The sequence below is a fragment of the Grus americana genome, chromosome 1 (genome assembly GCF_028858705.1).
Source record: "Grus americana isolate bGruAme1 chromosome 1, bGruAme1.mat, whole genome shotgun sequence".
Taxonomy (NCBI): Eukaryota; Metazoa; Chordata; class Aves; order Gruiformes; family Gruidae; genus Grus; species Grus americana.
The window spans coordinates 165,888,176-165,960,264 of record NC_072852.1 but is presented as its reverse complement, the minus strand read 5'-3'; positions in this window follow the sequence as shown (position 1 = coordinate 165,960,264).

The window sequence follows — 72,089 nt, the reverse complement described above, 5'->3', positions numbered from 1 at the left end:
TTTGCTTTAAAGACTTTTTCTCAAATTTATCTTAATTTTTTATCCTTGCATGTTTCTAATGTAGCATCTTATCAAGTGCATCTTGTTTCAATGCATATAATGAGATTTGTGGTTCCTTTAATTCCTTGCCCACTGTCAAGATGGCCCACATGTATTTCTTGGGAACATCAGCTGCTTTCAAAAAAGGTCACTGTTGTTCTTTCAGCTTTGCAGCAGCAGGAAGTCTTAGTGAGAAATACTGCATTCAGGATAAAGGGCCTTTTTTTTTTTTTTTTAACCCAAAGCTTAACCAGAAATATTTCTCACATTTGACTAAAAGCAGACCCTTGCCACACACCTGTAACTGGATTGCTAGTGTGAGAACTGGCACCAATGCATAGAATTATGCCTGTGTCTTTCCCTGAACCAAAATTATCCTGACCCATTATGCTATATTCACAATTATTACAATTCTTTAGAATTAACAGCACTGATCAGATTTAAGTGTTTAACTTTTAGATACATAAAGTTCATGGAGCTACATCATCCTTCATGAACTCTGTCAGACTAACAATGTGACCATAAAAGAGAAAGCAGAAAAGCGTATTAGCATATTAGGGAAGGAAAGCATTTCAACAGGCACAATTAATATTCCAGACTCTGTAATTTCTACCTAGAAGAGAGAATTGAGTCAAATCACAACAACATAACATCAGTAAGTCAGACAGATTTTGTTTTAGCAATAAACACTGCTAAAGAAACTTTGAGAAGCAAAGAAAATACAGTGGTCTATCTGTGAATGAAACTATCATTCCAGGATGTTGTCTTAATATACAAGCTTTGATATCAAAAGGCACATGCTCATAGACATCTATGTCCCCAAGAATACCACAGCTAGCAGCTGTGGATAGAATAAGAAACAAAAAGACTATGGAAAATCCAAAATCTATTAGAAAGCACAAACCAAAACCACCAAGAAGATAATGCCAGAATAAAATTATTTTGTGTTTGGAAGAAAACTACTTTTTTTATTCAGATAACATAGCATGAAGAATTTAAATCTCAAGTATGAATACAAAACAGGACCTTATGCATGAATGTCTGTGATGGTTTGATGAAATTTGATAAGCTGGATACAGAAGTAAAACAGAACAGTGAATGAATGGTGTTGGCTAAAACTTTCAAGGCATCATAGGACTGAAAAAAAAAAGTAATAGACTGTTTCTTATTTTAAGATGAGACTCCCATTTCCTCTAGCATCACTCCGCCTGCAAGATATTCACAGGATTCTGTACAATGATGTTAAGCTATTTCTGCTCATAGGCTTTGATAGCATCATATACATGCTCTGCCTTAGCAGATGGTGTTTAATTCTGATCTTCTATTCTGTGGAAATAATACCACACAAGTGAAGATTTGCCTTGAGGTTCTCTCTGCAATATTTCATTGGCTGACCTCTCAGCCATTCACTGTATTTTAACAAGTGACAGAAAATAGCTTGAGGCAATCTCTCTCCTGATACACGTACCAGATGCCTGGACGAGAATAGACAAGCCTGCAGGATCATTGCTTTGATGCTCTGTATTTGACAAGACTCTAAAATGTTAGTGTTTGGAAGCTTATCCTACCATTTTATAGCAGCAAGGGCATGAAGAAAACATAAATTGACTAAGACGATTGATGTGGTGGCTGAAGACTCTTCAAATTCTGTAGCTGTACAGAAGAAAAATTATTATAACTGGACCATGACAGATTTTAGATGAAATAAAGATTTTAATAGAACTTTAAGTTTATGCATAAATGATAGCACACTTATTTCCCCCCCCTTGAAATGTGACAAAATTGCTGTTAAGATAGCTACCCAATAGAAAGCATTTCAATACACATCCCCTATGAGATAGGACATTTTGGATGGAAGACAGACGTCAGAATGGCATCTTCTTCACTCTAGTAATTTTTCTTTCTCTCCAGAACATGAGTGGGGAGTTTTAGGTACGGCACTTCTTTTTTCTGTTCTATACCTTTTCCACTGTCAACCCCACACAAACAATTTATTTCCAAAAAATACATTTTCAGAGTAAGAAAATCTATTTTATATTAAAATATGTTTTTCCTTTGTTTTGTTTGTTCTTCTTAAGCCTAAACAAATAGGCCAGATATCACTTCTGCCCTTCTGTTTAGAAAATAGTATTATGTCTTTCTGAACAGCCTATCGACACAAATGTCTTTGTGCTGAAATTGGAAGCCCAAATGCAACATGCTGTTTGTCTTGAGGAGAGTGATGAGACACTTTAAAAGTTAATCCTATGTACAACAGAATAGGTCTTCTCCTTTGAGTGTAGGAAATAATTTCTAAAGGCTTTATTGGGCTGAGTACATTCACTCTTTATACACTTTCTGTTCCCCTTGTCTATACACACACTTAACCTTCATACTTATGATTGGTTTTTAAGTCCATGATTTCTGAAAAGAAATATTGTGTAAGATCTTTTTTTAGTCAATGAACTCAATTCAGCTGTCTAACTACTGATGGCTATTTTTGATGCTTTACGGTTTCTGCAGCATCGGAACAAGATTGGCAGACATTACAAAGGACCTGTGGGAGAGTTGTGTTCCTCTGAAGTGGCAGACAGAGGTCAGGAGAATACTTAGGCTCATAAAATGGCACCAGACATCTTTGTCCAGGCAATTTATTTTTCCAGTAGTTGAGAGGGTCAAGAGACCTTAGAGAATTAGTCAACTGAAAAAATGTAGTAGTCTATAGCCACAGTGTTTCTGGAAGGATATATACTTTCTGGTACTTCATCAGTGGTTGAAGGAAAATGAGAACTTGTCAGCTGTATGAGTAATAAACTCTAATTATTCAATCTGACTTTCTGAAAAGATAGGAGTATCCTGTTGCATATGTAGTAGCTCCTTACATGGAAGCACATAGCTGAGAAAAATAATCAACTTTATTTTAAAACTTCCATGATAGAAAATAATTTTAAATCACTGGAAATTTCCTTGACGGCTAGTTACTCTCAGTCTTAGAAAGTTTATTTGGTTTCTAGTCGTTATAGCTTCCATTACCATTCCTTGCTTTTCTGTTATGCTGCATAGCCATCTGATTTCAAATTCTTGTCCTCATGTAGATCACAGATTTAGAGTCTGTGATTTATCCAGCCATTTAATCTTGCTCAGAATGAACTAGAGTTATGCAGACTTTGAACTACTCACAATAAGGCACACTTCCTGATCCTGTAATGATTTTCTTGTGTCTTGTCAGGTTTTCTAGTATCTCAATATTCTTGAAATGTTTCTCCTTAAATACACAAAAGGGTTCTTTTGAAGTGTTTAAATCAGAACTGGACAGACCATTCAACAGTAGTCACTCCAATGTTGGTTGTTGAAGTAATACAACTTTTTATATTTAATATCTCTGTGATATTATCATATATCCTAGCTGGTTCTAGATGGTCCCTGTAACAATACTTGGGCTGGTGACATTTTTTCTTCTTTTTTTTTTCTCTAGCTATTTCAATTCAATTTTTGGTTTCTCTGAAAATTCTACAGATATAATCAAAGCCTGCACTTACAGAAAAATTAGCATTGTACCATTCACAACTGGTACCAGAAGATGTAAATAAGGAGGTCTGACAGTATCCTTCTTAAAGGAATGGTTTGCGTTCAGATCTGTTGTCCTGGTTTCAGCTGGGTTAGAGATAATTTTCTTCCTAGCAGCTGGTATAGTGCCATGGTTTGGATTTAATACGAGAATAATGTTGATAACACAATGACATTTTGGTTGTTGCTAGGCAATGTTTACACTAAGTCAAGGACTTTTCAGTTTCTCATACTGCCCCACCAGTGAGTCAGCTGAGGATGCATAAGAAGCTGGGAGGCGACACGACCACGGCAGCTGACCCAAACTGACCAAAGGTTATTCCATAGGATATGATGTCATGCTCATATGTAACTTGGGGGAAGCTGGCTGGGGGCTGGGACTGTGGCTCAGGAGCTAGCTGGGCATCAGTGGTCTGTGGGTGGTGAGCAATTGTGCTGTGCATCACTTGTTTTATATATTCTATTATTATTAATTATTAATTATTATTATTATTATCTTCTTCTTCCTCTTCCTCTTCCTCTTCCTCTTCCTCTTCCTCTTCCTCTTCTTCCTCTTCTTCCTCTTCTTCCTCTTCTTCCTCTTCTTCTTCCTTTTCTTTCCTATTAAACTGTCTTTATCTCAACCCATGAGTTTTACCTCTTTTTCCCGATTCTCTCCCCCACTGGCAGGGAGTGAGTGAATGACTGTGTGGTTGTTTTAGCTGCCTGCTGGGTTAAACCACAACATTTGTGAATGAGATTTAGTTTTAGAAAATGTGTTCCTTTGTTCCATAGATTCGCTTAAGATAATAACAATTAAATATGTGGCTTAAATCTGTTGAACAAATGTTATCACACTACCAGCTAAAATAAACTTGAACAATGACACAGAATAATTTCCTTATTAAGGTAGACAAACACTTTGTATGTTTTCCACAATATATTGATTCCTTTTCAGTGGGATGCTATATCATTTCATACTGATCAGCTCTGACCTACTTGTCATGAAGAAATCATCTTCATAGATGGTTACCATAGTAAAATAACAAAATTTAACATGGAAGATCAATTTTGAACTTCAATCTGACATCTTAGGAGAACACAGCAAGGAATATTGAAGCCAAGACGATGCCCCAGGAAATAAATTATCCAGAGGCACAGAGAATTCACTGCTACTGGAAAGAATATTTCTAATAGTGAATTTTTATGCACACTGCAGAAGCCACCAGCTGGAATTTTCCTTACTACATACTTAGGTGCGTGCTCAATTTTTTTAAAACTTGTTTTAATAATGGATATGCCCTACACGTTGTGTCTGAAGGATTCTTCTTGAAGTACAACCCTTTCTTACTCTGCTCTTGAATTAATACTTTCAAAGACTCCTACATTAATTCTGTGTTTCAAACACAGTCCTGGTCCACACTATATCCATAGATCATGAATAAAAATCTGTGATTAGGCATAGGCTTTCAGCAAGCTTTGGGCTTGAATTTTTATAATGCTTAAAAAAAAAAACTACTGCAAGGCACTTTGTATTATTTTAGGAATGAATCAATGGAGAAAATTAATAGTTCTATACCACAGAAGAAACTGTAAATAAGTTAGAAAGCTACATTGCTAATTGCGCTATGTGATATTGCTCATTGATTTGTCATGTACGTGTACACACATACACACAAAGCTTTCAAACTAAAAATGGCAAAAAGTTTGAGGCTTATTTTACACAATATGTCTAAATATGTCCCTAAAGATAAGGATGTCAAGACAGAATTTGCCTAAAAAATAGCTTTAAATATTACGGGATTTTACAATACAATGACCAGTGATAGAACCCGAGGGAACGGAATGAAGCTGCGACGGGAGAGGTTTAGGTTGGATATCAGGAAAAGGTTCTTCACTGAGAGGGTGGTCGGGCACTGGAACAGGCTCCCCAGGGAAGTGGTCACAGCACCGAGCTTGACTGAGTTCAACAAGCGTCTGGACAACACTCTCAGTCATATGCTCTGATTTGGCTGGTCCTGTGTGGAGCCAGGAGCTGGACTCGATGCTCCTTATGGGTCCCTTCCAACTCAGGATACCCTATGATTCTATGATTCTATAATGAAGAGAGTCAATAATACATACTAAGCTAAATTTGAAATTACATTTTGGAATTTTGTTATAATAAAACATTACCTTCTATGGATCATATTTCATTATATAGCAATAAATTATTGTTCTGTTCTATGAATTAAACTGTTTCTCTCTTATTATATGTATTGTGAATGTTAGCTAATCAATTTTTATATTTTGAAAATCCTGCTAATGCATAAAAGAATAAACAGCCTAGTGATAGAGCTCTGCAAAATTCGTACTCAATTTTAAGCTACAGTATGACTTATCTAAGTAGAAACAAGGTCAATGAACATTTAGAGCCGGAACCAGTATAGAAGACAGGAACTTGCAGCTGAAGTACAATGTTTGGTTTTAAGTAGAAGGCTTTCATGGTGTAATAAGAAACTGAGGCATTTAAACTCTGCACAATGTACAGAGAGCTGGGCATCTCAGGGGTATAGTCCAAAAAGACTGGTAGGTTGATAAGAACTATATACCATCTTCTTCCTTGAGCATCACTCACATTCTTGGAAAATCTCTTTATTTGGATTTCAGATACTGATCCCACTCTACTTTGTATGAACCTACATCACCGATCATGTTTAATGGGTCATCAGGTTTTTGTGAAATAACCTAATGGCTAATCACCAAGAAATAATCTGGGTTTATCCTTAGTGAGAAGGGGTTCAAATCTATTTCTGGCATCCAGGAATTCAGATCTGTATTTCTAGCGTCATGGATAGTTTCTTACCATCACACTATAGACAAAGTAAAATTAGACAGGGCTAGATTAGCAACCTATAGACAAGTTTGGATCATGATCTCTTTTTAGGTGGTCTTAGTACATAAAAGCTATAGAAAATGCCATTAGCTCTAACAGTGTCATCATCTTGTGCAGCCAAAGTTTCATACTTACTAACAGAGCCTTACTTGTGATTTCTCACATTTGTCTTCATGCAGGTGCGTAAGTCAAGATTTACAGTCCTGTTGTTGACAAGAAGAAAGAGAAATTCGGGCATGGGTGTTGGAGTGAGAACTCAGTCAACAAAAAGCTGCAAACCAGAAGAAATTAATAGCTAAAGAAATAGAGACTGAAAAAGGCAAGAAAAGATAACCTCATGGGTAAAATAGGTTGAAGGTTAAGAAAGAAAATTGTAATCCTAAAGGGCTTTTATCAGAGGAAAGAAAAGTTCAGATGGGGTAAAAGTCAAAAAAAGAGGTGATAGCATGAGAGATTAATGCAAAGGAACATACTTCATATCACTGTGGTGACAGGGCAACCTTACCACATTCAAAGCTTTGCACTTTTTTTTTTTCCTTTTACAAAATAGAAAACAGAGACAACAGATATTCTGAGAATTTGTATTCCAGATAGCCAAAGTTTGAAAAAGAAACAGAGACCTTCACAGAGAAATAATTTATTTCATATCACCCAAAAGATGAATGGCAGTACTGAGACTGAAATTTACATCTTCAATGCTGAATCCAGTCCATTACTTTGCACTTCTCATGTCAGAAAAAAATTAGTTTTAGAAAAAGAACCAGATAAGGAAGATTGTTAGGGAAGAGCAAGAAGAAAGTAATGTGTAAATACCAATGCACACCAAACTGCATTAAGAGGGAGAGGAGAAATAAATAGTACCATAATTAAAACAAGCCAGTAAGAAAAAAAAAAAAAAACCAAAACAGAAACACGTTGAAGGTTCCCACTATGAAAGAAAGAAGCTAAGGTAACTCTATTGCTATATTACAGGTGTTTTGACTAGTACCACATGCCATGCAAAACCTCCCTATTTTTAAAATGTTTGTAGGAAAAAAAATGGAAATTTTTAGGAATTGAAACTATGCATATTAATAGCGAATATTGCACTTCTGAGAGTTAGAAATGCTGACTAAATTTCTCAAAGATAAGCTTATATTGTGTCATATAATTTAGCTGTCTTAAAGTTCTTCAAAATGATTGGTATAAAAGTATTTTGCATAAAAGTTTGATCTTAATTTTTGTTTGTAATAGACTTCACTACACAAAAAACCCTTCAGTGACATCTTTAGAATATCTTTTAAAATGATACACTGCACCCCTTATAAGTTGACACTGAAGTGTATTAGAAAGTGATTAGTCTAGAGAACTTGGCTCATAAAGAAGAATGGAAACAGCTATTACAAAAGTTGTAACTGCAGTAGGAAATCAGACTGTCATTTTGAATAAAATTATTTTTACTTTTCATAGAAATGTATTAATTTTGTGAGGTTATGTGAGATGCTTAATAGTTCTGAGTACAATTCTGATGAATATTTTTTCTTTCAGGTTCCAATGCAGAAATATGAGCTATTTAAATTCTTATAGACATACATGCATTGTTTTAGCCTTTCATTTTGATTCCCCCCCCCCCTTTACTTCTGTTTCTGTGACTAAAGTGTATCACTAGGTGATCATCATAACAATAAAGGAAGTATAATCATCCATTATTATTCAGATAAACTTCCCATTTATTTTAAAGTTTAGAGTTTTTTCCTGAAGGTTTTCTCTAATTCTGAGCTGAGACAGAAGAGCAATATGGCATACGAAAAAAAATAAAATATTCAGAAGACCTTAGTTAATGAAAAAAAGTATTCTGCTTTCCAAAGATAAAAATTTGGGCTTTTTGTTTCAGTGTAGACATAGCTTTTCTTAATGTAAACGTCTTAAGGGTTGTTGTCACTTTTTCTTTCCAAACTTGTGTGTACCCATTGTGACACGTAAAATTTAATTATGAGCAAAAAGAAAACATACCTTATGTATGGACTCAAGATTTTATTGCTAGTCCAACTTCACTAAGGCAAACTGGCTCTGGTAAAGTGACTCCCATATACCAGTATCCAAAATTAATATAAAAGGCTCAGAAATTAATAGCACAGTTCTAACATTAATAATCAGGTTAAAGCATCTTAAAACTGTTACTCTTACCTGAAGTAATTTCTTACCTTTCTGGCTGGCCATCAGTTTCTGAGGTTTTTGACTCTTCTGCCATAGGTGACTGGGAGGTGGTTGTCCTAGCAATGTGCTGGCTGCTGAGCTCCTGCTGACAAAAGGTCAGTGTCATTGGTTTTGTCATTTTTCTTTTCTGCTGTTTCTCAGGTTTCTCAGTAATAATAAGTGATAATCTATTAATACCAGCACACTTATAAAAATCCTTCTACTTCTTGTTTTTTTGGGCTACTCTGAAGAATCAAAACTAATGGAATAAAACTTCTCATTCAGATGCCATCCTCATTTCTAATAATTTTCATTTTCAGTTGAACATTGAAATGACTTTGTCTTCAAGTAGTAGTTTTAGGTCAGCACCATGATACTGTGGACAATAAGATTCTTCAGGTACAAGTTAGGACACAGTCTGATGTCGGGGTAGAGCACAGGTAATGGGAAATTTTGGTCCTTCCTAAGGAAAAACAACAAATAATAAGAAACAATGTAGTTCCTCAAGATTTTACTTTTTTTTTTTTTTTTTTTAAAAATAACATAGAATTGCCTTTCAGATTTCAAGCATGTTTTCATGAAGGTTTATGAATATTTCACTAGATATGAAACTACTGAAAGATGCAAACATTACGTTTGCAAGAACTGTTTTGTTGCAACAATGTAACTTAGTTTTGATATTTCTTAAAATAGCATTTAGAATGGGCAATGCTGATGGAAATTTGCTGTAACGGCTGGCAAATGTTAATTATTTTGTTCAACTTATTCAAGATGATGTTTTTCCCTAGGTTATTGACCTAGACAACAATTCCAGCTGCCATAATGTATAAATTTATTACAATTAGAGTAAAAGAAGCATCTGCATTTAGACAGAACAAAGCTGTAATATAACATTTTGTTTGTTTGCTTTTAAATACATGGAAATTATTATAGTAGTTCAGATGGCTTTATAGGACTTTTTAGTATGCACTGAATTGAATGAAAACATGATTATTAACTGGAAGAAATAAACATGTACACTAGTTTGGACACAGGTCCTTGTAAGTAAGCGATTTTTCAATTACAATTGATAAATGAAGCAGAAAAAATACCTAATGACAATGAAGATGATGATAGTAATAAAAATAAATGCAAATACTTCATAATAAACAAAAAAGTCTCTTAACTGTTTTCGTAGAGAACTGCTGTCCAAATAAATTTAGAGGGAGGAACTAACATGTGCATTTTCGGGAAGAAAAATTGAAGACTTTCCTTCTGCATGTATAGAAGATAAGTTAGAGCAGTAATATCTTATCTATATTTGAACAATAAAACAAATTAAAATAGAAGAGTTTAAGTATATACATATATACATAAGACGAGAATTTTAAGATAAAATGGCATTTTCCAATAGTTTTAAGAGTATTCAATTTAGTTGGGAAGGTGTGCCTTATTCTTGATTAGTATCTGTGAAAAGAAGCTTACTTCATTTGCCCTCATGTAGTATGGTTTAAGGAGCCTCAGGGTGTCAATATAGGACCTATAGAAGATCCTCACTACTCTGAAGCTACAGAAAGCCAGACCTGACACACTAGGGAGTCCCAAATTATGTTATATAGAATCATAGAATCATACAATCATTTTGGTTGGAAAAGACCTTTAAGATCATCAAGTCCAACCATTAATCTAGCACTGCCAAGTGCCACATATACATGTCTCTTAAACAGCTCCAGGGACTCAACCACTTCCCTGGACAGCCTGTACCAATGCTTCATAATCCTTTCAGTGAATAATTTTTTCCTAATATCCCATCTAAACCTCCCCTGGATCAACTTGAGGCCATTTCCTCTTGTCCCATCACTTGTTACTTGGGAGAAGAGACCAACAGCCACCTGACTACAACCTCCTTTCAGGTAGTTGTAGAGAGCGATAAGGTCTCCCCTCAGCCTCTGTTTTTCCAGGCTAAACAACCCCAGTTCCCTCAGCTGGTCCACATGAGACTTGTGCTCTAGACCTTTCACCAGCTTTGTTGCCCTTCTTTGGACACGTTCCAGCACCTCAATGTCCTTCTTGTAGTGAGGGGCCCAAAACTGAACACAGGACTGGAGGTGCAGCCTCGCCAGTGCACAATCCCTTCCCTAGTCCTGCTGGCCACACTATTGCTGATACAAGCCAGGATGCTGTTGGTCGTCTTGGCCACCTGGGCACACTGCTGCCTCATATTCAGATGGCTGTTGACCAACACCCCCAGGTCCTTTTCCTCCAGGCAGCTTTCCAGCCACTCTTCCCCGAGCCTGTAGCATTGCCTGGGGTTGTTGTGACCCAAGTGCAGGACCCGGCACCGAGCCTTGTTGAACCTCATATAGTTGGCCTTGGCCCATCAATCCAACCTGCCCAGATCCCTCTGTAGAGCCTTCCTACCCTCAAGTGGATCAAGGCTCCTGCCCAACTTGGTGTCGTCTGCCTTTGTGTGAGAAAATTATACAAGCTCAATGGTTGGAATTCACCTTTTGATTGAAGAAACGTAAATGTAGATCTTGTTTGAATCTTGGTGGCTGTATATGAACTATGTGTGATGTCCTGTACAGTCAAGGGAGATCTGGTGATCTGTTCAGTTGCTTATTTGCCTCTGGATCATCCAGAGGTTCTACAGTATGTCTGCCAGTCCTGTGTGCATGTTTCAGATGCCATTAGATGTGCATATTTAGGCAAACAAAATGAGCTCTTGGTCAACACTGTCAGTGGAATTTGTAGAATTATTCAGCTCCCTGAGGGTAGGATACAGTCACTTCAACACAGGATCTAATGCTCTTTTAATGCTCAGACATTCACTAGAGCTGCTATGCATGACATAGGTCCTGGAAGACAACTGCTTCCTTCAGGAGACACAGCTGGAGTGTAAGCCAGATACTTTAAATATTAAAGACCTGTGTTTAGTATGACTGATCTGACCTCCAAATGTGAAACATATTTAATCAAGAACAAAGTCATGTGTTGATCATTGACATTAACATTGGGTTTCAGATGCCTAACTGCAGATGTGTCATAACATTTTAGAAACATTAGGATACCCTGCACGATCACTATCTGCCTCTTCAGATGAGCACAGGTCTACCAATCCTATATGAATATCACAAATATGTCAAGGCATTTGAAATGAGCATTTGTTGCCTGCTGATTCATAAATTATTAACACTTGAATGGAAATTTAGAGAGAAGCGTTGTGATGGTGACAGAGGATACAGTGAAAATTTGCAACCCTCATGCTTCTTCTGTCTTATGACAGGGAGCAGAAGGTTGGACCTCAAGGCAGGGACGGGGGGAGCAACGTCTCTCCCACTGTAATAGAAGATCAGGTTTGTGACCACCTGAGGAACCTGAACATACATAAGTCTATGGGACCTGAAAAGATGCACCTGAGAGTCCTGAGGGAATTGACTGTTGCGAAGCCACTCTCCATCATATTTTAAAAGTCATGGCAGTCAGGTGAAGTCCTCAGTAACTGGAAAAAGGGAAATATTGCACCCATTTTTACAAAGGGTAGAAAGGAAGACCCTGGGAACTACCGACCTCTCAGCCTCACCTCTGTGCCTGGGAAGACCATGGAACAGTTACTCCTGGAAACTATGCTCAGGCACATGGAAAATAAGGAGATGATTCATGACAGCCAGCATGGCTTCACCCAGAGCAGGTCTTGCCTGACCAACCTAGTGGCCTTCTGTGATGGAGTAACTACATCAGTGGACAAGGGAAGAGCTAGGAACATCATCTATCTGGACTTCTGTAAGGCCTTTAACACAGTCCCCCACAACATCCTGCTCTCTAAATTGAAGAGATATGGATTTGATGGAGGAACTATTCAGTGGATAAGGAATTGGCTGGATGGTTGCCTCCAGAGATTAGTGGTCAATGGCTCAATGTCTGGATGGAGATCAGTAACAAGGACTTGAGGTGTTGGTTGATGAAAAGTTGGACATGAACCAGCAATGTGCACTTGCAGCCCAGAAAGCCAACCGTGTCCTGGGCTGCATCAAAAGCAGCATGGCCAGCAGGTTGAGGGAGGTGATTCTGCCCCTCTGTTCTTGTGAGACCCCACCTCGAGTACTGCATCTAGCTCTGGAGTCCTCAGTACAGGAAAGACATGGACCTGTTGGACCGAGTCCAGAGGAGGGCCACAAAATTGTTCAGAGGAATGGAACACCTCTGCTATGAGGAAAGGCTTAAGAGAATTGAGATTGTTCAGCCTGGAGAAGAGAAGGCTCTGGGGACACCTAATTTCAGTCTTTCCGTACTTAAAGGGGGCTTGTAAGAAATTTGAGGACAGACTTTTTAGTAGGGCCTGATGTGATAGGACAAGGAGTAATGGTTTTAAACTAAGAGAGGGTAGATTCAGACTAGATAAAAGAAGAAAAAAAATATGATGAAGGTGGTGAAATACTGGAACAGGTTGCCCAGAGAGGTTGAAGATGCCACATCCATGGAAACATTCAAGGTCAGGCTGGATGGGGCTCTGAGCAACCTGACCTAATGGAAGATGTCTCTGCCCATAGCAAGGGAATTTAACTAGATGACCTTTGAAGGTCCCTTCCAACAAAAAACACTCTATGATTCTATGATTCTATAAGGATATACAGGAGTATTTCAAATTACACTAAACACCTACATTTAGACAACTGAATCCTGTTGTGTATGTCTGGTTTGGCTCTTGTTTGATTTGCTTTATATTACATATATTGTAAACAAGATGACCTAAAGGAGTGAGCTAGATCAGCATCAGGCTCATAGAATTACCGAAACAAAGTTTTGATGCGACCTCATAGGAGAACTAATTCAAACATGCATGATTATAGAATTATCAATCAGGTGTATTCTTGCTCCAAAAAAGTTTACTATATTTGGGTTTTGGCTGTAGCAGCTAACGTGTATGGGATGATAGATTTCATATTCAGGGAAAATGCAATACTTCTCTCCCTTAGAGAAATTAAAATGTGGCACTGGGAATTATTCCTGACAATCTCCAGTTGGTGGAATGTCACTGTCTTTTAGAATGCTACATGAACAGAAATTTGCAGTATTTCTTCCTCTCTCTTTTACAGTAAATAGTTTACCTACCTAATCTTTTGTTTTCAAAGTTGTCATAAGCTTTGATTGTCTTACCATAAAAATATTGCTGTATTTTGTAAGATAGTTAGGGAGACTACAATCTAAACTTTTGCCAATGTGGTTTGCCATGATTTGTATCAAATTCAAGCATATGACCCAATCTTAAAGTGGTCTCCAAAACAACTTTGAAATTTTATCACAATTAATGAAAGTAAATAAGGCTTTTGAAGAGATGCAGCTCTTCAGAACCTGCTTATTACTATGGAATAATATAATTTTATTGAAATATATAAACTATATATTTTCTTTTAATTATTAAAAAAATATGAGATTTTTCTCTTGTGTACTTTGATAAGGTCCACGATTTTAGGGAGAAAATGGCAGTGACATAAAGGAAATTAGCAAAACAAAACATCACTAACTCTACATTGCTTTCTCAGAATACGGTTGTAAAACCAGGACTAAAGACACTAGTCTTGTGGTTCTTTTCCCTTTAACTATTTTTAATAAATTTTAAGTTATCTTTAACAGTATATGATCTGTACAACTTCAAATGTGATGATAAATATGAATACTTGTTTAAGCTGTGTAAGCACAGACATGAAAAACTACCAAATATCTTTTTTAAACAACTTCTGAATATACTAAAGAACATTTATGCAATAAAATAACTATTGAAGGATAACAGGTTACTTCATTGCGTATGTCTTAAATATCTTTCAACAATTTAATTAGATACTATTTTTGATAGTTTACTCTGTAAAGAACATAATCAGTAGGTTTTTCTTATTTGATTTTATCTTTTGTTAGAAAGAATAGGTTTGTTTATAGCTTTTAACTTAGTACAGAAAAGTATTATGGTAAAAAAAGACCCATTTAAAGTATAGTAATGCCTGGCTGATATATCCCCTGAAGTTGTCTGTGATAAGTGTTCAAAGAGGACATTTTCATTTGATTTCTGAAGTGCACAATAATAGATCTGGCAATATTTTTATCAGTGGCATAGAAGCAAACATAAAATCATTGCTGACAAAATATGCAGATAGTACAAGACGGACAGAATGGAAAACAATGAACCATACAGGGCAGTCATACAGAATGCTCTGGGTCACTGGTTAAGCAGAGTTCATGAAAACAAAACATGATTTCAAGCTGCCACACATAAGACTGTCTAGAAGCCAGGAACACAGGTCACACTTACTGCACAGGGAACTGTATCCTACCTGGCTAGGGCTAAGAAAAAAATGTTGGGGTCATGGTATACAAATAATTGAATGAGGTACTTGTACAACAGTATAGTGTATGGATGTAGAATGTTGATTTTGTTGCTTTGGTCCATGTGCCTTAGATAAGCACTTCAATACCTTATACTGCTGGTTACTAGAAGTTTTGTCTATAAGATTCAAGAAAATTCACAGAAGATCCCATAAGATGATGTGACTACCGTGAAGGAAGCAGTCTTCTGAGGAGGAACTGAATGTATAGAACTGTTTAGTTTATCAGTGAGAAAACTAGAAGATGCCCTCTTTATTTATTAATCTCTTGGGAGAAAATGCTAAATTCTCATAGACTATTGTTCCAAAGCATGACAAGAATTGATTTCTGAATTCTGAAGCTGAACAAAGTAAAGAATACGACAACCGATTACTGTCAGAGATGTTGGCATATGATTTGCTCATAATTAGTTATTGGGGTTCAGTAAAGGGTAACAGTATGAGTGCAATGGTTTGACATAGATAAGGTCAGAACAAATGTTGCAATGATGACATCAGATTCAAAATAAAGAATGTGACCCCATTTAAATTACTGTGAATCTGACAGAGTATACATCTTAGCATTTTCAAACTTCTTTAGAAATGCTGTTGAAATCAATGAGAATAAAAAAGATAAATTGGCATTTGAAAAGGGAAAAAGCTGAAAAGCAGAGACAGAGGGAGAATAAATTTAATGCTATAAACGATTTTGAGTTTATAGAATTTGTTACAGACTTCTTTTTTTCAATTTAAATGAAAACTTTCTAAGTAAATTTCTCAGGGAAAAAGTTTCAAATCAAGATACATATTTCATATCTTAGCAGCTTGTTTTTTATTTTACAAATTACAGATTAGTTTAAACAAGAGCAACAATTCAGACAAGCGATTTAAGAGAAAGTGTTGAAATGGTACATTCTGATACCTTTGGAAAAATTCTTGTAAAATTAACACATTTTCAAAGCATTTGAATTTCTAATAAAAACATTTTTATTTTCCTTTATCACAGTTTTACTGCATATAAGAAGTAATTGGCGTATGACTAAAAGATCTATATCCATCAGTTTTGCAGCTATAGATCATTACTGACCTGTGCTAGTTACAATTCACTATGAATAATTATTGCAGCCTGAATTTTTCATTCTTATTCACACATGAACATGTGGTGACATCTAACTTTTTGAAGAGCAGTGAATAATAATTTAAATCTGAATTAGATGTGAATACACAACACATGATAAGTTGACCATTGACTATTGTACTGCAGGAGTGTTCCAGCTGAGCACTGTGGAACATGTAAATGTAACTTCATGGCATTTCCAAGCAGGCAAATATGAACTCATCACACATTTTCTTTTTCTAGAAAAATTGACTTCTGAACTAGTTGAAATTGGTACATGCCAAGCTCTTCAGGTCTGTATTGCTGCATTGATATAAAAGGAACAATGGGGAAAGACTGAATGCTTATTTTAAAAAGGTGTACAATCTTGATAGCAATTTTAAGCCTATTAGGACTTGCAGATACAAAAGCAAAAGATGATTCTATTTAAAGGATATTCTTATTTGCCACTAGTATAAGGTACAGGTTCACTTTAAAACATTAGGTAATTGAGATTTAATTGCAAGAAAATTGATTTATTCAGTATTAGCTCTGCCTGCACTATAATGAAGCACTTGTGATAAAGTAGAAATTGTATGTGAATAAGAGCAGAATAGGGCCAGAAAGTAAGAAATGTTCAGATTTGTATTTTCATTCTAGTCAATAGCATCATCTATTTTGAACTGTCTTGTTAAAAATACCCTTAGTTATGTTAGTATATCTGGACCAGTATTTACATCTTCAGGTTTGATTTAAAATAGACATCAAAATATGTCTGCTTACTAGAAGCTATGTGAAATAAACTGAGGCTTTTTATTTGCTTTTGAAATCAAACATTCTCTGAGATAACTGCACAGCAAAGTATATCACAAGGGCTTGTTAAGCGCACACAGCTTACCAATCAGTTCAAACATTAGCTTTGATATCAAGATTCTTTTGAACTACCACTTACAATTTCTTCACAGAGGAAAGAAAGTAGTTTTAAGAAAATGAATGTAAATAAATGTGAATTAGTTCTTTCATAAAAGCCTCATTTGGGGAAACATCACATTTTGTCTGCTTAAGTATCTTCAACATGAGTATAATTTTTGCAAATACAGTCTTTGGAAGTGTACAAGTTTTTACAAGATATCACATCAGCCTCATGGGTAAATGAGATTCCATAACTCTAATGGTATAATATGTGGTGATGAGAAAAGGGTGAAGGGAAAGTTAGTCAAATCTTCAGGGTGTTCTATTATGAAAACGAAAATGCAATTCATGCTTTAATTGAAATCACATTGAAATTCTACAGCTCTGCTGTTTTAGCTTACATCACACTTTACATCTCTTTTGCTCTTGAAGCCCTCACATGGTGTTTTACACATACTTTCACAATCATTATGCAAGATGCAATGGCAAAATACAGTGCAGATTAGTCTTGAGCCTGGAAATTTCAAAAGATAGGGATAAACTGCTAACTCTGTCAGTGCCCAGTCAGTTCTGTTGTATCATTAGGTTCAACTCTGTGTCCTTGATGTTAGAAGTACTATTCTTCACTTTATTACCATGTACTGCTGAGGAATGAAAAATAGATAGCAAGAAATAAGTAAAATGTTCCTTCCTGTTCATCAGGATCCCATCCTCGTAATTTTTACTTGTTTAATTGTGCATGGGCTTAGAATGATAAATGTTGTCATGACTGACACCTTCACCATAATGAGTTCTTTTCTTCAGGTATGGTCATCCCACACTTAATGTAAAAATGTTCATTAACCATCAAGCTTGTCCTGAGGCTAGATCTGACACCAAGTAGGAAATCTTTCAGTAGCAGTCGGGATGTTGTAATCATTTCTTCCTACGCTTGTCCATTGCTGCCTAGCAATGCCTAGACTATAATTGTGAAACTTGTCCATTTTGTTGTAACGCTTGTCCTGTGAATGTCTCAGTGCTCCCTGGCAATTTTCTGTGGATACCAAGAAGTCTGCTTCTTCTGTCTCCACAGTACAACAGCATTTAACATACCATGATTCACTGGCAGAAATGAACCAGAGAGGGAGCCACAAGGTACCTGGAACAGCTGTTCATTTAATGCCAAACACAGAACGAGAATTGTGAGACACAGAAGAACTAGGAAAATAGTGATGAATGTGTTTCTCCAACTTTTCAATTTCCATATTTGACATACAAAATGTTTTTACTAATGGCTGATTTTAATAAACACCTGGCCATGGCTTAGAGTTGCTTGTATTTTAACTTAGAACTCCTCTGCTGATAATTATCTGTGTTGCCTTTATTAGAGAATCTCTGAAAGCATGTTTATAAAACTAGAATGAGTAGGCGGAGAACCATATTCACTCATTGGAGACAAGTTCAGTGTCCAGCTGTGTCAGTGATCTTCTGAGCTTTTGAAAGATCACTTTTCCTTTCTGAGAAACAATTATTTTCATGTATTAAATATTTGGAGATCTACAAGTAAAAAGAATGATTCATGAGCTAGATACTTACTGCACGCATAGACAGGAGAACAAACTGAGGAGAAATATCAGTCCTCTGTATAGTTGAACAAGCCTTGACCTCTGCAGTGAAGTCAACCCTAATGTTAAGGATCTTCCATTCTCTACTTTTTTTCCTGTGATTTCAAAATTTTGGTACTTCTTCTGTACCTTTAAACCTCTCCTGCTGTAGAAAACTATTTCTATTAACAAATAGCCTAAATTGCAGTGAATTTAGGCCAAGTACATTTTTGAAACAGTGCTGTTAGAGATGAGGTTGGCTCTAAGTGCAAAGGTAATTCCAGCATCCCAATACTAATCACATTTTAAAATAAGTTGTTAATGTCTCTCATGCTCTTTGAAACCCCCTGATGTTTAACCAAAGTATTAAAATAGCTCAGCAGTGTCAAAGAAGTTTTTTCCTTTGAGAAACTATGCTGCTTTTGTAACTATCCTCTTAGGTTGAGCTAGCTGCCTTCATCCTTAGTCCCTCTACGCTAACACAGTAACATATGGCACAAATTCTATGTCTAGGAAGTTCATCATATGAATACTAACAGAAATTTTAAATCTGCATCTCCTCTGTCCTTCTCTTTCTGTGGTTGGTTGTACCTAAATAAAGATGTGCAAGGTTGATGTAAATCACTATGAATATACAATTATTTTGAAGGCACAGTGCACAGTTGTAAATGCTTCTGTGAGCTGTAAACTATAAGCTGCAGATTCTAGAATCTGCCTTATAGTATTAATTTATATTAAACTTTCTATAGTTGATGGCACTTTTCAAAGACTTTGTTCTACTGTACTTTAGACATTTCTGACTGAACAGCAGCAACAACTTCCATTTATAGGACATAGTACCTTATCTCAGCAAGACATCTCAAGGTGCTTTACAAGAGATGTACAATAATTAATAACACAGCTTGCAGTGCCAAGCTAATGATGGAAAGCAAAGGGAAAAACAAGTCAGTTTTCAGTTTTGATTTAAAGCAGTCTGACATTCATGGCATATCTTGGCAGAGAGTGTTAAAGGAAGGCTTTTAAATATCTGAAACAGCAGCATCCTAATACAGCATGTAGTGAGATACTAGCAGAACAAGTACAACACCTTGATACGACCTATAAGTGAAATGTGTGAGGTCTGGAGGAAAGTACTGTGGTGTTTTTTTCCTTTCAGCCTGTGTGATTCTAAGAAGGACCATTGAGTCAAGATTGCTTGGAAATTAATAAGACACACTTTTATCACATTTTTAAAGACAGGAGTGGAGTTATATGCTACCAGTCTCCAGTCAGAATTCTATAAACATTATTTTAGTTTTGTACAAGCATAAAGGATGTGTTTATCTGCGCATGACAAAACTGAGTGAGGAAAAGGGATTCTAAAATAACTCTGAAGAATCACATCTACCTTGAATATTGTTGTCCTGGTCTTTGGTTGGGATAGAGTTAATTTTCACAAGAAGCTGGGAGGTGGCACAGCCAGGACAGCTGACCCAAACTAGTCAAAGGGGTACTCCACACCACATGACGTCATGCTCAGTATACAAAGGGGGCTGGTGGGAGAGGAGGGGTCACTGCTTAGGGACGGGCTGGGCATCAGGTTCCAGGTAGTGAGTAAAATGCGTTGTGTTTCACCCACTTTGCATGTTCTTTTATTAGTATTGTTGTTTTCCTCTTTTTTTGCCATCCTAGTAAACTGTTCTTATCCCAACCCATGAGTTTTATCTTTTTATTTTGATTTTCCTCTCCATCCTACCAGGGCAAAGGCATGAGTGAGTGGCCGCATGGTGCTCAGCTGCCAGCTGGAGCTAAACCACAATTGTATGTTCTGGTCTTGTCAATGTATGGAATATTTGGGAATACTACATGGAGACTTACCTCTTCTTTTGCACAAATAGAAAGTGTTTCTGATGCAAATCATTGAGAAGTATTCATACAATCCAACTGTAGACATTTACCTAAGGTAACTCTCTAACAGAGAAACCTAGATGAGTAACTGTCCAGAGATGTCTGGCTCTTCCTCTTGACTACATTTACTGTACGCAAATACATCAGGTATATGAGGTACATAAATTTATGACAATTGATATGATGGCACAGGTGAAAGATCTGTCTGCTACACCTAATCTCAATAGTGGTTAATAACAAATATTCAGATAAACAGTATAATAAACAATCTACATGTGATGCACCATCTCAGCTTCTGAAGACGGTGGTTCCTAAATGAAGTGAACATCTATATCATAGCATTTAATATCCATTTATAGATTTATAAATAATAATTAACCCCCCACATCATCTCCTAAATTTTAAACCAAATTATTATTTTGGCATTCACAACATCTTTTGGTGATGTGTTAACTAATTTAACTACAATTGGGGTGAAAAAACCACTATTTTGATTTGCATTCAGTCTGTCAAATTAAGCATAATGCAATCCTTCTAAATCATGAGCAGCTGTGAATTATTATTCCTTATTTATTCATAAATACACCATTCATAATTTTATCATCTTTCTAATGTATGTCCCAGCATCCACCACTTCTTCTAGCTGCTTATTGAGCAGCTTCTCAGGGTGCAGGCATCTGATACATTAATTTATTCTTCTTTCCCTCTTCTGTAACTTTTTTAATTCTTAGAATATCTTCTGTGAATTGAATGAGAAGACCAGAACATATTTAATTTTCAAGATGCAAGTCCAAAACAGAATATATGTCTTTTTTGATCTTTGTAATAATTTATAACAATGTGGTGGATTGATCCTAGCTGGCAGCTAAGCCCCCACCCAGTTACTCTCTCACTCCCCCTCAGCAGGATGGAGGATAGAACTGAAAGGGCAAAAGTGAGAAAAAAACTCGTGGGTCGAGACAAAGACAGTTTAACACGTGAAGCAAAGATGGAAGCAAAGCAAAGTGAGGAATTTATTCCCTACTTTCCATTGGCAGGCAGATATCCTGCCACTTCCTGGGAAGCAGAGTCTCAGCACATGTAGTGGTTGCTTAGGAAGACAAATAATATAACCACAAACTACCCCCTTCCTCCTCTTTTCCTTGAGCTTTTATTGCTGAGCACAATGTCATATGGTATGAAATACGCTTTTGGTGAGTTGGGTTCAGCTCCCCCGGCTTTTCCCCTTCCCAAGTTCTTGAGTGCCCTGGCCTATTCGCTGGGGTAGCAGAATGGGAAAATGTTCAAACAGAAACAAAATTAAAAAAATCCTCAATGCTGTGCAAGCACTGTTCAGCCACAGCCAGAACACTGGTGTTTTATCAACACTGTTTTAATCTCAAATCCCAAACACAGCACCATACTCCATTCCAGCCAGATCCAGTACAAACATCCTTGGTTTTCTGGCCTTTGTTCTACTGTTTTCAGAGACTCTGTAGGATGACTCTAAGACCCTTTTCCTGAACCGTGACAATGAACAACATATCACTGTGTGTATATGGTTATGGTTGCTTTTCCTCTTCAGCTCTGTTTTGCATATAAACCACTGAATCACTCAGTCTTTCAAACTTCTCAGGTCCTTCTAAAGATCTTCAGTAACATTTTAGTATTCGCTACTCTAATTGTATCAGCAACTCTTGCTGCCTTGGTTTTTACTCCCTTTTCTATATACCTTATAAACATGTTAACAACTCCGCACTAGTTTTGGAGAACTTCAAGTGTACCTTACTTCCATTATAGGAAGTGTCAATTTGTTCCTCCTTTGTTTCCATCTTTCAATTTTTCTTTTACTTATTGAAAGACTTTCTCTCTTATTCTGTGACTGTGAATTTAATTAACTTGGCACCAAGAAAACTAGTTTGTTTTTGTTTTTGTTTTTGTTTTTCTTTTTTTCTTAACATATCTACATATGCTATGGCTGTATCTGCACTTATATATTGGCTGCAGCATATCTTGTGATCCTCCTGCAGTGGTGTCCTAGCTCATTTTGAACTGCTCCACAGCTTTTAGACAGCCTGATTACGTAGAGTTCATCTCTGTAGGCATCCTCAAGGGAGGAGAGCACAGAGAGAGTCTTGGTACCGTGATCTTTCTCTACTACTAAGTACAATTGTGACTATACCATCTGGACATGGTCCCGGGAATTCTACTGTAGCTGACCTTGTTTGAGCAAGGGAGCTGGACAAGTTGACCTTCAGAGGTCCCTTCCAACCTCAGCCACTATGTAACTCTGTGATATTGCACATAAGGTCCTACAAAATTGGGAGTGTTTCCAGATGAAGTAATATTGAGTGGATCAAGTTTCTTCCTTTGCTTGCTAACTTCTTCAAAGGTGTGTGAGACACAATTTACTTCTGAAAATGTAATTCTTCTCCAAATAGACTATACTTACAAACAAAACCACTAATTCTATTCCCGCTATGGTTTCAGTGTATCTAGAAGTCTATTTAAAGTCTGATGTTTTTACTGCTCTGTGTTTTGATTCTTGTGTCCTATATTTTTTTTTTTTTTTTTATTCTCTGTTGCATTTCCTCTGGCCTACAGTTCCTCAGGTTAGTCAAGGCCTTTTTTAAAAAGTGACATTGTGTTTACTGCTTTTCATTCTCCTCTGGAATAATGCAATGGATGATGCTCACCACATCTAAAGACTCAGGAATTTTAAATCTGATTTCTTTAGAACTATTGTGTGAACAATCTCTGGTCCAGGCAATGTGTTTATTTTCTTTTTCTTTTTTTTTTTTTTTAAATCACCTCTATTGACATATGTGAGACTCGTGAGCCTCAGAAGATCAAAGATGAAGTTTCAGTTTTAAGGGATATGATTTATCTACCTTCCTCAATAGTAAATATGTATGTCAAAAAAATAATGTTCCTACTCTAATGTATCCCATCTCCTCTGTGCAGTCTGTTTGATCCCTGTTTATCTATGAATCCTTTCAGCTTTTTGTATAGATTCTACTTCTAGTGTGGTCAAAGAAAATTTTATACCAAACCATTTTTACTTTATGACCTCATTATGGCTTAATATTTAAGTTAAAAGTTTTATTCTCTGCCTAATTGATTTTATCTGAACCAGTCTACATTTTGAATTATTTTATTTTCCTTCTGCAAGACTATGTTCTGCTGTTTAGTAGCACTAGTGTTTGTTTGTTTTTCCATTTGCCTCTGCTTATTTGGTTGTTTAGTGATATACTCTTGCTCAAAGCCTCTAACATGCTGAACTTAAAATTCAGCATTATTGCAGCGTAATTTTATGGGTGAGCCTTATCCTTTCCACAAAGATGATGAATTTGAATACTTCATGGCTATTAGCACACTGAACTTTATATTCATCTGTCTGGTGTTAAGAATTGGATCAAGATGTGCTTTTCCTCTTGCAAATCCTCTAATGATTTGCTCTAAGAAGCATGGTCTCCAAATATCCAGGTTCTTCAGCAGTTGTGCCTTCCTCTCTATACAGGTCAACAGATCATCTGTATTATTGTGCTTTCTATTGCACAAGAGTAAGAAAAAAAATCTATCATCTCACATACTTAATAGCCATAATTCAAGCACTGTAGTGTTGCAACATGATTTTGATTATTAAGGTGATATTCATCTCTCATTACCTCTGTTATATAAAGTTTATCATGCATTCTGAGCCAATTGTCTTCCTTGCTTCTAATGGCAACACTGAGAAAAAAGATACAGCTCCCAAGAATACTTCACCTTCCTTGCAACGGAAAGATGGATTTTGCAAAGCTCTTAGTTTCTCTCCATTGTAATACAGAAAGCATAGATTAGTAGTTTAGACTTTCTAGTCCTAAATTTTAACCTAAGTTTTAGATATCTAAATGTAGGAGACAGACATCCCTTCACTGTGGAAAAAGGCATCCTGTTTTCTCACTACATCTGCATTGATTACAAGGAGTCATTAATAGCTTGCAGCAGATGAGACATCAGTCATTCTGGCCACAGTCCAACAATGCAATTAAGATCATGCTTAACATTAATCAGCGGAACTGACTTCAGAGAAACCGCTCACAAACTTAAATTTAAGTAGGCATTTAAATATGCAAGGAATTAAGTGTTAGAGAAAAGAAAAATCTGGACTTCAGAAATTTGGTAGGCAATACCTGGCAAATATGAAAATGTAGTGCAACTGCATATTAAAAGGCATATGGACTAGAGATTAAAAAACAAAGAAAAAACCCCACAAAACCCCCTAGATTATATAGTTTCAGAATCAATGTCTGAAATGCTTATTTAAAATGTTCAAGGATAAATAATTACTATTGCAAAATTAGGGATAATAAACTAGAGATCTAACAGAATCTTCACAGAGACTCTAAAGAGGCAAAAGTCTGTGTCCCATGTTGCATGGAAAAAGAGACACTGAGAGGCTACCCTTGAATGAGTGGTAGATGGAGACTCCTAAGATGCAGCTATATGTAAAAACCAGAGACCTGGAATCCCGGTGGAAAATAAACTGAATGGGAGCCAGCAATGTGTCCTTGCAGCAAATAAGGCCAACAGCATCCTAGGATGTATTAGGAAAACTTTTGTCATCAGGTAGAGGAAGGTGATTCTTTCTCTCTAGTAACTTGTGAGACCACACCTGGAGGGCTATGTCCAGATCTGGGCTCCCCAGTACAAGAAAGACATTGACAAACTGGAGAGAGTCCAGTGGAGGCCTGCCAAGACAGTCAGGTATTGGAGCAACTGAAATATGAGGGGAGGCTGAGGGAAAGACATCTGTTTAACTTGAAGAAGAGAAAGCTCAGGGGGAGACTGTTATTGCTGTCTACAGCTTATTAAAGAGAGAGTATAGAGAAGATAGATCCAGATTTTCAGAATTATGCAGTGGGAGAATGCAAGACAACAAAAACAAGTTGGAACATGGAAAACCTGCATCAGATTTTTTTTTTTTTTCTTCACCATGGGAGTTATCAAGCACTAGAACAAGTTGCCCAGATAGGCTAGAGAATCTCCATCTTTGGAGATATTCAAGACTCGGATGGACAAGACAATAAGCAACCTTCTTTAACTGTGACATAGTTCTGCTTTGAGCAAGGAGTTTGTCTAGATGATCTCCAAAAGGTCCCTTTAAACCTCAATTATTTTATGATTCTATCCTACTTAAATAAGTGAAGTTATGATTTTGAACTGGTAGTTCATTACAAATCTTTGGATTAGTAGTTCGTGACTGGACATGGTAAATTTCTTTACCATGTAGATATCACTATATATGCAAGAATGGCAAATATTGCCATATTGGCTTCCTTTATAGCACTGGCTTCTCTGAAAGGCTCTGAATGGCTGGGAAGAATTCACACTAAGGTATACAAGAATTTAAACCTCTGCATGGGAGAAATATGAGTAGCCAATAAATAGAATGACCAATATTGGAACATTTTGTGAGTGGGGTCCAAAATGCTAATGCTCATGCTGTCTCATCCAACTGGGGAATAAGCCAGGCCAACCAGAGCAGCAACAAATGTTCCTTAGCTGCCTCCCAAGATGAGAAACGGAAAGCCAATCACCTCAAGGGTGTGTATGGCTACGGTGGACCCTCTTGCACCCCTCCAAGGAAACCTGCATGCGCGATTACCTCTCTGAAATGCGTCAGCACCAACACACACAGCACAGGGAATAAACAGGAAGAACTAGAGGGCTGTGTGCAGTTGCAGGGCCGTGATCTCATTGCAATTACACAGACATGGTGGGATAGCTCGCATGACTGGAATGCTGTCATGAATGGCTATGTACTTTTTAGGAAAGACAGGCCAGCAAAGCGAGGTGGTGGAGTTGCTCTTTATGTGAAAGAGCAGCTGGAATGTATGGAGCTCTGCCTAGGGGTGGATGAAGAATGAGTTGAGAGCTTATGGACAGACTAATATGGGTGACACTGTTGCAGGTGTTTACTATGGGCCACCTGATCAGGAAGAGGAAGTCATTGAGGCCTTCTATAGACAGCTGGAAGAAGCCTTAAGATCACTGGCCCTGGTCCTCATGGGGGACTTCAACCGCCATGGTACTTGCTGGAAAGGCAACACAGCCAGGCACACACAGTCCCCGAGGTTCCTGCAGAGCACTGATGATAATTTTTTGACACAGGTGGTGGAGGAGCCCACAAAGGGAGAAGTGCTGCTGAACCTTGTACTAACAAACAAAGGAGGACTGGTTGGGGATGTGAAGGTTGGGGGCAGCCTTGACTGCAGTGACCATGAGATGGTGGAGTTCAGGATCCTGTGTGGAAGAAGCAAGGCAATAAGTAGGATTACAACCCTGGACTTCAGGAGAGCTAACTTGGGCCTCTTCAAAATCCTGCTTGGATGAATCGCATGGGTTAGGGCTCTGGAAGGTAGGGGGATCCAAGAGAGCTGGTCAGTATTCAAGCACCACTTCCTCTGAGCTCAAGATCAGTGCATCCCATAGAGTAAGAAATCAAGCAAAGGAGGCAAGGCACCTGCATGGATCAGCAAGGAACGTCTGGAAAAACTCAAAGGGAAGAAGGAAGTTCACAGAATGTGAAAAATGGGACTGGCCACTTGGGAGGAATATAGGAACGCTGTCAGAGAATGGGGGGATGTAACAGGGAAGGTTAAGGCCCACTTGGAATTAAATCTGGCAATGGATGTCAAGGACAACAAGAAGAGCTTTTTTTCTAGTACATCAGCAGCAAAAGAAAGACTAGGGAAAATGTGGGCCCACTGCTGAATGAGGTGGGAGCCCTGGTGATGGAGGATACAGAGAAGGTGGAGCTACTAAATGCCTTCTTTGCTTTGATCTTTACTGTTAAGGCGGGCCCTCAGGAATTCCTGACCCTGGAGGTAGGACAGAAAGTCTGGAGACAGGAAAACTTTCCCTTGGTCGAGGAGGATTGAGGTAGAGATCATTTAGGCAAACTTGACATCCACAAATCCATGGGCCCTGATGGGATGCATCCACGAGCGCTAAGGGAGCTGGCAGATGTTATTGATATGCCACTCCCCATCATCTTTGAAAGGTCATGGAGAACAGGAGAGGTGCCTGAGGAGTAGAGGAAAGCCTGTGTCACTCTGGTCTTCAAAAAGGGCAAGAAGGAGGATCCAGGAAACTAGAGGCCAGTCAGCCTCACCTCCATGCCTGGAAAGATGCTGGAGCAACTTATTCTGGGGATCATCTCTAAGCATGTGGAGGAAAAGAAGGTTACCAGGAGTGGTCAGCATGGATTCACTAGAGGGAAATCATGCTTGATCAATCTGATAGATTTCTATGATGGCATGACTGGCTAGGTAGACGAGAACAACCAATGTTGTATACCTTGATTTCAGCAAGGCTTTTGACACTATCTCCCATAACATCCTCATAGGTAAGCTTAGGAAGTGTGGGTTGGCTGAGTGGACAGTGAGGTGGATTGAGAACTGGCTGAATGGCAGGGCTCAGAGAGTTGTGATATGTGGTGCAGAGTCTAGCTGGAGGCCTGTAGCTAGTGGTGTGCCCCAGGGGTCAGTGCTTGATCCGGTCTTACTCAACATACTCATCAATGACCTGGACGAGGGGACAGAGTGTACCCTCAGCAAGTTTGCTGATGATAAGAAACTGGGAGGAGTGGCTGATACACCAGAAGACTGCACTGCCATTCAGTGAGAAGTGGACAGGCTAGAGAGTTGGTCAGAGAGGAACCTAATGAAATTCAACGAGGGCAAGTGTAGGGTCCTGCACCTAGGGAGGAATAACCCCATGCACCAGGACAGATTAGGGGTTGACCTGCTGGGAATCAGCTCTGTGGAAAAGGGTCCAGGAGTTCTGGTTGACAACAAGTTATCCATGAGCCAGTAATGTGCCCTTGTGGCCAAGAAGACCAATGGTATCCTGGGATGCATTAAGAAGAGTGTGGCCAACAGGTCAAGGGAGGTTATCCTCCCCCTCTACTCTGCCCCGGTGAGGCCACACCTGGAGTTCTGTGTCCAGCTCTGGGCTGCCTAGTTCAAGGAAGACAGGGAACTACTGGGGAGAGTCCAGTGGAGGGCTACGAGGATGATGAGGGGACTGCAGCATCTCTCCTATGAGGAAAGGCTGAGAGCGCTGGGTCTGTTTAGCCCCAAGAAGACCAAGAGGGGATCTTATTAATGCTTACAAATATCTAAAGTTCAGGTGTCAAGAGGATGGGGCCAGACTCTTTTCAGTGGTGCCCAGCGCCGGAACAAGGGGCAACAGGCACAAACTAGAATACAGGAAGTTCTGTCTGAATATGAGGAAAAAATTCTTCACTTTGTGGGTGACCGAGCACTGGAACAGGCTGCCCAGAGAGTTTGTGGAGTCTCCTTCTCTGGAGGTATTCAAAACCTACCTGGACCCAATCCTGCGCAACCTGCTCTAGGTGAACCTGCTTTAGCAGGGGGTTTGGACTAGATGATCTCCTGAGGTCCCTTCCAACACCTACCATTCTGTGATTCTGTGATTCTGTGATTTTAAAATGTTAATTATTGGGAGTGGGAGAAAGAAAGTTCCAGGACTTCTCTTTCACCATGAAGAGACTATAAGCTAACAACTGAATAAACTGCAGTAGTAGATGTACATTGATTGCATAAGACAAGGGAGCAAATAAGGATGGACTGCTTGGAAAAACATTAGTTCAAAAAGGAATAGTTCAGTAATCCTGTGCGTGAGGATGTGATTGGCAACAAGAGAAATGAACGCTAGACAAAAGAGATTCAACTGACACCTGTCTATACATTTCTCCTTATAATTTTAGCACAAAGCCAAAATACCATGCAACAGACTTGCTTCACTCTGGGCATGCAGCCACATTACTTCTAATTCCAAATCTACCATCAGCAACTCTTGGCTACTTCAGGCTAAGCATTTGTACTGCTGTAGATATTTTAAATTATGAATGCATTTGCTAAGAGATGTCAGAAGGAAATTAAATAAAACTGTCCTTGGCAGTGACTAATATGCTATTGTTTCTGTTTTGGCATGACTTATTTTGGTTAGTCTTTTTTCATATTATGCTGTTGTTTCAATAATTAAAAAATAAAGCAGGAATTGGTAGACTTAGAGTTGAATATAAGACATAACGTTACTTAAAAAAAGAGAACCCCTCCATAAACTTGGGTCAACATGAAAGTGAATCCAAATGAAGCATTTGTGAAGACCAAATTTTATCAGCAAGTTAGGGATGCAGAACTTCCTGTTGTCCCACTTTTGCTTAACTCTGCAGGATTAGTAGAAAGAAAGACCACATAGGCACTTAAGTGTTGCTTTTTTTTCCCGAGACAGTGTGACTATGTGGCCTTGTCCTATTCTTTATTCAACTGTGTATGGAGATTTAGTATTGGAAAACTACAAGATATGGTCTCCTTCCCATGTAGAGGAAGTTTGGGAAGGTCACAGATATGTGAGTAAACCTCAAGCAGTATTATTGCTCACTGTGCTTTGTGGTTGTCATAGTGATTACAGTTTTTAGGGAAAATTTCTTAAACTTGATCATTGTTGAGACAGAGTACACAATTAATACTGAGATTAATTCTGAATCATATCATGGTAATTATGTTGCCTTTTGTAAGTGCAGATTCAAGTCTCTTTGGTGTGTTCTTGCAGGATTTTGGCTGATATTTTCATAGTCATACAAAAAGGGGCAGAAATTCTGGATTCAACTAGAATATGCCCTTTAGCCTTTAACCTTTAAAAAACTTAATTGGTTTTCTTACTCATTTTAAAAATTTCTCTTTTGTTCACTTTTTTCCAGCAATTTAAGAGCCCAACTACACCAAATGTATTTTTAATGGAATTGAATCATATTTTTAACAGTGAGAGACTATCAGCTCCCTGGCCTATGACTTAATCTCTCTGCATCAAAATTATAAGGAACTTTTTAGCTGCATAGAAAACTCTAATCTACTGATTACCTTTACCTAAAAACTTTCCTGAATTTTTAATTTTTTGTTTCTACCATCTTGATTTTAAATTTAACAGGTGAAATAAAGCATTCAAGTTTAAGATTTTTATCAGAGAAACCTATCAAAACCTTATATTTTACATATTATTTTCATAAAGCAATGGTAAGAAAATTAATTTGATTTTATTAGAATATACAGATTTCCAGGATATGCTAGGATTAAATGTTAAAACAACAGCTTTCCTTTTTTAAAGTTTTGTGTTGGGTTTGCGTGGCAAGGTTTTGGTAGCGGGGGGGCTACAGGGGTGGCTTCTGTAAGAAGCTGCTAGAAGCTTCCCCTGTGTCTGACAGAGCCAATGCCAGCCGGCTCCAAGATGGACCTGCCGCTGGCCAAGGCCAAGCCAATCAGCACCTCTGTGATAACATATTTAAGAAGGAAAAAAAAAACCAAAAAACAGAGAGAGCTTTTGCAGCCGGAGAGAGAAGATGTAAGAAACTCTGCAGACACCAAGGTCAGTGCAGATGGAGGGGGAGGAGGTGCTCCAGGCGCCGGAGCAGAGATCCCCCTGCAGCCCGTGGTGAAGACCATGGTGAAGCAGGCTGTCCCCCTGCAGCCCATGGAGGAAGGATGAGGGGGTGTAGAGATTCCACCTGCAGCCCGTGGAGGACCCCATGCTGGAGCAGGTGGAGGCACCTGAAGGAGGCTGTGGCCCTGTGGGAAGCCCACGCTGGAGCAAGCTCCTGGCAGGACCTGTGGACCTGTGGAGAGAGGAGCCCACGCCAGGGCAGGTTTGCTGGCAGGACTTGTGACCCTGTGGGAGAGACCCCACGCTGGAGCAGTTTGCTCCTGAAGGTCTGCACCCCGTGGGAGGGACTCACATTGGAGAAGTTCGTGAAGGACTGTCTCCCATGAGAGGGACCCCAGGCTGGAGCAGGGGAACGATGAGAGGAGTCCTCCCCCTGAGGACGAAGAAGCAGCAGAGACAATGTGTGCCGAACTGACCGTAACCCCCATTCCCCGCCCCCCTGTGCCACTGAGGGGGGAAGGTTGAAGCCGGGAGTGAAGTTGAGCCCGGGAAGATGGGAGGGGTGGGGGGAGGTGTTTTAAGAGTTGATTTTATTTCTCATTCCTCCACTCTGTTTTTCCTAGTAATAAATTAGATTAATTCCCTCTCTAAGTTCAGTCTGTTTTGCTCGTGACGGTAATTAGTGAGTAATCTCTCCCTGTCCTTATCTTGACCCAAGCCTTTTGTTATACCTCTCCTCCCCATCCCACTGGGGGAGGGGTGAGTGAGCGGCCACGTGGCACCCAGCTGCCGGCTGGGCCTAAACCACGACAAGTTTTTAAGCATTTTGAAATGTTTGGTTTCACTAAATCAAAGTGTTCACTCTTCTCTCTGTATGAAACAAATTTAAGAATAAACACATAATTCCACCATGAAAAATCAGAACCTTTTCTTCTGAAAACTGAAGATATACACAACTTCCATTTTCCTTTTTTCTCTAGATAAAATTTCAACTTAATAAATATAATTTTTCCCCCTGAAATTTATAAAAAAATATCCAATCTGAAAATACGTAGTTCCTAAGTATATGCAAAAAGAAACTTCCAAGTGTTGATTAATACTGCCTTGTTTAAATATTTTTCAAAATTTTACTATATACATGACTTGTAGTTGTGAAAATTTTATAAGCATGATTTAAATTGATATTACTGTACACATCTGAGCTTTCTGACCCCTTTGTAATTCTGTTATCTTTTATTATATTCTAACAAGTGATTAATGTAATTAAAAAGTGTTGGTTAAATTTAATATAGCCTATTGATTATTTTAAAAAAATAAAATTAAGTTCTTTAATTAATGTCATCTTTTTTTGAAATTGACTATTTATTATAGTGGGCAAAAAAATATTTGAATGTTTCACATTAACCTAGTCTTGTATAATAATTTCTAATGTCTAAGAAGTATCCAGCTGAGATAGCATTTGTTTAAAAGTAACATAAAATCAATTTAGAGACAATAGCTCACTTCCTTGATTCAACATTGCAGATTATGATTTATTGCACAATAACTTTGTACCAAAGGTTTAGTTATGTGGCCAAAACTACTTAGCACTGTTAATATTTTATCCTAGATATTAAGCTATGATATGGAAAGATTTATACAGAGAGGTATTTTAGAAAATAAGTACCTTCCTGATATTACAGCATTTCTTGCATAAAGCTTCCCTCATCACCTCAAAGCAATATTTGAAAACTATCTTAAAACTTTTTTAAGTAACATGGGTTTGTTTCTGGTTTTTGTGAGGAGTCAAGATATTCATGTGAACTGCATGAATTTCAACAAGGCCAAGGGCAAGGTCCTGCATGTGGGTCAGCGCAATCCCAAGCGCAACTACAGGCTGGGCAGAGAATGGATTGAGGGCAACCCTGAGGAGAAGGACTTGGGGGTGTTGGTTGATGAAAAGCTCAACATGAGTCAGCAATGCACACTTGCAGCCCAGAAAGCCAACTGTGTCCTGGGCTGCATCAAAAGAGGTGTGACCAGCAGGTCGAGGGAGGTGATCCTGCCCCTCTACTCCGCTCTTGTGAGACCCCACCGGGAGTACTGCGTCCAGCTCTGGGGGCCCCAGTACAGGAGAGACATGGAGCTGTTGGAGAGAGTCCAGAGGAGGGCCACAAAGTTGATCACAGAGATGGCTGGAGCACCTCTCCTATGAGGACAGGCTGAGAGAGTTGGGGTTGTTCAGCCTGGAGAAGAGAAGGCTCTGGGGAGATCTAATTGCGGCTTACCAGTACCTGAAGGGGGCCTACAGGAAAGATGGTGAGGGACTGTTTATGAGGGAGTGTAGTGACAGGACAAGGGGTAATGGGTTTAAGCTGAAGGAGGGTCGATTTAGATTAGATGTTAGAAAGAAATTCTTTCCTGTGAGGGTGGTGAGGTACTGGAACAGGTTGCCCAAAGAGCTTATGGAGGCCCCATCCCTGAAAATGTTCAAGGCCAGGTTGGATGAGGCTTTGGGCAATGTGGTCTAGTAGAAGGTGTCCCTGCCCGTGGCAGGGAAGTTGGAACTAGATGATCTTTGAGGTCCCTTCCAACTCAAACCATGCTATGATTCTATGATTTAAAAGTCATGAGGGTGTTTGTACCATAAAGCATAACATATGTTAAAATTACAGAATCACAGAAGCACTACATAGATTGGAAGGTGTTCTCAAAGGGGACCAACCGCCTTGCTTAGAGCAGGGCCAGATGGAGTGGGATGTTTTGGACCATGTCTAGCTGGGTACTATATATTTCCACGGATGGTTAAAGGTGTTCTCAGTGACGCTTTTAGAAAGTAGCCATTAGTCAAAATTAGTTCAAAATTAATTCAAACAAATATAAAAGCTTGAATCTGGTTGCATCAGTTTCTAACCACTGATTTCTTCATATATCTCTCTTTCACTACGAAAAAAATGTTACTTAACTCCCAATATTTTCTCTCCTTCAAGGGAAGAAAAGATACCTTCTGTCAAAGATTTTTTTTGTCTTATAATCTACCAAGAAGCTAAGAGATGGAAATTATCACTTTAAGATGTTTCATCTATTGCACAAATATTTTTTACTGTTCTCAGTTCCCCTCAGTTTTTCAACATACATTTTTAAACATAAAAATAATAAAATTACATTTAGAATTTGAAATCTAACAGTGCCTACACCTTAGTACAAAGGTAAAATCACTGCATTGATTCTTCTTGTTTCCTACCTTACATTCAAGGGTAGTATTAGCCAGAGCTATCGTAAGACTTCTCAGCTTAATAGCTGAAATTGATTTTTTTTTTTTTTATTCACCCCAACAATTTTTTTCTGAGGTTTCTGTAAGCCTGAGGAAAGTTTTAGAAATCATGGTTTGGAGTGAGGGTCTGCCTCCCTTTGTCTAGTTCATTTACCTTTATCCTTTCACTGTTCGATGTAGATCCCCATAGTGTTCTACAGACCGGTCCTCCTTCTCATAGGACCTACTAATATTCTTTTCCCTATTTTAAAATGCTTTCCTCATTTTCCTATATGATGCTTTGTTTTATCTTGCAGCAGTGGATAATCTCACTCTTCTGTTTCTCAAGCACCTGGAAAGAGAGAGGTGAAAGGAAGTTAATATAAGAAGATAAATATGAATGGGAAAAGGCAGGAAAACCTGTCAAAGTGCTATGAAGCCCAGAACTCATTTTTCCAGTTGTACTGAGGAGGACAGACTGCCTGTCTTGCCTAAATTTCACTCACACTGAGTACAGCAGAGGGTTACTGGAAGTGTGAGATAGTAATGAGTTTTTTAGTTTGCAGCTAACCCTAGAACAACCCACCACTGTGTCCTCTGGCATAAACATGTGTTCATCAGCAAAGACCCTTCCATCCCATCACTGATTTTCAGAACAGTCTCTATTGTATAGGCATGAACTTGTTCTTGGAGGTATGTCTTTGATTTTAGCTATCTTAAATTGTATTTTCTTTGAATGGACTTAGCTCACCAAATGATCCAGTTATCTCTCTTTGATTGATTTGATCTTGCTATTATTCGTCACTTTATCAGCCCCTTTTACATGTGCAAGTGTTATTAGTGATTTTTATTTCTATCCAATTTTTTAATTAACAGCATTGCAGGTAGCCAGAACACAACTGAAAAAATTACATCAGGTGATGAACCTTTATAGATAAATAGTTATTCAGCTATCCCTGTTAACCGTTCTAAATTATTTTAACATACACTTCCCCCCCCACACACACTGGACAGTGCTATTAATCAAATCAATGCATGATACTCAATCACCTGTTTAACAAAAATACTGTGCATCTACAATGTCTCTGTGTGATTTCTGTATTAAGCAAACCTGTAATCTTATCAACGAGAAAAATTAGATGTTTTTCTGGGTTTTTTTGGCTCTAAAGCTAAATTGACTGGTAGCAGTTAAGTATTCCTTAACTGTCAGATGAATCAATGGGTCTCAGCTGACAAATTGAAATTGCTTTCACAGTCCTTCCTCGTTAGAGCAAAATGGAGTCATCTGGGCATGTTGGTTACCCTGACTTGTCACTGTATTCATGTGATCCTCTGTAAAACTACCTGGAAAATTCCATTTCTTATCCGTTTGGATTTTTTTACTCTTTCAGCTGCATTGTGCTTTTCAGAAAAGTACCTTTTGATTGCAGAGATTTATTATGTAGTATAGGACAGACTGTGTTTGTGGATAAGGAACAACAAAGCGGTCAGGGTGCCGGGGTGGCCAGGGCCCCCCTGCGGTCTGTCAAGGCAGGACCCAGGACCCATGAGCAGGGCAGCCGGGGGGCACTGGGGCAGCCTCAGCCCCATCCCCAGCCATTGGGCACCTCTCTGGGGACAGGGATGAGCTGAGGGCCAGGCTGGGATGTGGGCCTGCCGTTAGGGGTCAGGATCAGGCCTCGTGAGGGCAACCAGGGTTCCCTCACCCAAGATGGCCTGAGAGGGCCATGGAGATGGAGTCAGGGGTGGGCCAAGGCCAGGCTGGGATGCTAGCCCATGCGGGAAGCTTTGGGTCCAGATCAGCATGACCACAACCAAGCAAAGGCAGGGTGAGAGCCCCGGCTGAGATGTGCTCCCCCACCTGGAGTACTGCGTCCAGCTCTGGGGGCCCCAGTACAGGAGAGACATGGAGCTGTTGGAGAGAGTCCAGAGGAGGGCCACGAAGCTGATCAGAGGGCTGGAGCACCTCTCCTATGAGGACAGGCTGAGAGAGGTGGGATTGTTCAACCTGGAGAAAAGGCGGGTCTGGGGAGATCTAATTGCGGCTTACCAGTACCTGAAGGGGCCTACAGGAAAGATGGTGAGGGACTGTTTATGAGGGAGTGTAGTGACAGGACAAGGGGTAATGGGTTTAAGCTGAAGGAGGGTCAATTTAGATTAGATGTTAGAAAGAAATTCTTTCCTGTTAGAGTGGTGAGGCACTGGAACAGGTTGCCCAGAGAGGTTGTGGATGCCCCATCCCTGGAAGTGTTCAAGGCCAGGTTGGATGAGGCTTTGGGCAACGTGGTCTAGTGGAGGGTGTCCCTGCCCACAGCAGGGGGTTGGAACTCGATGATCTTTAAGGTTCCTTCCAACCCAAACCATTCTATGATTCTATGAAGGTCCCAACTAAAGAGTGAGAGCTCCTGGAAAGGCTTTTTCCAGCCTGTTTTCCAAGAAGTCCTCACACCAGTTTCAGACCAGATGGCTGCTTACCCAAACCCAAGGGAGGGGGATCAGGGCCCTGACACAAGCTCTTCTATTAGCCATGCTGGCACAGCAGCACTCTATCAAAGGGATGCTTCTGCTTTCAGTTCTGGGATGTCAAAGTTAGGAAAGAGATTCTGTTTTTAAAGGAAAGTGAGGTGGAAAGAATGTGCCAGTGGGAATGACTGGTTGCAAGCACCGGCAATTGGTCCTGCTAACAGGACAAAGCCTGCTCAGAACTATTTTAAAATTTCCCCATGTGCATTTCCTAGGCCCTGCTGTATCACAGCCGAGATACGTGGTGAAACTCTGTGAAGCTGAGAGTAAGGGATCACGTAGTGTTGTGACTAATTGTAGAAAGTTTATCAAGATTACCAAGTACTTTTGTTACACGATAGAAACAGGAGATATCAATCAATATAATTCTATAGTCTGGTCACAAAATCACTTCATATTAAATGGTTATGACATTGGAATTTTAAAAAAAATAGAAATAATCTCTGTTTGTTGGAAAATATTCCAACAGACAAATACCTTTGGAGAACCTTCAGTGTCTATTTTTCATATAATTCCTTGCAGAAAGTGAATGTTTTGGTGATGTGCAATTATTTAAAAGGTATCTAATTTCATTAGATTATTGATGAATTTGGTCATCCCAAAATGTCTTCGCTCTCATAGAAAGTTCCTCTCCTCAACCTCTCCTCACTTTTCTGAGATTCACAAATTCATTACTAAAATAATTAAATTCTATGCCTTGGCAGGTTCTCTGGCAAATGATCCCACATGATAATCTGCAGAGAATTTAAGATGACAACCAAGTCAGATTCTTTTGTGTCAGAACTGCAGTTCTGCCAATATGATCATACAGACAATGAACACACATGCAAATACAAAATTACATCCATGCAAAATACTATAGGTTTTTCAACAGACTTCTGCCTTTAAAGAATGTGAATTCATAACTCTACTGGAACTTGCTATAAGAATGTACAAAACTTTTAGATAGGTTATCATAAACATGATTCATTTCTACATTTAGCTAGTTTGCTTGGTCAATAGTGTCATTTGATCAAGAGTCCATTTGCTTTAAGTGTATTTATCATGAAACTAGCTTTCACCCAGCTCCTCTTGCTTTAGGTAAAACTAAGTCTGCTTTATTTGTAATTGTTACTAATTTTATTGCTCTTGAAACACTGCTGAAATAAAGAACACCCTCTAGCATTATTTTCTTAGCTCTGTGTCAAAATGCTGAATGGTACTTGCAACCAATTTGTATTCTAATTACGCAACTTGAGAATGACCTTGTAAGCTTGGGATCTTGCCAGTATTTTAAAGGATTTATGTAAATGCTTTCCATATATGAAGCTAGAGAAAACTAGACAGTTGGTAACAAAGCATCTTGTATATAGAGAAAGGCAAATTAACCTCTGAAGTGTCTCAATCAAATAGAATACCTCTTTCAGAGAAGTGTTTAATTTATTATGTGTAAATAAAATTAAAAAAAAAACAACAAACATAACATGAAACAGAGAACATCTCTTTTGTTGCTGTTTTTTAAATCTGGAAAAAAAAAAATATTTCGTTCTGTTCCATGAAAGCTTCGCTTGAACCTACTTGACAGTGTATGATTTACATGTGTATTCTCTGTGTTATGCTATTCTCCTTTGAGAGTGAGTGGGTAATGTGGATTTTCTGGGAGAGGAGACTGTTACTCCCCTGGTGAGTAACTGAGCTTGCTGAGTAAAAGAAGGCTCCAAAGACTGCAGATAATGGCAGCAGCAATGAAGAGTCCATGCAAGACTGCAGCTCAAAAGAATGCTGGTAAGACCTGAGAAGGAAAAAGAAAGTAAAGTGTCAGAAGCAATGGAAGAAATCCTCCTATGAACAAGAATCATGCAGTTGGCTCCAAATTAGTCACTGAGCTGACTGAAACCAACTCTGAAATTAAAGACCTGTTTGCAAAAACACAATAGGCAGTGCAAGAACTCTTTCCAAACCCATTTTCTACTTTTTATGTTTTGTTTCTGTTCTGTCTTCTTTGATCATTTCAAGTTTTATCATTTAAAATACAACTTTCCTGTGACATATTTTGTCATTTATTTTAAGTTTATGAGGTTTGAAGAGCTCACTAGGAAGAAAATATCTAGGATGATCCACCTTAAAGCTCTGGCTAACTGTGCTTCAAGTGCCTCTCCTCATTGTTCATCCAATTCCTTATCCCCTTCAAAATACTGCTCTGAAGGTGCTGCATCACATCTTTTTTGTCCTGACAGGGAACTGGTTGTCATTGATATTGTCAAAATTGTCCTAAATAACTGGATTCATGCTCCATCTTTCTCACCCATATGCCTGCAGTCTCTTAGAAATTGTTCTTATTGATCTTCATCTCATCACACTCTGGCCTGAAACTGAACAGAGAATTTAGGACTGGGGCTAGATCTGCTGCAGAAAAATCTGAAAATATACAAGGAGATTTTATTAGACTAAGTAGATATACTAAAATACTATACTGCCTTGGAAGAGCCTCACGAAATTCACGTTGTCCATTCTTAGAAGGTATTTCTGGCTATAAATTTATTAAATCCCAGAAACTAACTATGGATGTAATTTCAACTAAGAAAGTTCAGATGGGAGGAAAAGGAATAAAAGCAGATAAATTTAGCACTGATATATTATTTTTTCTTAGAAATGCACAAGCTGACAGATGGGTCCCAGAAGTGAAAATGAAGAGTGGGATATAGTTCACTTTCCTATAATCATCTGAAAATTGTCTAAGTTAGCTGTATTTGTTCCCTCTGTTTTCAAGTGAGAAACAGGCACTCCCTGTGCCACATGCACAGGTGATTAGTCTTGTATGGTTTATAAAAAGTGAATTTATATTAGCTAAAGATTCAATGAATAAGTATATTTGTACTATTTTTAAAAGAAAGGGGAGAGGTCACTTCATTTTTTAAATATCATTAACAGTCCAAATTTTCATATTTTACATGCTGAACCTTCCAGTGAATTAAAATGTTGTACAAATACTGTGGTATCAGATGTCAAATTAGAAACCTTTTTCAAAGAAGAAATTAATCCTTTTTTTAAAAAAAAAAAATTAATTATGTTGGAGTATCTGAATGTATATTTGTTTATACAGTTATATAACATGGGTACATCTCAAATATAGACTCTTTTATTACATTACAGGATGCTCAAATTACAGTCTAAACAGCAGTTTGCAGAAGGTGGGTGTGCATACCAGGCTCTTGAAATGGGAGGATGAAATACATTGCTTCCAAGTTATCATATTAATAAATTCTGGTGGTAAGCAGCAGTCTCTCAAACCAGATGAAAGGAAAAAGAGTGAGAAAATACCTCTGTGGCACTTTAAGGGAGATGGTCAAGGTACAAGAGAAACATCCACTCTGCTCCACTTCTAGGCAGCTACCAGATATGAGAAAATACAGATATGTACAAATATGTGAGAGATGGACTTGCTTCAGGTCCTGCTGAGGTCCAGGTAAGAAGGCTTGTGCTTGCAGAGATTAGGAAGCACATTATATCAAGATCATACCCTGTGAGCCAAAACACCTCAGTGGACCTATTTCTGGGAAATCACGCTGTTCACAAAATACAATATCATTAACATAAGAAATCAAACTGCACAGACTGTTTTAGCCTTAAATAGATTTTTACCTGCCTCTAAAGTGCTGTGGAGTCTATATCTGTTGTTATTATCTTGGCAATGTGTATCAGATGTCACATTAGTAAAGTCTCTGTGATATATGTCAGCTGGTCTTTCTTAGGTATGAGGTTCTCTGTCAGTTTATGTAATGATTTTCAGCTGATCTTTGGAAGTGTGCTATTGGCCAGACTAGATAAAACGTGTTAAACTTAAGACAAACCCTTAAGCTGAGTAACAATGAGGAATTCAACCTCTGTGACTTTTGTATGCTTTAGGACAAATTATCACTATACCTTCAATGTTAAAATTTATACTTTAACATATATCATCAGCTAGTTCTTTTAGAATATAAAAAAATGCACAAGAGTAATTATATTTAAAAAAAATAAAATCAGAAGTTTATAGAGATTATCAACTACACCATCCTGGAAAACCATCAGAGATTCAGGAAACAACCATTTCTTGTTCCGATGTTCTTAAACCAGCATTCATGGTAAATTTCATGCCTGTATCTTTATGAGAACATTTGTAATAAAACCTAGCACATATCTGACATGCCAAGTTTATAATTACCCTTTATTTAAACTGATAATTTCTTTAAAAGTGCTTATTGTGACATTATATTTAACACAACTTTACAGCCAGGATGCTTGTTTCAGTATCTAATAAAATTATCTTTATTCTGCTTAATTTGTAAGTCCTCAGGACAGTTTGGAAGAAAGTGCTTCTTTCCCTGGTTCAGAATAAAACTATGTTGCATCTTTACTACCCTCAAAATTTTAGCTCAATCCACTTAGTAATGTCCAGTATATTATAATATTCCAGGCGCATAGTTTTTATTGTATTTTTACTGCTAAATTACAACATTGGTAACTTCTAGCTGACTATATTTAGACCTCCCTTTATAGATGAATCCAAGTGAAACTGATTTCTGTCTACTTTTTGTATTTTTGACATCATCGCCAATACCTTGTCCATTGTGTGTTATTATATCACTCATGATTTTATTGCACAAAGTCTCACACCTATTTATTTACAGCATTCCAGCCACAGTAGTCAAGGATCTGACTGATATAATAACTTTTTGTACCGGTTTGGAAGAATTGATAAGAAAACTGAGAAAATTAAGTATTTAAGCAGAAAATTGGTAATCTAAGGAAAATGTCATGATTTCATGTGCATTTAGAGACAGAATAAATACAATTACTTATGCTTTGAACCACTGATTCAATGATTTCAATCTCTGTGTACTCTCTCTGGCTTTTAATGATACTGTTCTTCCTTCTCTTGATGGTTATTCCATTTATGCATACATTATGTGTTTCTAGCTTTCTGTTTTTCCCATGCTTGTGCAAGTTTGTACAACTTTAAAAGTTAGTTTCAGGTTCAGGATTATTGGAAAACTGAATTAGTAATTTTGTACCCTATTTGTAAGATTCTAACAAATTAGGCTGTATGGTCGACCCATCTCAGTTAATAATATCTGAGATGGGGATAGGGCTTTCCTATGTCAGATTAGTATGAACATAGATATGCTATATGTTGCAAAAATTTCCTCTCCTGTTTAGATGTTAGGTTTCATGAGATCTAGTTTCAACTCCTTTGCAACTTGCATGTTATTTGCAGCTACAATTATGTTTTAAATGTCTCTGGAACAGAATGATGACCTTTCCAAGGCTTTTGCAGATCTGAAAAAGACTGCATACTTTTGAAAGTGTTGGGCAGTTTGCTCAAAACTGTATGTATGTATTGTTTTGGGAAGGGAAGGGTGTTCTAAAACCAGTAAAATAACAGCGCCAGTAAATATAAAGAAAAACTTGGAAAGATGTGAAGTTAATGAACTCAGAAGATAAAATTTAAGAATTACCATTGGAATATCTAAGGTTGTTCTTGATAGTCTTATTAAGAGTAAAAATTGCGTTGTAGAAAATTTAGAACTTGAAAACCTGTTAGTGATAATAACTTCCATATCACTAATAAAGATCAGGTCATGTGTATAACATGGAATATGGAGAAAATGTATCACTTCCCGACTCTCGAAATAAAGAAAAGGAAGAAAGCCTTCATACCCAGGGGTATATCAGTGTTTCTTACATGGGAACAAGTTGCAGATACTTAAATTTTAGTTTTTAATACTTGTGATCAATGCAGTCAAATTTTGAGTAACTTTAGATGGAAAGTAGTTACATTTTTGTCTTTCATGAAGCTGAATTTTATATGATGTATGTTTAATATGACGGCTGGGAGAAATGGGACGGCAGGCTAGACAGCAAGGCTAACAACGTTCTCACCTTGTCTTGTCTCCCCACTCTAAGAATCTCAGACTTGTGCAAACCTGATCTGTGAAATGTGCAAGATTATGCCATTTAGATTACAGGGATTTAAGGAATTCAGGATGTTAAATAACAGTTATTTGAATCTATATCTCTGAGAAATGTGTTGTAACAGCTACAGGCTGCTTTGCCACATCATGCTTGCATCTTAGTGGGAGGCAATACCTTCTTACTCTGAACATGAAGTTTATATCTGCTATAAGCCCCAGGTTCAAAGCTAAGCAAGATTGGCCCATTTATTGTGTTATTTCCCCTCAGCTTGTCTCTTGTTCTCTTTTTGCCTCCATGTATACCATAGAAAAGATGCTAAATAGAGTTATTTGGTGTATGTGTAGGTACTGGAAATGCAGGAATAATTTAATAATAGGAAAAGTATCTCTTAAATTTCCTCCTCTATATTGCTCTCAGGCAGCATCCCGTATGCTTGTTGCCTTATGCCCTTCACTACTGAGAAGCTGCTGCAGTTTTGTGATGTTCTTTGTACGTAATTTGTGAAGTGCTTTGGGATGAACAGTGCTGTATAAATGTAGGGTATTATTATAGTGTACTTTGCTTCACTGGAGAAGCTGCATCAGGAAGATTGTTTTATTGGGTTATCTCCTAGGTAACTGTGATTCACTGTAATGATAGTGACTAGCACTCTTTAAATGGGACAGTAGTGGCACAACTACAATCTAATGGGGCTAAAATTAGAGAGTGCCAAGTTGGGTAATGGTGATTAACCATGTACTAAATGGATATCAAATTATAAGCTCTGGCTTCTTAATACACATACATTTCCAATTTGATATTAAAGGCTATATTTTCCAAGATTCTCAGGAGGTTTTGGTAACAATAAGAAGTTACTGCACTGTCATATTTAAGCTTCTACATTTCAATTGCATCTTAAAATACCTAAGTCATTGCACTACATCTAAGTTAAATGTCGCAGGAAAATGGGCTTTGTGGCATATATTTTATATATATAGTTGTACCAATTGCATGGTAATTAAGGCCTCAATTTAGCAAAGCAAATAAGGAAAACCTCACTTTTCTTGTTTCTGGAGGACAATTCACACATTTTAAGTTCATATTTGCATATTATGATGAGAAACCTTGGGATAATCAGATGCCATATTCCTCCTCCCACTGAACCACTACACCAGCATAAACTTCTACTTTCTCTCACTTGTGCATAACACCCCTTCTTCATCGTTACTGTAACAACTCATTTTAAAAGGCCTTAGCTGTACAGCAGCTCTCTCTTTGCTGACTTCTACATGTGACGCTTAAGAAACAGGTCACTGAAAACAGACAACAGATTGTACCATATATTCTCCGGGATACCGGACCAAAGCCAAACAACTTGTCCCTGATTACTATCACCTGTCCTTATCAGCACCAGGGAACACAAGTCTCTTATTAGCTTCCAGACTACAGCAACAGGGCCATGTTCTGGTAACTACTTGATTTTTTGATATTGCTGGAAAAACATAAACACATGCAGGCAACAGAAGTAAGTCTCCACTTGGCACAATGGAAAAAGATTCCTGTGTGATAGTGAGGAAGCTGAGAAATGTGTCAGTAAAATGTAGGCTGCTGCCACAAATGCACCCATACTACGGGATGTACTTGCAGATGAAAGAAATAATATATCCAGAGAGATTTCTAACAATCATATGACACCATACTGCAAAGCATCTCATGTACTGCAAGACTCTCATGATCCTCTTCGATGTCTTGAGTGCTACACAGAACTTGAAAAATGCATTCCAAGTGCTCTGCAGGAGTACCTATTAATTCTCATAGTTACTTATCTGGAAAAAAAAAAATGCCCTAGATTTGGAACAGAGGTTAAATGTTAAATTGGTGCTGGAGGAGTTTAAATAATTAAGGCATCTAGCAACAGTTATTTACCTACCAGTATGCAATCTGGATTACCAGAATTTGATATTTATGACATATTAAGACATAAGAAGAGGAAATCAAAGTGGCTTGCAAAGAGAAACTTATGGTAGAATTCAACTGCCCAAATTTAAAGTTTTAAAGGTTTAAATCTGAGCCTGAGCTAGTCAAATTATGTGTCCTTACAGTAAATGGAGAGAAAAGAGAACTAGTCATGTCTAGGAACAATAAATTTCATCATAAGGTATTAAATGGGCATTTAGACTTCTAAAATTAGATAAGACAAATATAAATATTAATTTCTTCATGTCATTCTAATCAGTTCAGAGGAGCCAAATCCAACCTCAGATGAATAGATAAGAATACAAGCAGCAATGGAAAATTCATATATACTTGCATACCTTGTCTTATTTATTTTTACAGTTTTTACAAAGAGAATGTCTCAGATCTGGGGGCTCATTTATAGGATAATAGGCAGATTGTGAAGTCTTCCAGCACCTGATGGAACTGATGTAACGTATATTTTACCTTTGTTTGCTTACATACTGAGTCTATCTGGGGTGGAGTTAATTGACTTCATAGCAGCCCATACAATGCTGTGTTTCAGATTTGTGACTAAAACAGTGTTGATAACATACAAGTATGTTGGCTATGGATGAACAGTGTTTGCACAGCATCAAAACTTCTCATTTTTCCCACTCTGTTTGTCCCCGTCAACCCACCACAACTTAATATCACATTTTCTATGAAACCTAATAAAGGAAAGGTGACTGCTTAACAAAAAATTTTCTTTTTCCCTTGACAAACTTTATGTGAAAATAAAGGTATAATTCATTGAAATAGAGTATTAAGTATAGCTACTGACAAGAGTCTCTGGCAGTACAGTTTGACCGGTCTCAACAGCAAGTAATAGAGCTTTGCCAATTTGTAATAGCTGAGAATATAGTCCTTCATATCCTTCTCTTAAGGAAGCGGCATTGCTTTGGTCTCTGTCTGAGAAACAGAGGAAGTGTTTTGTGACTTGTAAGAAGAACTGATGAATTGTAGACTCAGCCACTGACAGATGTAGCTTGAGATCAGAATGTTTTACCAAATTACTGTTGCTTTGCTATCACTAACTCTATAAAAAAGCAGACAGTGGCCTATTGTAAACCCTATGTATTTTCAGGGGAAAATTGGAGCTAAGCTCAGGGCTCCATTTTTGTATAAGCATAATGCAACAAAAATATTTCTGAAGCTACATCATGTTTTCCCAAGGTAAGATTAAAAAAAACTATTTTGAACCTGAGGCAGTTTTTAAATATGCTTGATCTAATTTCATTTGTTTTATAGGAATGAACAAGGACAAATTTATCTGTACTGGGGCTGTTACTGAAATTATAATTCGCTAGCAGAAATATTATTGTTATTGCACTAATATTTGAACTAATATTTTGTTCATATATTGATGAGATCTCAGGGGGAGTCAGCCTTATCTTTTTCTATTATTTTATTAAGGATATCACAAAATAAATATTGAAAAACATAATTCTGTACATCTATGCATAAGGTTCATAACTGTCTATTTTTAGAACTGACCTAATAGTTATAGTCGCAGATAAAATTATACAAAAATAAACTGTCTTGGTACAGTACTTTTTTTTTACTTTTATTTTTTCATATTTTTTTTATGCAACTCCAAAGGTTCAAAGTATTTGCTAAGTATCCTTGTGTCACTTTACTCGAATAAAGGTACAATACATCCTGTAGAAAAAACATGTAACAGCTGCAGTAAAACTACTTCACAGTAATAGCAGATTAACATTAGAATGGTATAGGTAAAAGCAAGAGAGGAGAACAAATAGCATGATTATGCTGTTGGTTTTGTTAGTAGTTTATGCAGAAGAATAGTGTTGAACAAGAGATATGCTCTTTTTTCCTTAAGCAGTAACTCAAAAAACTTGTAAGTCAAAAGGCGATGTCACAGTAAGAGTTACTGATTTATGGCATCAAAAACACAGAAGACAGAGGTGAGGATACTACAGATCTTTGCTACTGAACACATATTGTATAGAAATATAGCAGAACACAAAAAACTGTAAGTGGTTTGATACCCGATGATTACTCATTGGTAATTTAAACACCCACTGTGTCACCTGATGAGCAATTCACCAGCTAGAAGCTCTTCTTTTTGGTGGGTGGTTCTTCTTTCTCTCTTTTTAAGGGAAGCTACTGTCTATTTCAGAATGTGAGTACAACAGGCCTAGGAATTGAAGTCCACTACCTTCCACATATACATGGGAAATGCATTATAGATTTTATCAGAATATGTATATTTGGCAAGGCAGTGAAGTCATCCTAGTTTCAGATCACCTTGTCCTGGTTTTTGATCAAAGCTTTTCATATCAACAGCAGTTTTATTTCAGAAAGTGTCCTGGTTTCAACTGGGATAAAGTTAATTATCTTCCTAGTAGCTGGTATAGTGCTGTGTTTTGGATTTAGCATGAAAATAATGTTGATAATATACTAATGTTTTAGTTGTTGCTGAGAAGTGTTTACAATTTACATCAAGGACTTTTCAGCTTCTTGTCAGTGAGGAGGCCTAAGTCTTCCGCAGGAGGTGCACAAGGGGTTGGGAGTGGGCACAGCCAGGACACCTGACCCAAACTGACCAAACGGATATTCCATACCATATGACATCATGCTCATATAAGCTGGTGGGAGTTGGCTGGGTATGGCCACGACTTGGGAACTAGCTGGGCATCAGTCAGCAGGTGGTGAGGAATTGTGCTGTGCATCACTTGTTTTGTATATTCTTTTATTATTGTTGTTGTTGTTATTCTTATCATCATCTTTGTTTTCTGTCCTATTAAATGTGCTTTACCCACATGCTTTACCTTTTTACTATTCTCTGCCCCATCATACTGGGTGGGAGAGTGCACGAACGGCTGTGTGGATGGTTTAGCTACCTGCTGGGTTAAACCACAACAGTAAACTAATACCCTAAGTACCCCCTAAAAGTCCTATGTATATCAACAGGAAAAGATTATCTACATCTGAAGCTATCAGCAAAATAAGACTTTATGAGGAAGCCTATATGTCATTTCATACTGAAGCATAGGCCTGTGTTAACCTAAGCAGTCCTGTGACAAGATTTTGGCACAGCTTCAGCTCATTTTGACATGTTTTGTAGCTCAGTGTCGTGGTTTTGCCCCAGCTGGCAGCTAAGCACCATGCAGCCACTCGCTCACTCCTGTCCCCAGCAGGATAGGGGAGAAAATCAGAAGAGTAAAAGTGGGAAAACTCACAGGTTGAGATAAAGACAGTTTAATAAGTAAAACAAAAGCCGTGCATGCAAGCAAAGTGAAACAAGGAATTCATTCCCCGCTTCCCATGGGCAGGCAGGGGTTCAGCCATCTCCAGGAAAGCAGGGCTCCATCACGTGTAACAGTTACTTGGGAAGACAAACACCATCACTCCAAAGGTCCCCCCTTTCTTCCTCTTCCCTCAGCCCCTTATATGCTGAGCATGACATCATATGGTATGGAATATCCCTTTGGTCAGCTGGGGTCATCTGTCCTGTCTGTGTCCCCTCCCAACTTCTTGCACACCCCCAGCCATCCTGCTGGTGGAGTGGGGTGAGAAGCAGGAAAGGCCTTGGCTCTGTGTAAGCACTGCTCAGCAGTAACAAAAACACATCTACATGGCAAAAACATCTTTATATTATCAGCACTGTTTCCAGCACAAATCCAAAACATAGCTTCATACTAGCTACTGTGAAGAAAATTAACTCTGTCTCAGCTGAAACCAGGAAGTATCCACCCATTATTCCATACAATTTACATCATGCTGAGTTAGAGCTACAGGAGATGCTCTCAGGAGTAAGAAGTCAGGGATGGAAAGGTGTAGGTCTTTTTAATAATACATCTGCACAACTAAGATAAGTTGGATAAATAAATCATGTGAACAAGATTTTGGCTTATTCCACAAATGAAGGAAAAGAGAAAAAGGAACTGTATTCTAAATGACTCATAATTGTCCTTAAGCTTTCCTAAAAGCTATTTGGTGCAAGCCTATAAACTAAAATGAAAGTTGACTGTTATTTGCAAGAATGAACACTAGTTAAATTCTCTTCAAGTGCTTAAATATTTTTTTTTAAGGTGAATTCTTTCCAACAGTATATTTTGTTTTGATCTGGGTTCATAATACAATGTTGACTTGAACACAAATACTATCAATTGTTTACTACTACTGAAAGTCTTCTGAGGAAGCAAAACAAACCAAATTTTAACACACAAAATAAAATTGGACTGTCTGCATAGGCTCAAAATGAACAGTTAGGAGCAAAGTGATATGTTTGTTTCTTATGTGAAAAAGTAATGAAAGGTTTTCCAGTATTCTGTTTATCACTTAAAAGTGCAGGAGAATTTGAAGGAGTTATTTAAACTGGTCTTAAGTATTGAGAAAACAACATAGAGAAGTAAAACCAGTAGTTGTTAAAACTGAGTGGAATTAAGAGAGGTTGCAAAGAGCTGGGGTACAACATCTCCTGACACCCAGAGTTTATTTTCTTTTCTTTTTTTTCCCCCATTCTTGCACATGTGTCAGTTGAAGATTCAGGGCCTTTACCTGGAACTAGTGGTGCTCCTTTTCTTTCCCTTAGCTTCTGGACCTGGGCAGCATTCTGTAGCTGACTCTAGTTGGGCAGGGGGCATTGAGTAGATGCCAATGTCAGCAATACTGTGATTCTGTGAACTGTCTTACTGCTTGCTCTCTGGTGGGTAGTACTACCAGCAAAGGTGAATCACATCATTCACATATAAGATATACGTTTTAATTTAAGGAAAATATAGAACCAGAAAGAGTGACCTGGTAATGAAAGTGTTGGCAGTGGATGCAAATAGGCAGAGTTGGTTTATTATATAAACTTTAAGCTTTTTTAGTTATTATATGTAGTCTACCTAAAGCATCTATGAAGTATATTCATGACAACAGATTTGGTTTTGGTTTTGTTTCTGGTTTTTTTTCACTGAAATAAATTTGAACAAGAAAACAAAAGTATATTTTTATGTGCTTTCTTGAATTGGAGCTTAAGTAGGATGAAAAATGCAGGGTAAGAAATATTGGATGTCGTAGAAGCAAGTTAACATTTTCTCAATTCACTCTCCCCACAATGGTGTTGGAATACTTAAAGAAATTTTCATAGCTTGTTCTTAGCTTTATTCTTGAGTGATTAAGAATCCTCATCTATTTTAATCATGTTGCCTCTGTTGCAAGATATGTTGAATTTTATTTTCCTGAAGAATAATCTGAATATGAATATACTAATGATATCCTGGAGGGGAAAAAAAACCCCAAACCCGAAAAAAAACCCCAAACACCAAAACAACAACAACAACAAAACCCACAAAAACAACACAAAAACAACAAGGAGAGAGCTGGATAATATTGAACTAAGTGAGTGTACATGGCTAAAATGTGTCTTTTGTTAACCAAAAGATTTTTAAATGAACAGGTCTAATTCAGATATGAGACCAGACAATACCTAGAATTCTGTTAGGTCAACATCACTCTGTCAGTAATTCATATTTAATACATGATGGAATAAAGCTGAAAGGCTTTAAAAGGTCAAGGCAGGGAGTACTGGGTTGACACAGCTGTGCAGATAGTCAGTGTTCAGCATCTGTGATAGCCCCGAAAGATCACTGGGATTTGATTTTATTTAATTTAGTTAGTCTGCTTAGGCTTCAACTATGCTACATTCTCACTGCTGTTGCAAACATCATTTTAAGGTATAGATAAGTCTAGATATTCCACTTATGCAGTGATGTAGAATATTCTGTGTGTTACCAGAAACAATGACCACTTACTATTAGGAAAAAAACCCTCATGGGTCAAGGTAAAGGCAGTTTAATAAAGCAAAAGCAAAAGGCTGCATGCAGAAGCAAAGGAAAACAAAAGACTTATTCTCTGCTTCCCATCAGCAGGCAATGTCCAGCTACTTCTCAGGAAGCAGGGCTTTATTACTGAAGATAAAACCCCACCTATGATTTTCCTCCAGAAACCAAGAGGAGTTTCTTCACCTCTCTCTGATTTTCAGAAATAATTGGTAGTAGCTCCATAGCCTTTGAGATGAAAGAACACAGATAATCCAGGCTAAGTGCTTCATTTAAGAGTATTGTACTCCCTCAACAGCTTCTTATTAAACTGTATATTGACAAAGTCTTTATTGCTGTGGCATTACGTGTACCTTTGTAATTTATCTTTTCTCATTAAATATTGTGATAATAAAGCACTTGATTAGCTCAGCCATTTCAGAAACACATTGATTTTATATCCCTCCTCATTTCTTCAGCATTTTCCTCTTGATACAAATTAAAGATTCTTTGACTTCTACTAACCTTGTAACCTTCCCACTCTGGGCCTTTCTGGGAAAATTCTACTAAGAGACTGTTGGTTACATATGTAGTTGGGACTAATGAGCTAGAAGGTTCAGCACTGTTAGGCTCACCAACCCAATGAGACCTACGGTGACTGCTGGCTAGACAGCTGTCATGTAGGGAAAGAAGATCCTTGAAACAGTTTGATCCTGGATGTTGCTGAGAAGTAGAGGAAAGGCGATACAGAGAAGGAAGAAGGAAGGGGAAAATGTCGTGAAACTGTCAAAACATTTCACATAGATCTGTAAGAGTAGCCTTCACTTTTATACATTTCTTTATGTTACACTTTCAAGAGGACTTGAAAGTTTGATAATATTCATGTTAATATTTTCAATGTAAATTATTTCTTGGATTGATTTATAATCTATAGTATTTAGATTATGATGAATAATCACGACATGGCTTGAAAAATAAATATTCTAGATTTGAACTACGTATCTGCTATATTTGAGCTGAATGAGAAAATGATTCAATTAGACACCTCTCATTTCAACCCTGGGGAGACATGTCTACCAGAGGAGAGAAAGTAAAGTTGTTCTGCATGATTGAACTGGCTAATTCAACTTTCAGTGCATGATTCAGACATCAAAGCAGCTCCACCTTTTTTGAAAGTCTCTCCCAGTACTCTGAAGAAAACATTGGCTGACTCTTGGAAGAACTCTTTCAGGAAGTGAGCTAGAATTTGGAGTGGATAAAAGTAGCCCTTATCATTAGTCCAGGAGAGTTTTTCCTTTTTATGTTATGAAACACTGTACATTATGCAGAATATTTGAACTAATCCTATTACTATTACAATTACTCAATATATTCTTCTACCAAAATATATGCCAACTTCCTCGAAACTGCCAAAGTTAAAGAACAAGTGATGAGAGTAACATCTTCCTGTAAAAGTTTTTGAATCTTCCATTCTGTGAAAGCAACACATTTCAAATTATAATGATTTCCTGAGTGCTTCATAAATAATGTTTTCCTTTGAGGTGAATTCTTAGTGTCATTGAAGTTTTAATTAGTATTATTAAAGAGTAATTTACTTCTAAGCAACACTCCTCATCATGTCAAAGGCCCTTTTCATGCTATCAAGTATAAATAAATGTAGTTTTAGTACACAAATGTACATAGCCTTTCCCTCCTCCCCAAAGGAAAAATATTAGAATGGCAAGGATGTTATCTTTTTAGTGAAGACCAGTAGATTAATTCTGATAACTCATTCACTCTTTCTTAAAATACTTGAAACATTAATTTAGAAGAAGTGGGTGATAGATAGTTCTTCATTGGAGACAATTGCCTCCTTTGTTGAAGAGATGCGAATAATCAACATTTGCTTTTTGTAACAATAATAATCAGATAAGATCCTGTAGCAAAGCATCATTATGAGAAATGCTGTTCTCCATTTCTGTCCGTTATGGAAATGTCACTATGTTTATCCTAAGGGAAGATGTAGTGAAAATGTTACTCTAACTCCTAACAGATTTATTCTTTCTTGCTGTGCCTGGAAAAGAATGCTTTTGACTGCTGTGCACAGTCTATGAATGGACCCACCAGGAGTACATCATCGTTGTGCCCAATTCATTCATCTTCTTCCAGTTCACTTCACTGGATCCCAATGGGGAACATGGGCATGCCAGAGGCAGTAAGCTCTCTGCAGTACAGCCCCACTGTTCATGGAATTTCTGGAGGGAGACAGCGTTCTGTGGACATGAGAAAAAGACTGTTGTGAGTTTTCTCACAATATCATTTTATTTTGGGGCGGAAAGAAAATGAACCACTTCTATACATAAAATTATATTCTCTAGCCAGGTCTTATACTCTGGGGATGAAAGAACTAGATAGCATTCCACTCATGACCTACTTTCATAGATTTAATTTAGAAATCTTGGTGATGCACACAATAAAAATCCTGGAATCAGATATATGTTTTATTATATTCCTCATTTTCCACTGCAGTCAAAAGTGAGGTAGTGAGGGGGAGAAGGTTGTATAAAAAGAAGTTTTGACAGCATTGACAGTATAAGTGTTAGAGGTTCCTGAATCCAATAGCCTCATGAGTATGAGGCTGCTGTGACTCCATGTTCCCAGGTCCAGCCAGTGGCAAGGGTAAGCGCGAACTCCTGATAGGCACACATGCATGAATACACACACGCGCAATATGCATACACATGACTAGCCACACAGACCAACACAGACAGAAAACATAGCACTCAAACAAACATGGATAGGCTGATAGCTTTTTACTCTATGCTGATCAAGGTTGAAGTCCATTGACAGACTACCTATCCATATCTGTATACATGTATACATATTTATATACAATATAAATTGTAGATACTCAGTCTACCCAGTAACTGCCCCCAGATCTCTCAAGTTGCTGGCATTGAAACATATGAGGCCCCAGGATTCACAGCCCCATTCTATTATCAAGTTCCCAGACCTACGGTCTCCCCAGTATCTGGCTCCTAGAGCTTCTTGTCAGCTACTTGCTAACTACTCTGGTTTGAAGTTCACCAGTGAATGACATACATGCACAAGCACAAGGCTGATGTTCCTTATGGAAACATAATGCCCATCTTTCCGGTTGCTCACACCCAGACCTATGGGCCCCTATGACCCATGGTCTCTTCCCCAGTTGCTGAGGCACTGAGACTTTCAATCACGCCTGTTGTACCGGTTTTGGTTAGTTAATTTTCTTTGTAGTAGTTTGTATGGTGCTGTGTTTTGGATTTGTGACCAAAACAGTGTTGATAACACACCCAAGTTCTCATTATTGCTGAGCAGTGCTTGCACAGCATCAAGGTCTTTTCCACTCCTCAGACTGCCCTGACAACGAGTGGGCTGGGGGTGGGCAAGAGGTTGGGAGGGAACACAGCCACAACAGCTGACCCCAGCTGACCAGAGGGATATTCCATACCATACAATGTTGTGCTTAACAATAGAAGCTGAGGAAAGAAGGAGGAAGAGAGGGGCATTTGGAGTTACGGCATCTGTCTTGCCAAGTAATCATCACATGTGATAAATTCCTGTTTTCCTGGAGATGGCTAAACACCTGCCTGCCAACAGGAAGTAGTAAAGGAATTCCTTATTTTGCTTTGCTTGCACATGCAGCTTTTCCCTAACCTATTAAACTGTTTTTATCTCAACGCACAACTCTCTCACTTTTATGCTTCCTATTCTCTTCCTCATCCCGTCGAGGGTGGAGTGAGGCAACAGCTCTGTGGTGCTTAGCTGCCTATCAGCTTAAACCACAATACACATATGCACAAGATAGTGCCAGGGGAAAAAAAAGAAGGAATACAGTTTAATAAGACCAGACATGCTGTTGTGATCAGATACAGGACATGGTCACACACAGTACTGACCAGCAACCCATTTATGTATGACCTACTATGTTTATCCTTTGTTCTCTGTTATCCCATGCTTTTTCATCCCTCATCGACCTTGATCCTTCCTCTTCCTTGCCTTCCTCTGAACACCCAATAATGTTTCTCACATTCCCGCAATTTGCTTAAAAACATCCCACACAATTTTACACAATCCCTACATGCCTTTTTGCCTGAATCCTCTTCTTCTGTAGGCAATAACCCTTCCAGTCTGCACAGTGATCCTTTAATGGGATATGTTCTTTGGCTGACTCCTCTTGGAATTCATGTGAGAGCTGCCTGATAGCAGTAGGAATGGTTCATTGTTCTCCCTGGTGGCCCTGGGACCAGCCAAGTCATGGTCCTCCCTGTTCTCTGAGAAACCCCGGTTACTGGGGCTCCTCTGCCTGTCATTACTTCTCTAATCCTCACCGGGCCTTTGCATTTATGGTGATTGATCTTTAATCACATAATCTAATGGTAAGTATAAAAGAGAGAAAAAGGACAGCCATGCAGATGGGGATCTGCTGAATTAATAATGCTTAGGAAACAAAAGGCTCAGACAAAAATACCCTGTGCCTTACGACCTTATTTTCTGGAAGTGCATGGGGTCTCTGTTTATGGCTTTATTAGCAATCTGGAGCAGGTTTACAAAACATATATTTACCAGGTGGAGCATTTTTACCATTAACAAAGCTTGCGGACAAGATACTTCAGGAAATAATTTAGTGTTGGTGTTGCTGTTGTTTTCTAATCTGAACAGAAAGACCTGCTAGATACCTATGAGTTACATGTCATAAACTGAAAGGCATGTGTTCATCCTTTCGATTTAGCTATACAGAACTCTTAAGGGTTTCTTAGACAGTGGATTTTCTTCTAATGAACACAGTAACTTAATTTCCATCATAAGTTACATTCAAACTTCACACAGAGGCCAATTTATTTTCCACATCTTGTATAACAATTAAATGGAGAAACGTTTTTCTTTCACTATGACTTAATAGCATGGTTCAGAGGAAAGCATGTACCTGCTTTCAAAAAAGCTAAACTGTTCTGTTATTCATAGAACACTATTTTCTGTATGTCCCAATCCTGTTCTGATTTTGAAAATGCAACTTTACTATTCAGTTAACACAGAAGAGTACTTTCCTTAAGTAATAGGTTTTTGTTAAAAGGAAAAAAAATTACAATTGCAAAAAAAATATTGTACTCTAAGTCAGCAGAATTTCATGCTGATTCACTGGCCTTTCTAATTAAAAACAGCATAAATTTTATATGTTTCATGTATGTACTTTATATTTCATAATTTATCTAAATTGTGATAAGTCTCTTCATGAAACAAATGCTTCATGAATTCATTAAGATTTACTTTACCTCATGATGTATTCATTACAGCATAGACAGCTGCATGTAACAGGTTTTTATCATCGATGTTTTCTTATTTTATTTATTAGGTTATTTTTGTGTTACTGGCAGCATCTCTGTGAAAATGCAGGCCTGGATTCTTAGGTTTGGATTCATACAGACTGACTCAGTAAACTAACTGAAAAAGGTAGGCTTGTTGTTCTGTGTCATTCTGCTCCCTGTCCCTGTCTTCCAGCTCAGGGAGCTGAATACCTGGGCAACGTCTTACTACTAAAGACTGAGGCATTAAGTACCTCAGCCTTTTCCTCATCCTTTGTCACTATGTTTCCCCCCCACATCCAATAAAGGATGGAGATTCTCTTCAGCCCTCCTTTTGTTGCTAATGTATTTATAGAAACATTTTTTATTGTCTTTAGCAGCAGTAGCCAGATTAAGTTCTAGTTGGGCTTTGGCCCTTCTAATTTTCTCCCTGCATAGTCTAACAACATCCTCGTAGTCCTCCTGAGTTGCCTTCCTCTTATTCCAAAGGTCATAAACTCTCCTTTTTTCCTGAATTCCAGCCAAAGATCTCTGTTTAGCCAGGCTGGTCTTCTTCCCCGCTGGCTCATCTTTTGGCACATGGGGACGGCCTGCTCCTGCACCTTTATGATTTCCTTCTTGAAGAATGTCCAGCCTTCCTGGACTCCTTTGCCCTTTAGGACTGCCTCCCGAGGGACTCTGCCAACTAGACTCCTCAACAGGCCAAAGTCTGCCCTCTGGAAGTCCAAGGTGGCAGTTCTGCTGATCCCCCCTCCTTGCTTCTCCAAGAATCAAAAACTCTATCATTTCATTATCGCTATGCCCAAGAGGGCCTCCAACCGTCATATGACCCACAAGTCCTTCTCTGTTCGCAAACAACAGGTCCAGCCAGACACCTTCCTTAGTTGGCTCCCTCACCAGCTGTGTCAGGAAGTTATCTTCCACACACTCCAGGAACCTCTGAGACTGTTTCCTCTCCGCTGTATTGTATTTCCAGCAGACACCTGGTAAGTTGCTGTCCCCCATGAGAACAAGGACTAGCAATCATGAGACTTCTCCCAGGTGCTTATAGAATATTTTATCTGCCTCTTCAACCTGGTTGGGTGATCTATAACAGACTCCTACTGTGATATCTGCCTTATTGGCCTTCCCCCTGATTCTTACTCATAAACAAACCTTTCATCACCAACATTAAGCTCTAAACAATAAAACCACTCCTTAACGTACAGGGCTACCCCACTGCCTCTCCTTCCTTGCCTATCCCTCCTGAAGAGTTTGTAGCCATCCACTGCAGCACTCCAGTTGCACGAGTCATCCCACCATGTTTCTGTGATTGCAACTATATCACAGTTTTCCTGCTGCACAATGACTTCCAGCTCCTCCTGTTTGTTGCCCAGGCTGCATGCATTGGTGTAGAAGCACTTCAGTTAGGCTACTGACCCTGTCACCTTATTGAGGGGAGAAGTCCTAATTCCTATGTGACTGTTCTCAGGCACTTCTCTGGTTTCTAACACATCAATAACCCTTGTGTCTTTGCTGCTGCATGGATCTCCATCCCCTACCTCCACTGAGATGGCAGACCAGAGGACCTCACTATCATACTGTCCTTCAAACACTGCCACCCCCAGGCTTATCTCTAGCGAGACTGGTTTTATCCCTTTCTCCTTTCACATTTAGTTTAAAGTTCTTCCAATGACCCCTGCTAAGTCCTGTGTGAAAATCCTTTTCCTTCTTTGAGAGGTGTACCCTGTCTGTTGCCAGCAGGCCTGGTGTCATAGGCACCAACCCATGATCAACAACCTCAAAATTCTGCTGGTAACACCAGTCTCAGAGCCAGGTATTGATCTGCTGGCTCTTCCTGTTTCTTCCCTCATCATTCTCTGCAACTGGAAGGATAGAGGAGAAGACTACTTGTGCTCCTGATCCCTTAACCAGTTGTCCCAAGGCCCTGAAGTCTCTCTTGATTGATCTTGGACTTCTTGTTGCAACTTCATTGCTGCCCACCTGAAAAATCAATAATGGGTAATAATCTGACAGCTGTACCAGGGTAGGAACTTTCCTTGTCACATCTTTAATTTCCCTAAGAAGTGGGTCCAGTGGGCATATTGGGCCTTCTGTTCCTCTCAGGAGAGAGTCTCCTATGACAATGGCCGATCTTTTTTTCTTTGTGGAAGTGTTTTTGACACAGGAGGTAGGCCGACCTAACCTCAGTGATGCCTCCAACCATTATCCTCATTATTATTCAGTTCCACTTGCAGAGCCTTATACCTGTTATGCCAGGGCACTTGGGAAGGAGGGGTAGTCACAGAAGGGACGTGCCTGCTGCGCCGAGCAGGAACTTGGCGCCATTCTCCCCTATCCCTTAAGTATCTGTGTTCAGCCAGGCAGAGAGATGACAGGGAATCCATGTCATGCGCCCTGCCTGCCTATTGGGCCTGTCTGAGGGAAGGCAGGGTGCGATTCCAGCAGTCTGTCTCTCTCTCACACTCCCTGATGTTCCTCAACCCACTCACCTCCTCCCAGAGCTCTGTCACTAAGTGGAGGAGTACCTGGGCACACCTCCCACAGGCGTGCTCACTGCTGCCGTCCTGTGCTGGTGTAAGAGCAGGGCACAGCCTGCAGCCTGGCACCTGGGTGGCAGCGTGTTCCCACCGGAGCTCTGTCTGGGAAGCTGCATCAGTTGTGGTGGGTGCAGAGTTTAGAGTGGACATGGCTTTCTGCTGGGTGGATACCTTTGCTCTGTGGGCGAGCCGGCAGAGCTTCAGAGTTCTTCTTCCGCACCCTTCCACACTAAATGCTATGGGAACTGCCATACAATGCCATTGCTTATGGGCCATACCCTGTTTTCCCACTTTGTTCATGGCACCCCTACTCACTCACACTCCCTAGGGGCTTCTTTTATAGGTGTGCTTGGCCGCCATTGCTCCTGGCCCCACCCAGATTTCATCAGCCATTGTCATGCCAGCTGTGGGCTCTCTTGGCTCCCCCTGAGGTTTCCATGGTTCAGGAAACCCCCCTGTGCACCATGCTAGAGTGCTCTGCTGCAGATCATGCCAGCACCACAGCTGGTGAAACTCATATCAGTTTTCACTGAGAACAAATTTTTATCATAAGTCTTCAGAATCACATCAAAACAAATTAAACACATTTCTATAGATTGCTGGACTGCTGGAAAGCAAACTTAGGTTATTTCCCAAAAAATTAACACCGTTTAACATCATTCTGACATTGAGACACAGAATTTAATTCATACATCAAAATATTTCCCTTCAGTTTTCTAAAATCACCTTTTCACTTATTGCCAATCTTTAACTCAATCATGAGTTTTCCAACTTTTGCTCTTCCAATGCTCTCCCCTATCCCACTGGGAGGGGGAGTGAGCAAGCGACTGTTTGGTGCTTAGTTGCCAGATGGGGTTGAACCACAACACCTGCTTCAAGATAAAAGACGGTGGCAAAGTAAGAAAACCATGCCATGTGGAACTTAAAATTCTCAAGAAGGTAAATAATACCATCATTTGGTTTCCATTTCCTTTGAGATACTAAAAGGAAAAGATTAATTCAGATTCTTAGTGAAGGATTAATCTCATCAAACAAACATAAATTGACAGGGTGGATTAATCTCAGCTAATAGATGTCCACAGCACAGAATCTGTATCTGAACTAGTCATGCTAAACTCTCATATAATCAATCAAAAGAGGCACTTAGAGGGTCTGATTCAGCTGACCTATTTTAGATACTTATATTTGAACAAATATCTATTTCTCCCCAGTGACTAAGAAAGGAGCTTAGAGTGACTAACTCCGACATCAAGCAAACATACTTCTAACGAACTGCAGAATCTAATGGACTAGGACCAAATTAGAACTTGACTTATTCCCACTGAAGAATAAAATTGGATTTTCAGACTCCTTTAGAACTAGAGAACATTAGTGTTACAAAACACATTAACTTTTTCCTGGATTTCATTTTCACACTTCTTCCTAACAACTTTGAGCTACATCTAGATTGATCCTGACCTGATGATTGATGCAAATTTCATAGGTAAACTCAGAGTTTAGGCATTTTAGTTTTATAATAAAATTTTATCCAAGATTCAGGTCTAGAGTCATACATCTAAATTTAGGGGTCTACAGTTTAGAGGTTCAGCTCCAGAATATGTACAGGTACTTTTGCATGTATGCGTGAGCATAGGATTAAAATCAGTTGCCTAATCAGTTCAGAACAGATGCATCTACTGCCATTTGAGATACCTGAGCATATCTGAGACACTCAACTAGGTCTATCAGTTGTATCAGCAGGCATAAATGACCCTGCCCTTATGGGGCAGGCCTGAAGCCAGCTGTGACTTCTCACTTAGATTAGATGCCTGTGCTCAGGCAATTAAATAGACGTCCTCCACAATGCAGTCACTGGTGTGCGAAGAGCTATTTTGCTGAGCCAGATGTTGAGAAACTGAATAGAGAAGTGAATAGGTGCCTTTTGGTGTTTTTTGGTTTTGTTTTTTTCTGAAAGAATGAGGACTGGAAAATTTCTTGGTGCTTTATGATTGCTTTAATAAAATCGCCTAATTAATTATTTCTAGAAAAAGAATTCACTAAACAAAAAAAATTAAATTAAATTAAAAGCCCAAGAAATGTTGTGTACTTTGAGATACTACCTGGAACAACAGGTTAGCACAAAATAATTCTGCAGAGGGAAGACAATTTGGAAAATGAGGAAAGCAAGCTGTCCGACAGAAACTGTCCTGGTAAACACAGTGCACAATGTTGAATTTCTGTTCTTCTTTTAAGGGACATCTGTACCTTAAATTGATGTAAAAATATTACATACTGATTCTTTACTTTGTTGCATATTGATCCTTAAGGTTTTCATCTTATGCACAGATGCAGAAAATGTATGCTACATTTGCACATATTTTTTGCTTGAAATAGGAAGGAGTATTAGTTTGAGTTATTAAATAAGTGTCATCAAGAGGAAAAATATAGTATATTACAATTACATAGACCTTTTCTGGATGAAGTGTTCAGTTGTGCTTCATATGTATGGTTTACAGTAAAAGGCAAGCAGTTTCTTCTGTTCTTTGGGTGACATTTAAATTGAATGTCATTACTTTGGGTTCTTCCACTTTCTGAATATTAAAACTTTGAGATATTTGTACTTTGATCACTAATTTAGCTCTAGATATCCAATTTGGAAAACTTTGGCTTTAGAATTTCACTCTGCAATAAGTCAGTGAAGAAGAGAAGTGAAGAAGAGAAGAATAACACTTCTTTCCCAGTCACAACTTGAAGTCTGTTAAATAGCACATGTGTAATAGACAGATATATAGACCTCTGGAGTCAGATGGCATATCATGTATACAAGCTTATACTTCCTCATGGGACTGCTGCTCCTTTACATAAAGGCTGAATCATTTCCTAAACACTCCACTGCACATAGAAATGAGTAGGCTGCATTATCCCTAGCCTATTGCCAGGAATAGAAAATAACCCCAACTCTTTTTAGCGTGAACTGTCCCTAAACTTTATTTGGGTGAAGGGTGGTTCTTCACAGAAAGTCCACACAGAAAGGAGGAGTAATCACAGCAAAACAAAAATATAGGAGAAAAACCTGTATCTTTATAAATAAAAGTAGAAAAAGTTAAAAAAAAAAAAAGTAAAAAAGGGTAAAAAAACCCCAAACAAAACAGAACAAAAGCTTTCTACTAGTTTGACTTCCCAGATATACTCAGGAAGAGTAATTGATTATTCTGTGATGTTAAGGTATGAATTTTTAATATTAGTTTGTTCCAAAAGATGAGATATGTCACCTAACACAGCTGGGAAATATGACAGATTTTTCTTACTGAAAAAATTCCATTTGACTATCAGAAATATTTGTCACATTACATAAATATAGATTATGGTACATATTGAGATCAATAAGTGATGGATTATTATTGTTATCTTTGTAATGAATACAGGAAAATATAGTCTCCATTAGAAGTCCATCCAGAACTTCAGGAGTGATGACGTCCATGAGAATTTTACTTTTTCGGAAGAAGAATATGTCCCTGATTCTGTCAGGCTGATGCATCTGTAATGGATGTCTCTGGATCTATGCTGAGCCCCATTAAATCACTTTGCTGGATGCAGAAGTGCATCCATATGAATCAGCCTGTTGATCAGGCCCTATGTTCTGGCAAAGATCATCAGAGTGATACGTAGACAGTCTTGAAGTCCCATTTAAACACTTCAAATAGACTGTAAGTGGGAGTTAAATGCTTTATAGGTTTCTGATGGCTTTTCACAGAGGGGAATTACACCCTAAGTGAATGTACAGGCTGCCTACATCTTTTATACAGTGTCAGGAATTCATAAGCTGTCTTTGTTCAGAGAATTTCTGTATCCTTTTTACACTGTAGACTTCTCATAGGAATTGTTTTGTGTCTTTAATACTGATAGCCTACAAACATTATAACACATGGATTTTTTTTTTAAACAGCAGTTAGCAATTTATCATTGTCAGAGAGTTAGGATTTTTTTTTTTCATTGCAGCAAACCCTTATTAGTCCAATAAAAAGAATAAGAGAAAGTTATTTGTGCTTTCATTTCCCCCTAGAAACTAAGGAGAGGTGTATGATTTCAATATTACTTGTCTCTGATCTCTTTCTGTCTTCACTTATGCTAGTTATTTCATCCAAGCCTCCACTGTTATTTAATTCCAATAGAGAGATCACAGAATCACACAGAATCACAGAATCTTCAGGGTGGAAGGGACCTCTTGAGATCATCTACTCAATACCCAACTGGAGTAGGGTCAGCCACAGAATGTTACCCAGGACCGTGTCCAGCTGATTTTTTAATATCTCCAAGGATGGACACTGCACAACTTCTCTGGTCAACTTGTTCCAGTCTTTGAGCACCCTCACAGTAAAGAAGTGTTTTCTTGTTTTCAGAGGGCATTTCATGTGTTTCAGGTTTTGCGTGTTGCATCTTGTCCCGTCAGTGGGCACCACTGAAAGGAATCTGTCTCCCTTGTATTCATTACATCCCATAAGGTGTTTATACACGTTGCTAACACCCTCCCCTGAGCCTTCTCTTCTCCAGGCTGAACAGTCCCAGCTCTCTCAGTCTCTTCTCATATGACAGATGCTCCAGTTCCTTAATCATCTTTGTGGCCCTAGGCTGGACCCACTCCAGTAAAGCCATCTCTCTCGTACTGCGGAGTTCAGATGTGGGCCCAGTACTCCAGATGCAGCCTCACCAATCCTGAATAGATCATATGATATAGGATTTACACTGCAAAGGTGGTAGGAAATCTTGAAAAAGCATGGAGTACTTGTCCTGGTTCTGGCAAGGATAGAGTTAATTTCACAAAGAGCCAGGACAGGTGACCCAAGCTGGCCGGGGGCTATTCCATACCATGTGACATCATGCTCACCATAAAAGGGGGCCAGTCGGGCAGGGGTGGGTTCGGTGTGGCTCTGGGACAGGCTGAGCGTTCTTCGGTCAGTTGGTCGGTCGTTGGATCGGTAAATTGTTCTTTGTTATCACCCATTGTGAATATCTGTTATCAGTACTGTTGTTGATTGTTTCCCTCTCCCTTGCTGTCCCAGTAAACTGCCCTTATCCCAACCCTCGAGGCTTTGCCGTTGTTTTTCCGTTCTCCTCCCCAGCCTGCCAGGGGAGGGGTGAGCGAGTGGCGCGTGGTGCTCAGCTGCCGGCTGGGGCTAAACCACGTCAGTACTTCAGATTTGTTTGTCAATGCTTATTTCTTATGGTTGTATATTAAATAGTTGTAGTGGTTGTATGTGGGTTTTGTAAGCTTTTACCTATGTAAGTACTTATTTTTTTTGAGCAATACTAGTTTTGATAACTTTGATCCCAAAATCTCTGATCCTTTCATTCTACATACTTAGCATATACGCTATTAGAGGAGACAGACAAGGGTCTGAATTCACTTTTATCTGTTTGTGCCCTGCTTTAAGTAGTAGTTATATCTGTGGCAGATTTATTCCATTTAATGACACAGTTCTCATCAGGAAATGTTTAGATTCTGACAGAATATTGATCCACACGACAATGTAGATCCACAAGCCATTATAAAAGAAACCATTACGACATTATTTTTATAGATAGTAAAGTTTCTGAAATACACATAAAATGTAGAAAGCTGGAGTTTGTACCTACAATTTCTATTTCTTACAACTTCTACAATTTTTTTTTTCCTGGTTTAATTTGTTAGGATTTCTGGAGGCTGTTTTGGTTTGTTTTCTTTCCTTTTTTTTTTCAGTCAAGAGCCATCATACATCACAGGATTTTACAAAAAATCACTTTTGCTTTTTATTGTTTAGATAAGATTACCTTGATTAATGAGGTCTTAAATGCAAGGATTCTGAGACTTACTATTTATCAAGATATCTTTGACAAAATTAGAAAAATAGAAGAAAACATTGCTTTCTGATGGCCCCAAATCTTCATGACTGGCAATTTATTTCATCAGGAAATGCACTAATTTATGTAAACCATAAATAAATATTTCTGTTTCAGCTTTAATCAGGATCATATCCATAAATAAATGTGGGACTCATGGCTTGGCTTAATGAATCTACACTTATCTCTTAATGTACTTACCAAATCACCTCCACTGTGAATTTAAACAGCAACTGTTTTGAAGGGACCCACACAAACTCAGGTGCCACAAATTTTCCAGTGGTAGAAGAAACCTTAGCCCATGCTTGCAGAACCATTATTAAAAATGCAAAGGCCAAAGTAGTGATAAGCAGAGAAGTGGAAAACATGAAGTTCATTTTTTGATAGGAAGGAAGAGAGAAAGGGTCCCTTTCTTAAAGTGAATAGAAGTACATAGTTGCTTAACTGTTTGCAATATCATCAGCTCTCAAAAACCATTAATGAACTATTTGATGGGAATACTAGTAGGCTCAAGTGAACACAAGTATAGGAGTGTGGAAGGTGACATCTTTCATTTTCATTCAATAATGTTTCCAGCTGCAGATAAGTCTTTGATTCACCACTGATAAGACCATGACTGGAAATATGTGTGCTGCCTTGTCGGACATACTTCTAGCATGAAGTGACTCAACAGGATAGAGTCCAGAGGAGCAAAACAAAAATGATAAGCAGTTCCCAGAATTTAGCTGAGAAGAAAAGATAACTGTTACATTTATGCTCACACTGTCGCCTTTTTTTTTTTTTTATTTAAATTTCAAACTTAAAAAGCAAAGGTGAAGGTATTCTCCATGTGGATGACAGAGTATAATAACATGCAGCACGATGGAAGACTTCACTTAGATGTTAAATACAATTTTCTAATGGTAAGAACAGTCAAGCACTAGTATGAATTGCTTAGGTAGTCTGCAAAATCTCCTTTGATGATTTTTTTTTTTTTTAAAGAAACAAACTTGATATCAGTACTGCTTAGGGTGTTAGATCCCACAATTGATATATCAGAAAGAAGTACTGGGTGAATTTTCAAGGTTCTGTCATGCTGTTTGCTAATATATTCGCAATGATGCTAATGTTTTCTATTAGTTAAAGTATTATCTGTTAATAGAATCATAGCATCATAGAATCATAAAATGGTTTGTGGTGGAAAGAACCTTTAAGATCATCCAGTTCTAATGCCCCTGCCATGGACAGGGACATCTTTCACTACCTCAGGCTGCTCAAAGCCCCATCCAGCCTGACTCTGAACACTTCCAATGATGGGGCGTCCACAACTTCTTCAGGCAACCTGTTCCAGTATTTCATCACCCTCACCATAAAAAAATTTCTTCCTTATGTCCAATTTGAACCTACCCTCTTTCAGTTTAAAACCATTGCCCCTTGACCTATCACTACAGGCCTTGCTAAAACATCTTTCTCCATCTTTCTTATAAACCCCCTTTAAGTATTGAAAGGTTGCAATAAGGTCTCCCTGGAGCCTTCTCTTCTCCAGGCTGAACAACCCCAACTCTCTCAGCCTGTCCTCATAGGAGAGGTGCTCCAGCCCTCTGATCATCTTTGTGGCCCTCCTCTGGACTCGCTCCAACAGGTCCATGTCTTGTACTGGGGACCAAAGAGCTATATTCAGTTACTCACCTGTTCATTAAGCAAGATCATGACACCTAGGTCTTGTCAAGAGAGAAGAAAAAATTAAGAGGAAGATTTACCCTTTATGGAGAAAGTCCTACCTTAATCTTTTCCAATGATTCTTCTCTTTTTCTTCCTTATAATAAGAGCAGACAGCCTGAAAATAGGGTGATTAGAATGAAAGTCAGTCTAGAATATCTGTTTAAAAATGAAGTTATATATTGAAACACTCTTACCAAAGCTTTTAAAAATGTCACTCAAAAAACAGCCAGGCTCTAGACTTGATTGTTCTTCTTTCCATTCCCTAAGCATGAAAGCTTGCTTGGCATTTCTGTTAAAAGCTTTGAATTGGAATGTTGCTCAAAAGAGAAAAGCATCCCTTTATAGAGGAACTTTAATTCACAGAGTTTTGGTAGATTAGATTTTTCTGTATCATTTACATTTGATGTAATTAACAGTTAGATAGTTACATTAAGCTAAATAGAGATTATATCTGCAAAAAACCTTCTGTAAGGCAAGGAAAATACAACATATTTCTAGCACCTCTTTAGATGTAAAATAAATATAATGCACTTTTTAGTAATAAGAGACAGAGAAAGGAAGAAAGGCACAATTCATATGCACCATTTTCCCTTGCATTCTAATACTGTTACACTCAAAATCTTGTTACGGACAAGAAGCAGAACACACCTCATATATGAAGTCAGTAACTTTTTGTTAATTTAAACAAATTGTAACCAACACATAATAAAGTTTGTAATCGTAGCCCCATTACTGTGTTACTTGGAAGGGTATGTGGAAGGAGGTTGCGTACGTTCCTTTAAGGATACATGGTCAAGGACAGTTTAAATGCAAAAAGGAGATAATGAGAAAAGGAGGAAGTCATGAACAAGAATATACAGGGACACAAACGTGACTGACCAAGAATAAGGGAGGCAGTAACAGGCACTAACAAGAACCAAACCTGCTCAGTCACACTAATTGAATTGTACCTGGAATGGGGGAACGATTTTTTTCGGTAAGATTAACTGATGGAGGACCTTGTCAATGGGATACTATGGAAAGGGGGTAAGCCATAAACAAAACATACAGACACAAAACTGACAGACAAACATGATGGAGACAAAGAAACTAACCTTGACACACTAATTGATGGGCTGTCAAGAAACTACAGGCTAACTGGGTCTTTGTAACCGACAACGAGGGTCCAGGGTATTGGAGGACGTCAGTGGGGCTGTGCCAATCGATGAGACAATGTGCAGAGACAATGAGTCTGAGGGGAACAAACTGAGGGAAAGACCAAAAAGGTATAAAAAGGGCCTGTCTCATGTAAAGAACAGACAATCCGTACAGTTGTCTGGCTGAGCCCTCTGCCTGATCACTGCAGTCTTCTTGTAGCTTTTCTTAACGCTCTCTGTGTAATCTCTCTCCATCCCTGTGTCTTTTAGGGACACCTAATTGCGGCCTCCCAGTACCTGAAGGGGCCTACAGGAAAGCTGGAGGGGGACTGTTTATCAGGGAGTGTAGTGACAGGACAAGGGGTAATGGGTTTAAGCTGAAGGAGGGTCAATTTAGATTAGATGTTACAAAGAAATTCTTTACTGTGAGGGTGGTGAGGCACTGGAACAGGTTGCCCAGAGAAGCTGTGGATGCCCCATCCCTGAAAGTGTTCAAGGCCAGGTTGGATGGGGCTTTGGGCAACGTGGTCTAGTGGAGGGTGTCCCTGCCCATGGCAGGGGGGTTGGAACTAGATGATCTTTGAGGTCCCTTCCAACCCAAACCATTCTATGATTCTATGATTCTATGATGGTGAACAGTGGATGACAGGACAACACAAGCAAGGAGGTAACATATGATCCCATCTTGGAGTGATTTGGTTGGTGGCCTTTCTGACATTCAGTTATAAACCAACCCAATCACAGAGGTCATAGAATCTTTCTCTGCAGAGATGCTTCCCAGCAGGTCAACCCCTAACCTATACTGGTGCCTGGGGTTATTCCTCCCTTGGTGCAGGACCTTACACTTGCCTGTGTTGAATTTCATTTGGTTCCTCTCCGCCCAACTCTCTAGCCTGTCCAGGTCTTGCTGAATAGCAGCACAGCCTTCTGGTGTGTCGGCCACTCCTCCCAGTTTAGTATCATCAGCAAACTTGCTGAGGCTGCTCTCTCTCCCCTTGTCCAAGTCATTGATGAAGATTTTGAGTAAGACTGGACCCAGTACTGACCCCTGGGGAACACCACTAGCTAGAATGACCAAGCCTCTATTATAAATAGAGGGCAGGAGTTCATTATCATGCCTTAAAATATATATATATGTATGTATTAATAAAATTTTATTAATAAAAGTAAACTTTTAACATAATTTCTGTTTTTTAAAAAAATTTTAAAGTTTATATCCAGATTTTCCAGAGCATCAAAAAATCTATTCTGCTATTATTCTTTTTCAGCCTAATGGCTGTCACACAGTTCTGAGTATACTTTTTTTAATGCCTTGCTCATTACTGGTAACAAACGTGATACGTTGATTAAGGATGGCTGCAGTATTTATTTGTAGTGAGATCTTAATGTCCATCATCTTTATCACTGCTAACATTGGGTGGACTGGAATCTATTTCAGTATAATTCTGGAAAATTCTGGAAAAGCTACTAATTATTTGAAGAAATTTAGACAGAATCTAGAAATGCTTGTTATATTAAATGGAACACTTAAATCCCACAGATTCTGTTCTCTTAAAGGAAACAAATGTTACATAAAGTTTCTGAACAAAGCATTTTATTCTAGGAATTTTTGTTGAAGTTGACATAGTGCATTGTAGAATACCTATACTCCAGCACCCCAAAATGCTACACTGTGTGAATTGCAAATGGTCTTATTTTAAGCAGGCTACTTTTTAATTTTTTAAATTTTTTTTTTAAGCTTTTCTCAGGATTGTCAAGATGACAAGCTGATTTTACTGAACTTTTTTTCAGGCAGAACAGTTGAATCAAAAACAATAATTTGATTAAATTTTAGTGTGGCACGAATATCTATTGGTTTTGCTACTTTTTGTTTCATTTTGGATTTTGGTTGTGTTTTTTTGTTTGGTGGCTTGTTTTGGTTTTTTTTTTTTAACCAACATCCACTACTCCATCAAATTAAAAAAAAAAAAACCAACCAAAAACCAGTTGATGCTTGTCAAACAGGCTTTACTGAATAAGTGGTTAAAATGCTTTAGATCTCAAATAAATAAACATACTAATTATGTGCCTTTTAAAACGTGATTTACCTCTCTAGCGAACCAATTTATATGTACTGGAAGTGTAATTTATGTTCAAGTGATTTTTTTTTTTTCCCCTTGGCTTCAAAGAAAGGAAGAAAGAATAATCTCAACAAAGGTATTTTTGTCATTATTCAGTTGTTACTTGCATCAAATTTCAGAAGGCAGTTATCTGATGTGTTCTCACTCTTTTTTCTTGTATAAATGAAATACATATGATCATTTGAAAGTTTCTTTAATCTCCAAACAATTCAGATGTCATTCTTTTACTTGCTTTTCTAAAACGGAGAGGGAAAATTAAGTAAAATTAAATCTTCAGGTAGCTGCATGAATGAGACAATGAGTATATTGGCTGTTTCCTCAGACTTCCCACCACCCTCTTTACTACAGCTTTGGCACATTGTATTAGGGAAGGTGTCCTGGTTTCAGCTGAGAGGGTTAATTTTCTTCACAGCAGCTTGTATGGGGCTGTGTTTTGGATTTTAGCTGAAAACAGTGTTGGTAGTACAGGGACATTTTTGTTATTGCTGAGCAGCGCTTACACAGAGCCAAGGCCTTTTCTGCTTCTCGCACCACCCCACCAGCCAGTAGGCTGGGGGTGCACAAGGAGTTGGGAGGGGACACAGCCAGGACAGCTGACCCCAACTGACCAAAGGGATATTCCATAACATATGACGTCATGCTCACTTTACAAGAGGCTTGGGGAAGACGAGGGACTGGGGGGGCGGTGACGTTCAGAGTGATGGTGTTTGTCTTCCCAAGTAACCGTTACACGTGACAGAGCCCTGCTTTCCTGGAGATGGCTGAACACCTGCCTGCCCATGGGAAGTGGGGAATGAATTCCTTGCTTTGCTTTGCTTGTGTGCGCGGCTTTTGCTTTACCTATTAAACTGTCTTTATCTCAACCCACGAGTTTTCCCACTTTTACTCTTCTGATTCTCTCCCCCATCCCCATGGTGGTGGTGGGGGGTGTGAGCGAGCGGCTGTGTTAGAATGTCCCTGTAGCATATCAGAGTATGTTATGGAAACAATGTTGTAAAAGAATACAGAAAATATTTTTTCTTTACAGTTGGGGAAATTTCTTAAGAATGTTATGGTTAGAATTTGTCTTCTTGTGACTTAGGCAATATGCAGTTCACTTACTTTCCATTGTCTGGTCTGAAACATCCAAAAATTATCTTACTTTTCTGTATGAACAAATTATTTAATTCCTTTTAAAGTTATTTTATTCTGTTGTTTTAGAAGTTCATGGCAAGCAGATTTTTAAATTAGAGCATCTCCAAAAATGAAAAACTAATTTTACAATCTTTATGACATTTTAGACTAGCTTTATTGTTGAAGAGAAATGAGAAAAAGAAAAAAGAACAAATCCATGCAAACAAACTGAAGACCTTGTGGCCCATACAGTGGAAAATAGCTTTTACATCCTCTCCATCATTCTTAAGTGTGAATAGATTATCCAAATTACAGTGCAGTTGTATGGAAACTGCTTCTTATTAATATAATCAGACACCTTTATGTGGATAATATAGCATAGTATACAATCAGAATTTGCAGAATGTAGCTGTCAATGCTATATCTCAACTTCTTTTCAAAGGAACTGGTGTTTAAAATTTGAATCTGAATTTCTGCTTCCTGGAAGAATGGAAGTGCAGTGAACCTGCAGTGTAAAATAGTATCAAAGAAATGCAGATGAGGAAACGAGATACTCTGCAGAACTGTACAATATAGATCTGGAAAAACAAATCCAAGCCTATAAAATCTTCACTTCTGCAAGATCAAAGCTGAAAATTATTCAGTTTTCTACACCTTTCCTTCATTCTTAATCTAGCTGTGCTGTACATTCTGTTCAGCCTTGATTTAAGAAAAATAAAATAAAATAAAATTAAATTAAATTAAAAAAAAACAACTCTATCTTCTTCTATTGTTAATTCTTGCATTACCAAGAAGGTTTGATTCTGAGGTCTGATATTTTTTATTTAAATATATTCAGAGATAAGTACCGTTTCACTGCAATATGTGTAGGATTATTATTTGCTTTGAATTCCTGTGAGGGAGCAGAGGTGACTATGAGCTGTTTTATCATCCGTCCTTAACTTTCTTATTTGTCAAACCTATTCTTTGTTGGACTTTTGTTTACCCATACAGAAAAGAAAACAGATGGTGGTTTATTGTCCTTCAAGCTACTGCAAGTACTGTTGTTTAAAGCTTCTAAATAACTGAAGGTTAATTTCTATGTAATACATTGAAAAAATAAACTGGTATAAAAGAATATTTTTTCTCATTTGTTTTAGCTTTGGACTTCTTACATTTTTATTGTTTCTCTGATATGAGAATAGCTGAACCTCTGAAACGTTTTTTTCGTTGAATGAAAATATTCCTCAGTTACTAAATTGGGTGAGACAATTTGTAAGAAGTGCTACCAAATTAGCTAATATTTACCTTCGTATTTAGGAAGGAAAGTTCGTTGCTCATTAATGAAATCTCTACTTACAATATAGTTTGGCTAATTATCTTCAGAGAAAAATCACAAATTATTCTCAGTTCGGGAATTTAAAATATCATTGTATGTTGCCAGTGAAAAATCCTGATAGTCTTGAAGATGCTCTTGACCACTAGAACTGCATTCATAATTCCATGCTTCACTAACTTCTCATGAATGGTGCACAGAGAAGAGAAAAACACTGTTACGTTATTGCCTGGGTAGTTGCTTTTAGCAGGCCATGAACAAATGTTGGAGTCTGTGGATAATTATTCGAAAGCATCTGTTCAATGGTCATTATTACTCTACTTGGCAAATAATGTGAGAATGTCTTAGAAAAGGAAGGGAATGTAATAGAAAACATAATGCTGTTACCTTAGGGATCTAGGAGGCATACAGTTCTTGGAAACTGCTTGAAGTTCTTACCACAGCAAAACAAATATGGAATAGATACAAAGAAAACCAAAGGCGATCAGAGGTACAAAATGACCTTCATAAAAAGAAAAGTAAATAGACTAGGATCCATCAGCTTGGAAAACAGTAGCTGGCAGAGGATATGCGAGTGGTCTAAACTCATGGATGGGTAGAAAAGGCAAATAGGGAATAATTATTCTCTATTTCTCGTGATGTTAAAAAAAGACAACCACAAAATCATTCCTACTAAATAATAAAGTAGCAGG